Raw genomic sequence first — 54,364 nt, 5'->3', positions numbered from 1 at the left:
TCCCAGCCCAGGAATCCAACCAAGGTCTCCTGCATTGCAGGTGGATTTTTTTTTTTACCAGCTGGGTTACCAGGGAAACCCAGTTATTTCCTGCTCATTACAAATCATGTTTGGCAATTAGGAAACAGACCATAAATAAAAATAGGAATTTTTCTCAGTTCTATGCCCCCTCACCACTCAGGTTTGGTGCTATACATACATCCATTTCTAGAATAAAAGGACCTGCATTTTCCTGTCTCACAGTCAGAAGAAAAGGAGTTGGTTACCCAGGGAGAATGCAAATCTCTGCAAAGGGATCCTTTGAAAATAAAACTTATTCTTGCCTCCTAAGGATAATTTGGATGTGGGCCTGAGTGAAGGCAGGAGAGCCAAGCGGATGACCTTTCTTTTTTCCTGGACAATATTGATTTAATTTTGGAGTATATTTCTGCAATAATTCATCAGGGCAGAGGAATTATATTTCTTTTCATCAGTTTTGTTTAAAATTCAATGATCCAGGCTATCTCCACTTCAGTTTATATTTTTGTTTCTTTTATCTTTTGACCCACACAGAAGCTAGGTCAAAATAAAAGACAAACATGAAATTATCAAAACAAAATGCTGTTTTGAATTCACAGACATAGTGGACATACTTGTGGTTGCCAAGAGGGTGGAGACAGGGTGAAGGATGGAGTCGGAGTTTGGGATTAGCAAAGGCATCCATATAGAGATGGATAAACAACATGGTCCTACTGTGTAGCACAGGGAACTGTAGTCAAGATCCTGTGATAAACCATCATGAAAAAGAATATGTAAAAAAATGCATGAAAGCGAAAGTGTTAGTCGCTCAGTGGTGTCCGACTCTTTGCAACCCCAGGGACTATAGCCTGCCAGGCTCCTCTGTCCATGGAATTCTCCAGGCAAGAGCACTGGAGTGGGTAACCATTCCCTTTTCCAGGGGATTATCCCCACACAGGAATCAAATCCAGGTCTCCCACATCGGAGACAGATTCTTTACCATCTGAGTCATCAGGGAAGCCCAAAAGAAGGTGTATATATGTATAGCTGAATAACTGCTGTGCAGTAGAAACTAACACAACTTTGTAAATCAGCTATACTTCCATAGAAATAAATGCATAAACAAACAGATGAGTAAATGGCTGTTTTTAAGATAAGCACTTCAGTAGAAGGGTTTATAACCAATGCTGATCCTTACTATAACTAAAATGTATTTGGTGTTTACTTGAAGCTAGGCTCTGCGCTATGCCCTTCACATAGTTAATGTCATATACCCCTCATCACAACCCTTGGGGGCAGTTATTTTATTACCTCCATATTAGAGACGAGGCACAAAGGGTGTTAGTAACTTGTTCCGAGCTAGTCTGGAAGCAGTGGAATGCCAGAGCTCTCACATCTAACCTCTCTGCTGTTAAGTCCTACAGGATGGACAGCTGCCCTCTTCAACTGTAGTAATTTCATATAGATTTTGTACACTGAGGACCAGTGATGCAAAAACTTGGGTACACGGGGTCCATACACAGCTTAATTTCTAGTGGCTTCTTTCTCAAATCCTTTTCCTCAGAATGCCTTTGTTGTTTCATAATCTTGGTCTCATCCTTTACTGATATGTTTTCCTGTCTTGATTCTTGAAATTCTGCAGCATACTCGACTTTGGTTTCAAAGGATACTCTGGCTATGGGGAAGTAGGAGCTGGGAGAAGAATGGAGTTTCCTTACAGGAGAGCTGGGAGAACTTGAGTGTAGTCTTAAGGAGGAGAGGAGGGTCAGTCAGGGAATTCCCATGGACAGAGGAGCCTAGCAGGCTACAGTCCATGGGGCTGCAGAGAGCTGGGCGTGAGTGAGCAACACAGCCGCATAACATCTTCAGTAACGACCTCAGATCGATGACATGCTTGCTGCTGTTAAGTCGCTTCAGTCGTGTCCGACTCTGTGCGACCCCATAGACGGCAGCCCACCAGGCTCCCCCGTCCCTGGGATTCTCCAGGCAAGAACACTGGAGTGGATTGCCATTTCCTTCTCCAATGCATGACAGTGAAAAGTGAAAGTGAAGTCGCTCAGTTGTGTCCGACTTTGCGACCCCAGGGACTGTAGACCACCAGGCTCCTCCATCCATGGGATTTTCCAGGCAAGAGTACTGGAGTGGGTTGCCGTTGCCTTCTCTGGATGACGTGCTTAGGTAACTTGATTTCCTGTGGAAACTGATGAAAGGCTGAGTTGACATTTTGGTTGATTTCAGCCTGAATCAAGATCAACAGGCATGGATGGGGGAATACAAGCCTAACAGACAGAAGATTTTTGCTCAGGCTGTGGGAAACTGACTTTTGGGGTGTCAAACATGGAACAATTCCTGATGTTGGCCTAGTCCAGGGTCCGACTAGGGGAGGGGTGACCGAAAGGGAGTAGCTGTGCAGGTCTTTGGAGGTGAAGACACGGGGGCAGAATTCATTTCATAATAATCATCACACTCTGATGATCATTGCTTGCTCCCTACTGCTATCATGATAACAAGCCAATCACTGTTTAGATGTGTTTTCAGTTTCCCTTTTCTGTGTAACATCAAAAGATCCAGATGGAAAGTGGAAAATTGAAGATCCTCAAGAAGATGGTTGGAGTAACACCAAGTATCCAGCAATGGAAAGATGCGATGTCAAAGTGACTGATGAATAACCTTTGTCTAGACATTTTGAAGTCAAATAGGAACATCCAGAAAGTGGATATTGGCAGACAATTTCCTAGAAATTAAACGTGAGGTTGGAATAGGCCATAGCATCTAGCCTGAGAGCCTAGAGAAAATGGATCTCCGTATCAGCCAAAAATTAAAGCTGGCCCCAAAGATGAAAGGCAGGTAAGAGGCTGGGAAGTCTGTCAAAAGAAAGATTTTGAAAATTTAGGTAGCAGGAGATGAATGGCAAGGTCATGGCTAAGATGAAATAGCCTTGGAAGTAAAACCTACATGGGAAGCAAAGGTCAAGAGATACAGGAGGCAAAAGCTCAGAACACATTGGTGGTGCAGACCTGTGGGGAATTTGCTTCCGAAAATAAAATAAAACGAGACATCAAAGAGGCCTTTACAAGTTTGAAGGCTTATTCTTACCTGCAGTCAAAGAAAAGACTTAAATTTTATTGGAGCAAAGTACAGATGAAGAATAAACCAAATTTAAGTGCACTGTAACATTCTTAATGGAGTAGAAGAAGTCAGAATTTTGGATAATAGGAATGGAGAACAGAGGATCCAGTTTTGCTGACCATGTCCTGCACATGCTTCTTGGACACTAATGTGCACGGAGACCCACCTGGGGATCTTTGTTGCAGAGTTCGATTCATTATGTCTGCAGTAGGGCCACATTGACCTCATTTCTCAGAAGCTTCTAGGTGAGGCCAGTGCTGCTGGTCCTCAGCCCACACTGCGATTGACTGGGCTGTAGAGTAGAGGTTTCCACACCTGGATTCCCAAGCAGCCTCCCCAGTGAACACTGATATGCAGCAGGACTTTGGAACCATTGAAAAACTGGTTGATATTAAATGAATGCAAGAAACAGAGGCATCGGGACCATCATGAAACTTCTTCAAATAAAGTTATTTCCACCCCCAGCAGCATGTGGGAAACAATATCATAGATGTTTGTATAAAATATCTAAAGTCTTAGTCGCTCAGTGTTTTGTGTCCCCATGGACTGTAGCCTACCAGGCTCCTCTATCCATGGGATTCTCCAGGCAAGAATCCTGGAGTGGGTAGCTGTTCCCTTCTCCAGGGGATCTTCCCTACCCAGGAACTGAACCCAGGTCGCTCTCATTGCAGGCAGATTCTTTACCATTTGAGCCACCAGAGAAAGCCAGCCATCAAATATTTGGGATGGGTGTGGTATGTTTTTCATAAGTCGTACAGCATTTGTTTTAAAGATGTTTAAGGTCTGGAGTGGATCACAGAGGATAGATGAAATGAGTAAATCAGTAGGCATGTTATGTTAACATTTTGTATCTTTTTTAATCATTCTTTTAAGTGTTTGGATAATAAATGTGGTCAGTAATGTCTAGGTATTTAAGGTGCTAGAAAGAAACAAAGAGCATCTGAGATCATGTGTATATGAGTACATATGTGTGTGAATGTTGTGTTTAACAGCATGTAAGTGTGTGCGTGCATGTGTGTGTATGTGTGTGTATTTACTGGGAACCCAAGAAATGCTGACATTGGCATGAGTGTCCTATCTTGCCTTATGTTCAGGTGGTGAAAACTCAATGCTCCTCAAGCACTTGTCCTGTGCTGTGTTTGGTTGCTCAGTCGTGTCCAGCTCTTGAGCCCCTGTGGACTGTAGCCCACCAGGCTCCTCTACCATGGGGATTCTCCAGGCAAGAATACTGGAGTGGGTTGCCATGCCCTCCTCCAGGGGATCTCCCCATCCCAGGCATCGAACCCAGGTCTCCCGCCTTGTAGATGGATTCTTTACCGTCTGAGCCACCAGAGAAGCCCCCTCAAGCACCTACTCTCTTCTAACTCCATCAGACTCTTCCTCTAATTTTTGTAGACTCCTGTATCTCTTCAGGATTCAATAGGATTCAGTCTCTGCTACATTCAATTTTGTTCCTTTTAGTAAAATGTAATTAGATGCAAATACAAATCACAACTATTGTCAGAATTCAAATGGGTTCTGATGAGAATTAATATTTTCCATTCATAGAAGTACTGATTCAGAGCACACAATAAGGCAAAAATTCAAAATTAGGCAGAAACCACTCATTTCTCAAGCAGAAATAGCCATATTCATCTTACAGAGATTAGAATTTTGCAATCCAGTTATCAGAGCTTTCTGCTATAAAAGACTTCTTATCCTCCCTCTCAAATCTTACCCTCCATAATGACAACTGAATAAATGAATATGTGACAGAATTAATTGAATGCTATTATCTTCACTTTACAGTTTTAATTTCAGATCTTGCCTCATTAACACAATTATCCAGGAAAGCATTATGATAAATAAACATACAACTGTGCTGCCCTGTGTGTATTAATCAGAATTTTTGTGTTCACAAGTGACAAACTCAACTCACACTGATTTGAAACAAAGGAAAATGAACTTACCGATTCATATCACTATAAAATTGAGGTACACTTTGGGTATAATTGGACCCAAAGAGTCAACTTTTCAATCTCTTTAGTTTCTTCTTCTATTTCTTTTGAGTGTTGGCCTTACTCATTCCTAGAGCAGACAATTTTTTTCTAGTCAAGGAAGGTTTCAAACTCAAGGCAGCTTGAACTTATAGACTTTAGGACTAAAGAGCCCAGAAGGAGAATCTTTCCCCATATCTATGGCAAAAAAAAAAAAAAGAAGACAAGAAAAAAGAAAAACTCATTGGGAAGATTGTAATTCAGCTTGGCTTACATGCCCGTCTCTGAAACCATTATTATGACCACAGGGCTAGAGCCCTCCACTTGCCGCGCTCGGGTCACATGCCCAACTCTGGGACTAAAGTATGGTCAGCATCGTTCCCACCTTGACAACCTTGATTGTAAGAAGGCTGTTTCCCCTGAAGGAAGGGATGGCAGGCAGATTGTTAATGTATTTCCATTTCATTACAGGTTTAGCCTGAATGGTAAATAAGAAGACTCATGGAAGTGCTGTCGAGGACAGGAAGAGAAACATCTGGAAGAAACTCAGGGAATATTAATGGACAAGACATAGGAACAACAGAGGAGTCTCGAGTTAACACAGATATCTATATGTGTATGTGTGTTAAGTTGCTTCAGTCGTGTCCGACTCTGTGTGACCCTGTGGACTGAAGTCCACCAGGCTCCTCTATCCATGCAGTTCTCCAGGCAAGAATACTGGAGTAGGTTGCTATGCCCTCCTCCGGGGGGTCTCGGATCCAACCCAGGAATCGAACCTGCTTCTCTTACGTCTCCTGCATTGGCAGGCAGGTTCTGTACCACTAGGGCCACTTGAGACATCCCTATGTGTGTATAGGGAGGTTTATACCTATTGCTAGCGGACTTCAATAGGTATTTATAGGTAACTATAGTTACCTATATTAGAATATAAAGTTGTCTGGCTGCAGCGGGTGGTCTTGGGAGATTAAACCAGCATGAAAGCATTTATCACTAAGTGCAGAAATAGTTCATAATGATATGGGATCTTGGATCTAAAATTAATGCCAAATATCTTTAAAGTGTGATTACCATGGTTGTGTGTTTTGTCAGGAGATCAGCTGAGCTGTAGAGAGCTGAGCTGTCGGGTGTTAGAGTGGAGACTGAAGCAACAAGTAACAAGAAAGTAACAGCAAGGCCTTTCATCACTTACTGTGATATTATAAGCAAGAGGACAAACCCGGAGACAGCATCGACCCCCCTCCCCATTCCACGGTGCCCCGTGGAACGAGCACGCCTGGCAAGTGGGTCAGTGCAGACCTGGGAGTGTCTCGCTGTTGAGGGAGCCCCACACGCAAGGTTCCTGCTGTTTTACGGCTCCTACAGTTTTATGGATCATGTATAAACGTGATCAGATGTGTATTTAACCTGGATGCTGGAGGGAGGGAGGAAAGGAAGAGGAAGAATGAGAAAAGACTGGAAACTGGCCCAAGCCAACATGCTCCTGTCTTTTGTGTGTCCTGCAACTTAATAGTTGGGCCCAAGTTTTGATCAGTCTGTGGCCATGTTATGTCGTTTTAGTCATGTCGTCTGACTCTTTGTGACCCTGTGGACTGTAGCCCGCCAGGCTCCTCTGTCCATGGATTCTCCAGGCAAGAATACTGGAGTGGGTTGCCATTCCCTTCTCCAGGGCATCTTCCCAACCCAGGGATCAAACCTGAGTCTTGCGCAGCTCCTGCATCCCAGGGGGATTCTTTACCGCTGAGTTACTGGTTAGCATACACACATGCAAAGCGGTAGTTGAACCAAAAGTCTTGATCAGACACATGTTTAATCTTTTTGGCAAGACTATGGAGAGATACTGTGTTCTTGCCCCCTCTCCACCCCAGGTTATTGAAATATACTTGCCATATAACATTGTGTAAGTTTAAGGTGTACATGTTCATTTGATATACTTACATATTACAAAATGATTACCACCCCCATTTAATACAAACTGTCATCCAGAAATACTGTACTAATTTAATTCTCAATACTTGCACATGCCAGCCCTTCAGCATCTTTTCTAGGTAAAGACAATACCTGGTTTTTAAACATTGGAAATTTTGGGGGAAAAAGATATTATACTGTTGTTTTAATTTGCAAATTTTTGCTTACTAGAGAGGTTAACAATTACTCATGTGTTTATTAGTCTTTGTATTTCTTTTACAACAAATTACATGTTCATGCTTTATGCTCATTTTCCCATAGGTTTTAGTATCATCCGTATTGATTTGTTCCATGGTATTTATATATTAAAATTATTAATCCTTTACTAATAACCTTTTTATTATCAATCCTTTAGTAAAATTAATCCTGCTATATTAATTGTCAATATTTTTCTTGTTATTTATTGCTTAATTTGTCACTCTTTTATTTCAGGTTTTGAAATTTTATATGGATATTTTTCATGTTTTTCTTTGTTATTCTAGAGTTTTAATCTTAGAAAACCAACATTCTCTTATAAATATGATACATCATTACATACTATCTTCTCATTATGTTTACATTTTAACATTCGTCTCAATTCATCTACAACTGATCTGAGTATGTCTTGCAGAGTGATGACCACTATTCTTTTCAGTCACCAATTTTGCAGATCTTTTGGCAAGGATATCCACACCGTGTGACTGAGGAATGGAATGGGATGGGGTGGAATGGCAGTGGAGATACAAATCCACACGAGCAGACAATAACTACCATAAAAGCCAGGTGGAAAAGTGTTTGCATGAACCCCCAAGTACAAGTGGGCTGGCATGAGTTACACACAGTGACCGTACTGCTAGATAGCAGAAGGTACACAGGGGGAAATGCAAGGAAATCAAGGGACTTCTGACAGGTTTGGAAGCTAAAAGCCTCAAAATTGCTCCCATATTTTCATAGGAAAGTGCAACTGTCTGGTCTGAGAACAGAAAAACTTGAAGAGCCTTTGGTAACCTTCAGTTTATCAGTGAGCGTTAGCATGGATTGTATGGCAGAGACCTCATTTCCTGAGTGACAATAATAATCTTTACTGGCTCCCTTAAAAGTGGTTAGCATTGAGGATGTCCCTGGTGGCCCAGTGGCTAAGACTCCATGCTCCCAATGCAGGGGGCCTGGGTTCAATCCCTGGCTGGGGAACTAGACCCCATATGCAGTAACTAAGAGTTCACACGTGGCAAATAAAAATCCTGGATACCACAATTAAGACCCAGCACACACACACACAAAAGGGCAAATAAGCACAGAATTTTTTTTCTGGGCTTTCAGCCCTATAAGCCTCCATAACCTCAGGCTCAAAGTTTCCACAGTCACTCCCCCACCTGTGAAGAAGAAATCATCATGGCTGAAAGCTTGCTTAGTCACCCTGAAGACTGGGTGTGGCAACCAAGACATTTTCCAGAGGCCACAAAAATCAAGAAATGGAAACCCTTTCTCATCCTCATGTCCAGGACTCAGCAATAGGGTGGGCAACAAGGAAACATGGGCCCCAAGGCATGGAGTTCTCTCTAACTGACTTGGTGGTTAATTCTGCTAAGAGAAAGAGCATTCTGAACCTGTACTTGGGAAGGTGCCCAGTAATAATAATAATAGTAACATCAAGGAAAATAACAGTTATTGTTTATTAAGCACATTCCAAGTGCTGAGTACTTTACAAAAATCAACCCTAATCCTCTCAACAAGAAGTACATGCATTTTTACTAATACTTTCTAGTTACAGAAACAAATTTAGGAAGTTAAACATGTTTTCCCAAATCACAGCACTGATGTGAATACTAATTCATGTCTGATACAAAAGCTCAAGTTTTTAACCACTTCTGTATTCTGTCGGGATAAATAATACTAACCTCTATTTGATGAATTTATATCAAGTATGAGATACTGTGGAGCTTCTCTGATAGCTCAGCTGGTAAAGAATCCACCTGCAGGAGACCCCGGGTCGATTCCTGGGTTGGGAAGATCCCCTGGAGAAGGGATAGGCTACCCACTCCAGTATTCTTGGGCTTCCTTGGTGCCTCAGATGGTAAAGAATCCGCCTGCAATGCAGGAGACCTGGGTTTGATCGCTGGGTTGGGAAGTCGGACCTGGAAATGGAATGCCCGGAGCTTAATGTATCTCTTGTGAAGGTAGCATTTCCCAGCCGAGGCAGATGGTTGGCCTTGTGGAGGCAGAGTGTGCAAGGAGTTTAGAAAGTCCAGCATCATTCAACGAGTGTGTGCTTGCAAAGTCACTTCCATCATGTCTGACTCTTCGCAACACTGTGGACTGAAGCCTGCCAGGCTCCTCTGTCCAAGGGATTCTCCAGGCAAGAATACTGGAGTGGGTTGCCATGCCCTCCTCCAGGGGATCTTCCTAACCTAGGGGTCAAACCCGCATTTCCTGCGTTACAGGCAGATTCTTTGCTGTTGAACCGCCAGGGAAGCCCATTATTCAAGGCATGGGAATTCGGTTCTAGGGACTGAAGTTCACAGCTTGTGAAGGGACCACTGGAAAAGTGATGGAGAAGGCAACTCGCCTTCAGACACAGCACACAGCTGTGTGATTTCAGGATATTGATGTGTGCCTTAGTTATTCCTGGTGTGGGTCCATTGTGTTTTAATCAACCTGTGGGCTCCATAGCCTGTGTGCTGCTCGGCCAGGCCAAGGAACTCGGTAAATTAAAGGCTGCCTCAGCCAAAGGTACACGTATCTATCTAGAGATAACTTGGGGGATTCCGATGATATCACAAAGAAGCCATCAGGACAAAGCGAGAGTAATTCGATCAGAAGCAACGTTTTCCTAATGTTTTGTTGCTTTTTCAACCGTGCTGAAAAAGCTTCGATCCCTATGACTACACTCTCATTGTGTGCTTTCAGCAAGGGAGCAAGCAGTGGACCGGAGGAAACCACTATGACTCAGCTGATCACCTGGAAGCTAATTAAGAAATCAAAACCGGTGAGCATCATTTTGTGGGAGATGTAGAATTCTGAGGGTGCTAACATGTAGCGCCTGATCAAAATTCAGGAGAGGACCATGAACAATATGGATTAGTGACGGGAATGATTTTAAACTGGATTGTTTGATTTTGCTTTACTGTTGAGCTGTACAGATTCTTTATGTATTTTGGGTATTAACTCCTATCTGATTTATAATTTGCAAATATTTTCTCCCATTCTGTGGGTTGCCTTGTCGCTGTGTTGACTGTTTCCTTTGCTGTGCAAAAGCTTTTTAGGTTAATGTAATCTCTCTTGTTGTGGCTCAGCTGGTAAAGAATCTGCCTGCAATGTGGGAGACCTGGGTTCGATCCCTGGGTTGGGAAGATCCCCTGGAGAAGGGAAAGGCTACCCACTCCAGTATTCTAGCCTGGAGAATTCCACAGTCCATGGAGTCGCAAAGAGTCAGACATGACTGAGCGACTTTCACTTTCATACCCTTGTTTATATTCTTTTTTTCTCCCCTGTACTTTTGGTATCGTATCTATGAAATCATTGCCAAATCAATGTTATGAAACTTCCCTTCCATATTTTCTTATAGGAATTTTACAGTTTCAGGTCTCACATTTAAGTCTTTAAATTATTTCAAGTTGATTTTATGGTATATGATATGGGTTATGGTATGTATATATGGGTCCAATTTCATTGTGTTACATGTGGATATCCGTTTTTCCAACATTTATTGAGGAGAGTATCCTTTCCCTATTGTGCATTCTTGACTATCTTGTTGAAAATTAACTGACCATATACATGTGGATCTATTTCTGGGCTCTATGTTTTGTTCTTTAGGAATAAACTAAGGAGGTAAAAATTTATATACTAAATACTACAAAACATTGATGAAAAAAATTAAGAGCAACAAATGGGAAGCCATCTGTGTTCATGGATTGGAAGACTTAGCATTGTTTAAATATTCATACTACCCAAAGCAATCTACAAATTCAATGCAATCCCTACAAAAATTCCAAAGGTTTTTTTTTTTTTTTTACAGAAATAGAAAACAAATTCCAGAACTCATGTGGAACCACAAAAGGCCATAAACAGCCAAATCAATCCTAAGAAAGAAGAACAAAGTTGGAGGCATAACACTTCCTGATTTTAAAATGTATTATAAAGTTCAGTTCAGTCACTCAGTCGTGTCTGACTCTTTGCAACCCCATGAATTGCAGCACGCCAGGCCTCCCTGTCCATCACCAACTCCCAGAGTTCACTCAAACTCACATCCATCAAGTCGGTGATGCCATCCAGCCATCTCATCCTCTGTTATCCGCTTCTCCTCCTGCCCCCAATCCCTCCCAGCATCAGAGTCTTTTCCAATGAGTCAATTCTTCACATGAGGTGGCCAAAGTACTGGAGTTTCAGCTTTAGCATCATTCCTTCCAAAGAACACCCAGGACTGATCTCCTTTAGAATGGACTGGTTGGATCTCCTTGCAGTCCAAGGGACTCTCAAGAGTCTTCTCCAACACCACAGTTCAAAAGCATCAATTCTTCAGCACTCAGCTTTCTTCACAGTCCAGCTCTCACATCCATATATGACCACTGGAAAAACCATAGCCTTGACTAGACGGAACTTTGTTGGCAAAGTAATGTCTCTGCTTTTGAATATGCTATCTAGATTGGTCATAACTTTCCTTCCAAGGAGTGTCTTTTAATTTCATGGCTGCAATCACCATCTGCAGTGATTTTAGAGCCCCCCAAAATAAAGTCTGCCACTGTTTCCCCATCTATTTCCCATGAAGTGATGGGACCAGATGCCATGATCTTCGTTTTCTGAATGTTGAGCATTAAGCCAACTTTTTCACTTTCCACTTTCACTTTCATCAAGAGGCTCTTTAGTTCCTCTTCATTTTCTGCCATGAAGGTGGTGTTATCTGCGTATCTGAGGTTATTGATATTTCTCCTGGCAATCTTGATTCCAGCTTGTGTTTCTTCCAGCCCAGCGTTTCTCATGATGTACTCTGCATATAAGTTAAATAAGCTGCAGTAATCCAAACAGGAATAAAAGATCTATAGACCAATGGAAAGCTCTTTTCTTTCAATGGAGCAAACTAGAAGAAGCTCACATCACTTCTACTTCCCATTCATCAGAAATTTGTTACATGACTACACTGTCCTGTAAGGAAGGCTGGGAAATGTAATCTTGATTTGGGGAAACCATTTGTTTCACTAAAGTTGAGAGAGAAGAGAATGATTACTAGGGAATAATTAGCAATCTCTGGCATATAAAACTTTACCAGTCATTGAGAAATGGCTCATCTAAGTCACTAATAATCTAAACACAACTTATCTTTGCCTCCTACTGTCAATAACTGGACCTCCCACAAATGTGTTTTCCTATTTATGAAATAGAGATAACAAATGGGAGTTAATGTTTATAAGGTGTCAGAGCATCTGATACATAGCAGGTGGTCACAATGAAGGGTCCCATTTTCCCATTTCACTCTGGAAATTCTATCGGAAGGCTGAATTATATAGCCAGGTGACGGTTTAGAACTCAGATTTGATTTGTTCTTAGGAATTTCATCGTCTAGTTGGACACACATACTCAGAGGCAGCAGCTGGGGAGCTTAAGATAAATGATTTTGAAAGCTTCTCTGAGCGTACAGTTTTCAGAGACAAAAAAAATAAAAGCCATAAGACATCAGGATGTACAGTACACCCAAAGCCTAGTGATCAAGTTAGAAAAAGTATGATTTCATCCAACATACCCAGGTGAAATCAGAACACCCTAGGCAGTACTCTTGCCTGGAAAATCCCATGGATGGAGGAGCCTGGTAGGCTGCAGTCCATGGGGTCGCTAAGAGTTGGACACGACTGAGCGACTTCACTTTCACGCATTGAAGAAGGAAATGGCAACCCACTCCAGTGTTCTTGTCTGGAGAATCCCAGGGATGGGGGAGCCTGGTGGGCTGCCGTCTGTGGGGTCGCACAGAGTCGGACACGACTGAAGTGACTTAGCAGCAGCAGCAGCAGCAGAGTTGATTAGCTGAGGCCCAATCAGGCATTTATGCTTATATAAAATCGATATCCACCCACAAGATGAAAAATAAATAAATGGAACACTGAGACTTTTCTAATCATGAAAATAAAATTTAAAGGCCATTTGTCACCTTCCTGTCATTTTGTGTCACAAAGACTTGCAGTCCCCATAGGTGAACCTGTTTATTCCTCCATCCTGTCATCTAAGACAATAAGACAAACAAATGAATTACTGAGTGTTAACGGGAGCCTAGATTTTTAAAAAGCAGCCATAAAGAACTTTTATTGGGACATTTAGGGAAACTTAAATATGGATTGCTTAATAGTTGAATATTACGGAGACCATATTAAGGTTTAGGGGTGTGATCTTTTTTTTAAAACATTTTGTCTGCTAGACAAAGGTCACACTTGGCTCTGTGCTGGTCTGAGTTCTGTCTACTCCCCTGGGTCTCTGCTAATCCAAGATCAGGTGAGCTGCTGCTGCTGCTGCTAAGTCGCTTCAGTCGTGTCCGACTCTGTGCGACCCCATAGACGGCGGCCCACCAGGCTCCCCCGTCCCTGGGATTCTCCAGGCAAGAACACTGGAGTGGGTTGCCATTTCCTTCTCCAATGCATGAAAGTGAAAAGTGAAAAGGAAGTCGCTCAGTCATGTCTGACTCAGCGACCCCATGGACTGCAGCCCACCAGGCTCCTCCATCCATGGGATTTTCCAGGCAAGAGTACTGGAGTGGGGTGCCATTGCCTTCTCTGATTTTAGTAGCTACTTTAAAAAATTAAGCAATTTTCTATTTCTATTAATAGTTTGCTCAGAGGTTCTTTTTAATTCTTTTTAAGTCACTTACGGATATTCCCATTCATTTTCCACTTGCCATTTTAAGAGATGGTCTTCTAACACCACTGAGAAATAATCTGCTTTCCAGTGTCTCACAGCTGAATTCACAATTACTCGTTAGTGAGAGGGGCTTAGCTCCTGCCTTATCTTTTGTGCACTGTAAAGTATGTCAACATGGAAGAGCAAATCAAATTCTTAAAAATTGGCATTGTGTCGAGCCAGTCTTCTTGTCACGCTGTATTACATGTGAGTTACCAGGAATGAGATATCCAGGCTGTATAAAATCCATAAAAATGCAAAATATACATTACAAATTCCAAGCTGACTTATGGAGCTGTACCGAGAGCGAGACCCTGGGTCCTCAGGGTCTTTTTCTCTTTCATTATATGTGAGAATTTCAGTTGTGCTGCTAATTACAAGAACCCTGAGATCTCAGCATCACAACGGGATTAATGGCAGCAGCAAAGACTCAGAGAGAGAGAGAGAAATCGATTTTTTTAAAGTCAATAAAAATGCAACTATAATCTATTTCCTAAAAGGGGAGGGGGTCACCTAGCTGATTTCTCCCTGAGGCTGGAAGAAGCTTAAGAGCTCAGGGACTCAAAAAAAGGTTTCAGAATTCTCTGGACTCGACTCTCTTTCCATTCTTGTCATTCTACACCCCCTAAGCCCACCCCCATCGCCCTTCCAATCCTCGTCCTGACATCTGTTTTTTTCATCACTGTCAGTAAAAACAAGCATGGTGCTGTCTGAAACCCACAAAGAGCAACCTCCGGGGAAGAAAATATCAATCATAGGTGTGTGAATCATCACCCCCAAGAGCTGGCATGCTGTTGTCTTGCACAAGAGCCTGTATTTTTCATTGAATGCTGAAAATCAGCCTTCATCTGTATGATTTGGGGTAGGGGCAGGGGTGGGATATATAAAACATAAGGGTTTCAGGAACTCAGCACTGGTAAGAGTCTGGGTGTGGGGAGAGAGACGGGTGGATTCATTCTGGCATCTAATCAGTCCCTGGGAATAGTAAGAAAATGGGAAGGGAGTCAGGTTATCAGCATATTGACTTGCAATGAGGGCCCCCTGAAATGCTTCCTAATTCCCTTTGCAGAATGAGCCATGGAGGAAAGCCACAGTCACAGGCAAAATTCATTTGCTTGAACATTCTCTTTAATGAGCAGGTTCATTCATTTTCTGGGGAGCGCTATCGTTTTGTCTCTAGCACACCACGATGAGGACTGGCTGGTGCAATCAATTCCACCCAACACCCATCAATTCAGTTAAACAACCAGTGGGGAGGGAAGAAAAGCCAGAAATCAATAGCAGTTGTTTCATTGGATTGACGGGTTACTGCAGGCTCTTCAGATCCATCTGTTGGCTGGTGTGCTCCGTTGCTGCCGTGCCTGCAAAGTGTCACATGGGACCTTCAGGCCAAGGCAGACCCTCCCAGAAGGTGACAGCCAGGCTCACAGTGGGCAGCGGGTGCTTCTTTGGCTGGGCTGACCTTGCTGTCACACGCAGCAATGAGCACCACCAAGGATAAACTGCCTCTGGTGAATGTTGAATCACCATAACAGCCACCTTTGTGGAATGCCTTCTGTGAGGGCCCTTTACAAACATTATTACTTGACTTTCAACAAACCAGCAAGGTAGGAATTGTCACCCCTCCCTGCTCTTTTCTTGCATGAGATTTTTGGAGAGGTCATTTACTTGGCTAGCCAGCAGTGAGAGGAAAAGGCAGCCTTCAAACCCACCCCTTTCCATCGTCAAAGCTGACATTCTTGGTAGGATCCCACTGGCCTCTTATCTCTGGATAGCTTGGTGGCTGAGAACAGATTCTGGAACCTGACAGAGATGGGTTCAAATCCTGGCCCTTCCTGGGGGACCTTGTGAAACTTACATAACTTTTCTGAATTTCTGCTTTTCCATCTGTGACAGATTTTATTTTGGGGGGCTCCAAAATCACTGCTTATGGTGACTGCGGCCACGAAATTAAAAGACGCCTGCTCCTTGGAAGAAAAGCTATGACAAACATAGACAGTGTATTAAAAAGCAGAGACATCACTTTGTGAACAAACGTCGGTATAGTCTAAGCTATGGATTTTCCAGTAGTGATGTATAATGTGAGAGTTGGACCACAAAGAAGGCTGAGCACCAAAGAACTGATGCTTTCGAACTGTGGTGCTGGAGAAGACTCTTGACAGCCAGGAGATCGAACCAGTCAATCCTAAAGGAAATCAACCCTGAATACTCATTGGAAGGACTTATGCTGTAGCTCCAATACTCTGGCCACCTGATGAGAAGAACCGACTCTTTGGAAAAGACTCTGATGCTAGGAAAGATTGAGGGCAAGAAGAGAATGGGGTGACAGAGGAAAAGATGATTGGGTGGCATCACTGACTCAATGGACATGAATTTGAGCAAACTCCGGAAGATAGTGAAGCACAGGGAAGCCTGGCATGCTGCAGTTTATGAGGCCGCAAAGAGTCAGATACTACTTTGCAAGTGAACAGCAACAGTCTGCAACATGGGTGGGAATAATACCTGTTCATTGAAGCAAAGTATACACCAAGTCCATTGTAGGCCTGGGATATTATAAATGTAGAAAAGGCTGGTTTTTTTCCTTAACCATTATTCTTAGTAATATCATTAATAATAGTGATATGAGAGACTTCCCTGGTGATCCAGTGGTTAAGACTCTGTACTTCCACTGCAGGAGACCCGGGTTTGATCCCAGGTCAAGGAACTAAGATCCCACATGTCAGAAGATGTGGCCCCAAAAAATAAAATTAAAAAAAGCAATGACTTGAGATTTCTTAAGCTCCTATTATGGCTACAAGCCTTCCTCTTTTCTTGTCCTTGCCACTTACAAATCTTTGGCAAGGTCTTTGTTTGGGTGTCAATGTTTAATTGCCTACCTCTGAATTTTAGTGAACATTTATCACTAGATGACCCACAGAGGCTTCTACTAAGCCTACTCTATTCATTCAACATTTTAAAATGCCCTCAGGTTTCTCGTTCACTTGCCTGGAGAAGGCAACGAAGATCCATGAAAATGCTGACAGTGAAAGCTCGGAAACCCCACTTCTATGAAGTTCAAGAATAGGCAAAACTAACTTAAGACAGTAGAAGTCAGACCAGTGGCTACTTCTTGGGGGCCAGGGAGAATTGATGGGGAAGAAGAAGTGGGAGGCTTTGGGGTGCTGGGAATCTTTTCTACTAGGATCTGGACGTTTGAGCTGTATGGCTAAGATGGTGCCTTGTACTGTCCATGGGCTCCACCAGAGTTAAGGAGAATTGAAATTGTAATTGTGCAGAAGGCCCCTCTTGTACTCACAGAAAGCCGTAAACTGCCCTCACCCACCTATGGCACCAGGTAACAGATAAATTATTCCCTCACAGTGGAGTGAACCAGTCTGAATGAGAGTTGGTCCAGGGAGGCAGTAACACTGGAAAATGGGACATACTGTCACCAGATGTACATACAAAGGAGCTGAATGGCTTTCAGATTCACTCTTGTTCCCAAACAAATGTGGTAACTACCTTTGATCAAGTACCTGTTTTGAGCTAACCATAGATACGTATATTTTTTTCTCTAGCTTTTCAAACTACCTTATAAGGTGAGTATCTTTTGTTGCATTGTATAAGTGAATTCTTAGGTTAGAGAAAACCCTTGTGGTAAAGAATCCGCCTGCAATGCGGGAGACCTGGGTTCAATCCCTGGGTTGGGAAGGTCCCCTGGAGAAGGGAAAGGCTATCCACTCCAGGATTCTGGCCTGGAGAATTCCATGGACTGTATAGTCCATGGGGTTGCAAAGTGTCAGACACGACTGAGCGACTTCCACTTCACTTTCAGAGAAATCTTATAACAGTAAGTATTGAAGCAAGATTTTAACTCTGGTCTGTCTGGCTTTTTGGCCAAGAAGCGTAAGCTCTGCCGAGCGACTGGGTTTTCAGTTCCAGCTCTGTATTGCCTACCTGTGTATCCTTAGGTGAGCACCTCGACATCTCTGTGCCTAGGTTCCCCATCTGCAGAAATGGGGTAGTATTGGCAGATATATATTGTGGGGTTGTGAGTTAAGCTGTACAGCACAGAGGGCTTCCCAGCTGGCTCAGTGATAAGAATCTGCCTACTAATGGAGGAGATGCAAGAGACACGGGTTTGAACCCTGGGTCAGAAAGATCCCCTGGAGGAGGAAACGGCAACACACTCCAGTATTCTTGCCTGGAGAATCCCATGAACAGAGGAACCTGGCAGGCTACAGTCCATGGGGTCCCAAAGAGCCAGACACAACTAAAAGCAACTTAGATGCACTCATGCCTGCCTTGTGATCAGGACAGAGAAATGTGTTAAAGAAAGTACACTTTAAGAAATTTAATTGAAACATTTTAGGTGTGGGCAAATACACATAACATTTACCACCTTCATCATTTTTCAGTGCACAGTTGGGCAGCGTTAAGCACATTCATATTTTCCTGCCACCATCACCACCATCCATCCCCAGATCTCTCAGCTAACACTTACTTAAAGGCCCCTTCCCAAACGGCTGAAGTTCTAATTTTACTTCCTAAGAAACTATCCTCAGCTTGTTCCCAGCATGTAGTGAAAACAGAGCCCAATATCTGTTCCCCTTTTCCAGTAGGTGACAGGATGTCTGAGGCTGTAAACTGTGAGTAAAAATGGTGAAATATGATGATCAAGTATCCCAAGAGCTTGTGTTCCCAATGGCCAAGTGCCCAAAGGCCACTTGTTCTTAGTAAAAATGCCCCGCATCCCGGGGAAATGTAAGCGGTCTCTGCAAGCAGGTTTCCAATAAATAGAAAGCTTATCAGTCAAGGTTTAGCCTGTGCTTTTGTCCAGCCATCCTTTTCAAAGCATGCCAATGACGGCTCTTGTGGCACCCTGGGAAAGCGTTTCAAAAAGAGGTTTCTTTGTGACTCAGCTGGTAAAAAATCTGCCCACAATGCGGGAGACCTGGGTTCAATCCCTGGGTTGGGAAGATCCCCTGGAGAAGGGAAAGGCTACCCACTCCAGTATTCTGGCCTGGAGAATTCCATGGACTGTATAGTCCATGGGGTCGCAAAGAGTCGGACACGACTGACTGACTTTCACTTTCATGTATATTACCATATGTAAAATAGATGACCAGTGCAAGTTCCATGCAGGAAGCAGGGCACCCAAGCTGGTGCTCTGGGGCAACCCAGAAGGATGGGGTGGGGGTTTCAAGATGGGGGGGACACACGTGCACCCGTGGCTGATTCATGTCGATGTATGGCAAAACCACCACAATACTGTAAAGTAACTAGCCTCCTTAAAAAAAAAAAAAAAGTTTCTTTAAAACTTGTTGTGTATCTAGGAAATCTTTACACTTCAAAATGTTGAGTTTGCTTGTCAAGGGCTCTGCTTATACAGGCAAAGTTCTAAAATGATGTTAAAATATCAATATGGTACTGTATTCTGGAGAGTTGTTTCTTGTGCAAAAATGTAGACTTTTAAAAGTTTTTTTTGTTTTAGATATTTTAAAGTCTTTATTGAATTTGTTACTATATCGTTTCTTTTTATGTTTTGGCATGTTGCCACGAGGCGTGTAGGATCTTAGCTCCCCAACCAGGATTGAACCTGTATCTCCTGTGTTGGATGGCAAAATCTTAAACACTGAACCAATAGAGAAATCCCACATGCAGACTCTCTTTTGTTCTTGTTATGCCTAAGTGAAAGTGAAGTTGCTCAGTCATGTCTGACTCTTTCTGACCCCATGGACTGTAGCCTACCAGGCTTCTCTGTCCATGGGATTCTCCAGGCAAGAATACTGGAGTGGGTTACCATTTCCTTCTCCAGGGGATCTTCCCGATCCAGGGATCGAACCCGGGTCTCCCGCATTGGAGGCAGACGCTTTTACATCTGAGCCACTAGGGAAGCCCTAACACCACCTCATTTCTGCTCAAAAATGTCTGAGAAGATTCACCACCTCGTTCTTCCCTGGTCTCATTGATTTCCATGTCTGTGGCCTGGGGTTGGTCAGTCATAAGCAGGCTGCCACTGACCAAGCAAAATGGGGAAAGTGACCAACCCAGAGGATTTTTTCAGCCTGATTGTCCAGAGTTAATGCTTCTGGGCTGTCTTGAGGGGCAGAGACGGCAGGGGCATTTTCCCAATGGCTCTCTATTTAGAGAAGTTGGTTTCTAGCTGAAGCCACGTGTATCTCTATTTCAGATTTGCTAGGTTTTTTTTTTTTTTTTGCAAACACCTGGCTTTCCTGGTGGTTCAGACAGTAAAGCGTCCTGCAACGCAGGAGACACAGATTCAACTCCTGGGTTGGGAAGATCTCCTGGAGAAGGAAATGGCAACCTACTCCAGTACTCTTGCCTGGAAAACCCCATGGACGGAGGAGCCTGGTAGGCTACAGTCCATGGGGTCACAAAGAGTCGGACACGGCTGAGCGACTTCACTTTCTTTTTTCACCCTTATTTAGCTTGCCAGGTGGCGCTAGTGGTAGAGAATCCACCTGCCAATGCAGGAGACACAGAGATGCGGATTTGATCCCTGGGTCTGGAAGACCCCTGGAGGCGGGCATGGCAACCCACTGCAGTATTCTTGCCTGGAGGATCCTGTGGACAGAGGAGCCTGGTGGGCTATGGTCCATGAGGTCACAAAAGAGCTGCACAGGACTGAGCGCATTTCACCTTTATCATATTTGATAATTAAGGAAGATACAGATGAAACCAGTGTTCCAAAGGCTTCTCTGATTTTCGCCCATGGCCACTTCCTATAAAAGAAGCTCTCTGCTAGGTAAAAAAAGATTTCTGAGCAGGTTTCAAAGCCAAATGAAATGATGGGAACGGAGCTGTGGAGACCAAGGGCGCCATCTAGTGGGAAAGCAGGAAGCTGCCACTGCAGCTATTGAATGAAATTTGCAGCGTAGTTGAAATTCCTGCCCAGTTATTCCTGTGGGGCCCAAGGAGGCCACAATTCAAAAGCTCCGAGATATTGGCCTTTCTCTGTAAATCTGTGTCTGTGGGGGTGGGGGGAAGAGGGGACAGGAGAAGTCAGTTAGAAACTGCTTTGTCAAAGGGAAGGAAAGAAGCTTCCTTTGTGGGGTGTGGAAGATGGTCGCTGTGCCTTCTCCCAGATAAAAGGAGTCAGGAGCAGTCAGCCTGCAGAGGAGCCTGGGAGATTCTGGAAACCCAGGAACCTCAGCCTTGGACAGCTATAGCATGGCTGTGCCAGCCAGGGACACTCAGGGCTGGTCTGGCCAGAGCGCCAGGGAAGGAGCCCATTTAAATGGAGCCCTGGCACCTGAGGTCTTCGGGGAATTTGTACTCTCAGCTGGAGAAGGGTTTTTACTCTCCTGTTTCCTAAGGCAGGTCCTCCCCTATGGGAGTGGATTCCTGTCAGTAAGCCAGAAGCCCCACCATGTGGCAGGAAAGAAATCTTCCTTTCCTTTTCATATGCCACAGTGGGCTTCCTGGGTGGCTCAGTGGTAAAGAATCTGCCTGCCAAGGCAGGAGACATGGATTCGATCCCTGGATCAGGAAGATCCCCAGAGGAGGAAATGGCGACCCACTCCAGCATTCTTGCCTGGAAAAATCCCATGGACAAGGAGTCTGGTGGGCTACAGTCCACGGGGTTGCGGAACTGGACACGACTGAGCTCACACACACATACGCCGCAGACCAAGTCCATGTCTGGCCATCTTATACCCTAAGGGGGCCCATGGAGAGAGTCCACTGGACAGCAAGGAGATCAAACCAGTCAGTCCTATAGGAGATCAACCCTTAATATTCATCGGAAAGACTGATGCTGAAGCTGAAGCTCCGATACCTTGGCCACCTGATACCAAGAGCCGATTCACTGGAAAAGATCCTGATGCTGGGAAAGATTGAAGGCAGGAGGAGAAGGGGACAACAGAGGATGAGATGGTTCTATAGCATCACTGACCCAATGGTCATGAGATTGAGCAAACTCTGGGAGACAGTGAAGGACAGGTAAGTCTGATGTGCTGCAGTCCATGGGGTTGCAAAGAGTCAGACATGACTTAACAACTGAACAACATCTTTCAACATGTGAAATACAATGTTTGATTTTTGAATGTTTAACTTTACGTTCCTGGGATAAACTCTACCTGATCTTTTCATATATAGTATTGTGTTTTACTGCCTAATATTTTTTGTATCTCTCTTCACGAGGGATACCGAGCAAACTCCGGGAGATGGTGAAGGACAGGGAAGTCTGATGCGCTGCAGTCCATGGGGTTCGCAAAGAGTCGGATACGACTGAGCGCCTGAACAACAGCAGAGCAGGACCCGTGGTGAATCCACGCAGCCCGTTGTCCATTTGTGAGCCTCCCGGCGCTTCACGGGCCTGCCCGCTCTCAGCTTCTAGCTCTCAGCTTAAACGTCTCCTGCCCTGACTTATACTGAGATTTTTAGAAGCCTTTACCTCCAGCCGACAGCATTGTTCCCTATCTTCCTGGCAGCCTGCAGGCTGGCTTCCCAGTGCTCAGCCCATGTGCTCTGATGCAGTAGGTCTCCATGTCTGTCGTCTCCCCGCTGGGCAGGGTCGGCGTCTGGTGTGGCGTCCCCCTGGAAGAGGATCTCTAACCTTTGCATTGAGGAGGGAGAGGCCTGAGCCCAAGCGCTGGGAGGGGGCAATGGAAAAGGCCACTGAAGACTCCTGTCTGCGGGCCCCTGGCGTGGCCACCCCACTAGCAGTCATAAGAGCTGCGAAGTCTACCACTTGGGGGTTATGGAGATGGTAGGGGGCCAAGGCACTCTGCCAGTGCACAGCGTTCTCAAGCGCTGTTTATTTCCATGTGCTTGGTTCCATTTACTGCAAGCCCATCTGCTTTCCGGGATCCCTTTATTAGGAGAGAAGAGGCAGGAGGTGGAGGAGGGCCCAGCATCTCCCAGAGTTCAGGGCCACACTGGGATCACCGTCATCAGTGATGGCGGCGGGGGTGGGGTATCCTCGAGCCTGTGTGCGTGCTTAGTTCGGAGCCTTGGCCCAGACCTCACCCCAGAGGTTCTGATTTAATCGGTCCAAGAGGAGGCACAGCGGGACTGAGATTGCCCCACAGCAGCGCTGAGTCTGAGGCCCCCTCTCACATTTCAGATAAGAAAGGGTGTCCACGTCTGTGACAAAGTTTCTCGGGGTCCCCCCACCACCTGTGGCAGCTGCCGCTGTGTTTCACTGCTTTCAGCGAGACGTTCTGAGATGGATGTGAGGTGAAGTTGCTTCAGTCGTGTCCGACTCTTTGCGACCCCTGTGGACTATAGCCTGCCAGGCTCCTCTGTCCATGGGATTTTCGAGGCAAGAATCCTAAGTGGGTTGCCATTTCCTTCTCCTCTGAGATGGATACAAGCCAAGCAAACCCGTGACCTTTCATTCAGGCAGAGGGGCAGAGTGGACTACTACAAGTGGAGAGATCTGTTCAGGTGATGGTTACGGCAAGGCGCACACTGAGGTTAAGGAGAAACCCAGAAACCTTGGCAAGGGGCACTTCAGTTTATATCTAGGGGGACACACGTGGCTTGTTTTGTTCAGATGGAACATAGCTCACAAATGTAAAAAAGGTGGGAAATCCTTCAATGCACACCAGGGTCCCGTGTTGTCTCAGGTGGTGGTGGTGGGGTCTCAGAGGTCTTGCTTCTGCAGACACTCACTTGTTAGATGCCCTGTGTGTCAAAGGAGGAATACCTCTTATACAATTTAGACATTCTAAAACGAATGAAGAAATCAGGGTGCGTTTTACATGTTTGGATTTAACAAATGAATGCTTTCAAACACACACCCAGGGGTGTGATGCAAGATGATCATGCTGTTTACAAGATAATAATAGGGTTTCTAAGAGTGTGGAATCATAACACACTGTTTAGGGGTATTGGCGTTTAGGCGGCGTCTGACAACGGGCCACAAGCATCACGTTGTGTAGTGAGCATCTTTCTGTTGCATGGGCATCTTAGCTCGGGCTGCTAAGACAGAACAACACTGATGGAGTGACTTAAACAACAGACATTCGATTCTCAGAGTTCTGGAAATTCCGGAACAAAGTGCTGGCGAACTTGTTTCTGGATGACAGTGTTCTTCCAGGCATGCAGACTTGAGTCCTCGCATAAAGGAGACAGACAGATCTCTTGTGTCTCTTAGTGGACACTAATCCCATCCGGAGGGCTCCAACCTCTGAACCAATTAGCTCCCAAAGGCCCCACCTCCTAATACCTTCACACTGGGGGTTCAGGTTTTAGCATATGAATTTGGGGAGGGGAGACACAATTCAGTCTGTAGCACTGGGTGCCTTACAGCTTTTGAGAGTCCTATCAGGGGCCTCTTTTCTGAGACCCTTTGTGAACATGAAGTTTGAGTCAAGGGTCCCTGCCTTTGCTCCCCTCCAGGGCCTGCCCTTGGCCTACTTACATTTTCCGAGAATGCGGGGCAGAAAGCAGGGAGGAGGGGAACCTGGGGGTACAGGGGGATGAAGGACACTGCTGATTACATAAGTCCTGATACGTCTGTGCCTCAGAGTACTATGTAACTGTTAAAAGGGAAGTTTAATTTGGGGCATAATTTTGGCTAATCAATCTATATAAGCACATATACCATTTATGATTGATCATTAAGTAACTTGTACAAAGAGTTCATTTGATTTCCACACACATGCCATTTAGTTTTCAGGGCCATGCTTGAACAAGGCTGTACTGCGCAACGCACAGACACCCAGATGCAGACACGCAGACACACACACTCACATCTTCCCTCTTACGGGCCCTGGGGCCTGGCTCTTGCTGCTCTCCTCCGTCCCCCTCCATCAAGTCCCTCAGGGGTCCTCTTTGGCGCAGGGCCACCCTCATAGGAGGAGCGGGGGGCAGCAAGGACCCGGGCAGTGGGAGTTTGCTACATGTTTTCTGGGTGAAGGAAGATGGCAAGAAGGCACTCTCAGCACAGCTGCCTTGCTCTTGAGCCCTGGGGATCCAGCCCCTGGATGAGTCACCCTTGGCCTCACACCCCTCCTGGCCTCACCATCACCCCTACCCCCAGGCCAGTGAGGAATCTGTCTCTGTGTGCCCTATACTCTCGAGGGGGTCCATTCCCCTGGTGAGTACCAACTCTGATCTGCCTGACGTTCATTTGGGGATTTGGGGAGCCTGTCAAAGGCCCCTGGGTGAGGCCCTGGACCCACTTTATCACCAGCACCTTCTGCAGCAGACAGCGTTCTGGGAAGCAGCATCTCACTGTTACGCTTTAGTTGACAGCTTTTGGGGCTTCCCAGGTGGCTCAGTGGTCAGGAATCTGCCTGCAAGTGCAGGAGACGCAGGAGACTCGGGTTCGACCCCTGGGTGGGGAAGATCCCCTGGAGGAGGAAATGGCAACCCACTCCAGTATTCTTGCCTGGAGAATCCCCCGGACAGAGGCATCGCTGTTTCACACTGACAGCTCTTAGGAAGAACACTGACCCAATCCTTCACTCCCAGTGCTTATGCCTCAGAATCGGAGGAGTTCAGTAACCGTGTGTCGAGCCCTGGGTTCTGGTCTGCAAATCCGAAGATGACAGAAGCACTGGGGTCTCTGGAGGGCACATTCTGCCTGGGGTCTGGGTTCAAAATGATCTGGATTCCCCTCACCGCTTACTGGGGAGTGTGGTGAAGTGTCATCTACGTCTTCCTATCAGCCAAAGGAACATAATACACCCAGGGTAGTTGTGTGGCCACATGAGATGGAAGAAAAGGGCCTATGGATGGGGCTGACCCCAAGGGGGCGGGGGCGGGGTGAGCCAGCCAGAGCCTTGGGGCACCAGTGGGCTGGGGGAGGGGAAGTGGGACCTTTGCCCTGGCCGGGGGCACTGGTGGGCCAGGGGCCCATCTCCTCCAGCTCCTCCCGCGACCCTGGCCCAGGTTCCCAGAACACAGGTCTCCCCACCTCGGGCCACCTTGGGAGTGGAGGCATCTGCGTTAAAGCTCATCTCTGGTTTGCCCCAGAGTCAGGGGCTAGACTTCTGGACTCTTCCATCACCTGGGGACCTAGCCAAGCAGAGAGGGAAGGATTCTAGGAAGGAGGGCTTGCTGCTGCTGCTGCTAAGTCGCTTCAGTTGCGTCCAACTCTTAGCGACCCCATGGACTGCAGCCCACCAGGCTCCTCCATCCATGGGATTCTCCAGGCAAGAGTACTGGAGTGGGGTGCCATTGGAGGGCTTAGAGGTTTGCAAATGAGGAGTTGGCTGAGGCTGCTGCGGGGGGTATGGATGTGGGACACTCCCCCACAGGCTCTCCGCGGCTCTCTGCCTCAGTCCCTGGGGCGGCTCCACCATCAGCCTCCAGGGGCCACGGTCCCGGTGCCTCAGGCGGAGCAGCCGCACGCAGGCACCGCGGTCCCCGCCTCCTGCAGCCCGGGTCGCGGTCCCCGCGCGGGCCAGGGATCCAGCCTCCGAGGGACTGTCGGGGGCGGGGCGGACTTGGACCCGCGGAGGCGAGAGGTGGGCCAGGCAGTAGCGCGTTTCCCATCCCCTCCCCTGCGCCCTCGACGGTGGGGCCGGCTGGTCTGCTGGTCGTGTGGGGCGGGGACCACTGTGGCCCCGGCGCTGACCTGGGCTTCCTGCCCACCCCCTCCGCGTCGTTGCCTCCCTTCCCGCTGCCCCGGGGGCCGAGCCCCAAGACGGAAGGTGGGTGGTTTCCTGCCTGGGTTACCGAGCTGAAAACCTGGAGGCCAAACCGTGGAGGCCTCTAGTGGCATTTTCAGGAGTTCATATCTACCTCATCGCTGCTCTCAGGAGCAAGACCGATGCCTGGCACAGGGTTCGAACTCTAGCGGTTGCCTGTTATTCCTTCAGGAGGTGTCTACAATTTCCCTCCTGCCTCCTTTTCCCTCCCCCTCTCATCTTGAAACCACCCCACCCTTCCAGGCACCTAGCACTCTGTCCCCACCAGATTCCTCCTTAGTCACAACAATACGGCCTTGGTCTTTGTCTATCAAACAATCCCAGCAACGGCCCACCCCAGTCTTGGGCCAGAACCCCCTTGGCAGTCTCCTCTTGTCCTCCCTGGCCCTCTGCACCCTAGAGACCACTTCCCAGGCCAGGACAATGAAGCCTACCCTCTTACAAGACTCAGTTTTAAACCTTGCAAAGGGCTTCCAGCACGACCCCCAGGCCCCATTTGCAAATACATTGCTCTTTACAAATAAAGCAGCAGAGAATCTTGGGTGTGTGTGGACAATTAAACAAATGGATCAAAAGCTAGTGCTTTAAAAAATTGTAGCTCAATTCAGAAATGTCTTAACTTCAGTAATTTGAACATCCTCTTCCTCATTCTTCTCCCATCACCAGATTATTCGAATTTTTCCCTGAATACAATTACTGTATTTTTTAAATGTTATTTTTAACAGAAAGGATGCTTTAGCCAATTCAGTGGGGTTAACAAAATTAGAGAGAAATGCTTATGTGTTCTAAGTCGCTTCAGTTGTGTCTTTTTGTGATCCTATGGACTTTAGCCCATCAAGTTCCTCTGTCAAGGGGATTCTCCAGGCAAGAACACTGGAGTGGGCTGCCATTTCCTTCTCCAATACATGAAAGTGAAAAGTGAAAGTGAAGTCGCTCAGTCGTGCCCGACTCTCAGTGACCCCATGGACTGCAGGCTCCTCTGTCCATGGGATTTTCCAGGCAAGAGTACTGGAGTGGGGTGCCATTGCCTTCTCCTGGTTTTTATATAAAATACAAATTATTCCTTATTAAAAGAAAAAAATTAAAAATTTTTTAAAAAAGCAAGAGGCACAATTTCTGGCATAAGGTAGGTGACTATGCCTTTGTTGAAATTTACAAGATGTAAATAAACACATGTAGCTCCATCCACTCATACATATATGCACACAGGCACAGACACAAAATTTGGACTCACTCACTCATTCAGACAGGTTTCCTTTCCGTCTAACTTACGCTCACCTTTATTACGTCCGTGTACATCAGTGTGAGTCATTTTCTCTTTGCTGTCTGCACTGCCCAGATCTGGGCGCGTGTGTGTAGGTGCTGCCCTCTGGTGGAACTTTTAAGACTTGCATGCTCAGCCGAATGAAAGAAATCCCAGTTTCCACCTTTCAAGAGCTCAGTAAGCATTAGTTAATCGCACTGTGTGGTTGTATTTATTTGATGACTGACAGAGAAAGAGGAAATTATGAAGGACACAGAGAAGGAGCAGCCGCAGGAAAACCCCCATAGAGTCTACGACAGTGATGAGTACCAAGTCGCCTCCAGTAAATATTTGTTGATTGATTAAAAAGATAAGCCTAAATGAAGGCTGTATGTAGATAGACTGGGATTCTGTGACAAAAACTGAAGTGACCCAGTTCCACACAAACACTGAGAATCCTGCTGCATCTGGACATTTTTCAATATTCACTTCTTGTCATCACTTAATCCACCCAGCCCTGTGGCAGAGATGCGAGGCTCCTCTCTATCAGCTGTTTGGGTTACAGCCATTTTCTCCTCAAAGGGAGTTAAAGGGTTTAGAGATGAAACACGCATTCTTGAACAGTGCAGTCTCTGTCCTGGGACCTTGATTCAACCTGGCATCCATATCTGATGCACAGTAGCAGTTTCGCTCTGATTCCACACAGAGGGAAATAACATGCTTTGCTGGAAGGGGTAGGTCTGGGAGCTGAGAATTTAGCAAATACAGGTCGGGATGGACAGGCACTCTGGCACGTTTGCCCATCATCTTGGCAAACCTTGAAAGACAGACTGCCTCTAACTACACCTGTTCCTCCTTTAGCTGTCACAAAGAAAGACCAGTACCTCTGCCCAGGAGAGAGGCTGTCACTGAGTAGAGACCAGGCTCTCTTCAGAGCCTGAAGCGATACTCCACCCCCCTTTCCAGCCAAGACTTGAGGAGGATAAAAATAGCAAATCTCACAGAGAAGGTTTTCCTGTGAGCCGAGGTAACAGGTTTCTTTGGAGTAAGAATAAAAGCAAGAATTTCCATTTAACTCTTAGGAAAAAAGAAAGGAAGCCTCTGTTCAGAAGAACAGAGGTTTAATACAGGGTTTGGGGGTTTACACACCGTGAGAAGAAACTGGGGGAGGAAAAGCAGGTGGGAGGTTACAGAAAGATCTGGAAGGACAGCCTTAAACCCCTAAGGGGTGGTTTCTCTATAAAGGTTGGTAGGAAGTTGCTACAATTCTCAAGAATCTCTGGGAAATCTCTCACCCAATCTGATATTTGCCAAAAAGCCTAGAAAACACTGTGGACCTTGGGTCTGGTTGGGCCCCTGGGGATATATAATACACCCTGAGACAAATATAAATGACTCGGGGATTATTCTTATAGAGAACCCTCTCACTGGCTGCCCTCCGATGAGAGCCTCAGACTTCTACAAGGATAGTCACCACAGCTCCCCAGCAGACCGTGCTGGTGGCCCCAGTGAGCCATGCCTACTGATTCTCATACTACCTGCTGAGCTGGTCCTGTGATCGACTTAATTAACAGTATTAAGAAGCAGGAGAACATGGTGCTCTTTTTTGTCTTAAACCGTGAGGCTTGGCAGTTTCTGCCTTTGCTTATTGGAAGCCCTGAGCAGCTGAGGCAGAATTCTGGCCACTCCGCTGGAGGGACCATGTGGAGGAGAGGCCTGTGTGTCCCAGCTCCCCAGCTGAACCCAGTCGCAGCCTGCCCACGGCTGAATGCAGGCATGGGAGTACCACCACCATGCCCATCACCAGTCCAGATGAATTGTAGAATTGTGAGCAAATAAAATGATTGCAGAGTTTAAACCACTAAGTCTCAGGGTGGATTATACATGGTAAAAGACAAGTGAAGCCCTCACTTTTCCTAAATCTGACAGAGCTCCTACTTAAGGTTTCTAAATGGAATTTTCTGAAAATCCCATTTGCCACACCATCTTCCACTCCAGTGGAAGTTCTTATCCAGTCAGGGGTGTCATATACAGTTGTAGGGGTTGTGCACTGCACCAGGGGATCCGGCCAAGGGAGCCAATGAGGACTGCTTGCCGAGCCTAGAGAGGGCGGCCTTTCTAAGTCATGTAAGGGAGACTCTGACAAAGAATATTCAGTTGAATTAAACCCCAAATTATTGACCTGGCCTCCAAGTTTCCTTTAACTGCCTGATGCCACCTTCAGTCCCCACTGCAGCCTTCTCCAACCCAGTTTCTCATTACTTGCCCGTGGTCTTAATCCAGCTGAGTGCCCCTTCTGGCCTCCCTCAGACGTGCCCACTCTGCTTTCCGCTAATGGCAGTCTCCAAGTTGAGGCTGTGCCTTCCAGGGTGGGAGACAAGTGCAGCCACAACCCTCGTGGCCTTAGGCACCATGTCGCTCTCTTTTAGTCTTGTAAACTTCAGAGGAGCTGATGTTTACTTGCGTGCTTAGTCGCTAAGTCGTGTCCGACTCTTTGCGACCCTGTGGACTGTTGCCTGCCAGGCTCCTCTGTCTATGTACTTCTCCAGGCAAGAATACTGCAGTGGGTTGCCATTTCTTTTTACTTACAGGCACACTTTTAAAGACTTTCCGAACATGTTAGAGTAAGGAGGAGCAGTGAAGCCACCTGCTGGCATTCTGTGTCTGTCCCTATAGGTAGAGGACCGAGCCCAACGGGACAGGAGTGGCTCTGACCCCCGGAGGGTTGTGTTCCACTGGACGCAGGTTCAGAGGCACTGTGTGGTCCAGAGGAGCTGGTCTCCTGCGGAAATTCTTTTCCTCACAATTTACAGCACAACCAGAATGCAGAATGTTCCAGCAGGCTGTGCAAATGGACCGGAGTGACATGGGATACACGTTGTCGAACTTTGTAATCTTACCCTCTATTAAATATTCAGCACAGATGATTTGATCTCTTCCTTTTCTCAGTTTCTCCCTTCTTCCTCTCCACCCCTTCCCTTCCTGCCTCTTTTCCACTTTTTTTTTTTTTTTTAGCCTGCCTTTTGGGAAATGCCCATTCAGAATGGCTTTCCTTTCGAGGAGGATATAGCCAAGGGGATCTCTAGGCGCTGGGGCAAGCATACAGAGTGTTTTCTTTCACTCTGGATTCTTTTTTTTTTAATATAAATTTATTTATTTTAATTGGAGGTTAATTACTTTACAATATTGTAATGGTTTGCCATACATCAACATGAATCCGCCACAGGAATACATGTGTTCCCCATCCTGAACCCCCCTCCCTTCTCCTCCCCGTACCATCCCTCTGGGTCGTCCCAGTGCACCAGCCCCAAGTATCCAGTATCATGCATCAAACCTGGATTCTTTAGAGAAATCACAGTTGCAGCCTGGTGGGGCTGAAGAAGCAACCACTTTGAGATGCAGGTCCCACTGGGATCATCCCTGATCCTACCCTGACAATAGCCAAGGAGCCCCCTGTTGGGGAGGGAAGAGATTAAGTGCTCACTCAGAGGGGATGGGATGCCTGGCCCTGGGCAGGCAGGTTGCTCAGGACAACTAGCCTCTCAGGAAGTGAAGCTCAGCATCATTCAGGGAAGCAGGCTAACCTGCCGATTTCTAAGCTCATCATTATTAAGGGTGGTCCATCTGGGCCTTTGATCTCTACAAATATTGAAGGATGAGAGGCCCGAATGCAAAATATTTGCCCTGGAACAATAGTTTGGCACCTGGGTGCTACAAAATAGAAGTAGTAGTAATCATCGTTTTTTTATAAAAGTTTTAATTGCTGCTTTTGCTTGAGCAGATATGCCCTATTAAGTGCTCTTCTGTATTACCTCATTTAATCATGACCAAAACCTCCGTGACATCGGTAATGTCTACCTAGCCTGTGTTGTGAAGATGAGAACACTGAAGCTCAGAGTTGAAGTAATGTTTCCAAGCTGGTCGGTGGTAGATCTGGGAGTCAGACCGCATCCGAGCAAGGCCCACGCTCGCATCCTTCCCTACCTCCCTGCCCTGCCCACCAGGCCGTGAGCATCGCCCGGGGCTCCAGCAGTACAAATGAGGCTCCCCTGCGAGCAGAGAGAAGCTCGATCATCCTCCTACACCCTTCCTGCCCACAGCTGCCACCTCTCAGCAACACTACAGAGCAGGCACTTCTGGACTGCTCTGCTCTGTGCTGGGATGCTGCCCTTTGGGTTTGAGGAATTCTGGAATAAAAGCAATGTTTCTTATAACAAGTTGCCTTATGCTGAGTCTCTGGGGTCCTGGTCAAGCCTCAAGGCTAGCTACACAGAGAGCAGGTTTGGTTTCCAAGAACAGTGGGCTGTTTCTCAGTCCACAATAGGGCTGGTGTGGAGGGGCTGGGCTGGGGGTGTGGATGCAGGCCCTTCCCCATTCTCCACCTAGGTGTGTGCCCAGTGTTCTCCATTGCAAGGGAAGAATCAAGTCTGTGATGCCTAGTTTCAGATCTGATGGACATCTGTAGTTTCCTCAAAACTCTCTTTACAAGGCCATCCATTCCTTCTATGGAGGCCATGAGAAAATCTAATATGGTGTAAAAGCAGTTGCCTCTTGGGATGAATTTTCTTGAGCAGAGATGACAAGTGCTTTTGCAAGGAGAGAGCATTCCCCCCCACCCCTTGACCCCCTCAGTGGGAGCTCTATTGAGAAGGTGGCTGGTGTGGGACAGTCGGTGGGACAGTCAGCTGGCTGGGTCATGCTGCTTCTTCCATCTGCCCCTGGTATTCATGAAGTGCTTGGCAAGTGATGTAGCTTTAATAGTCTCTGCATTTTCCTCCCAAGTCTGGACTTCAGGAAGAATCCAGCCAGGAGGCAGGGGTAGAGTTGGGGAGAATATACATGAAGATAGAGGTTAGGGTCTTATGACATTCTGAATATGATAGAGATTAGGTTTCTTTTTTGGGGGGGGGGCATTGATCCCTGACCAGAGATCGAACCTGTACCCCTGGAGTTGAAGCACAGAGTCTTAACCAATGGACCACCAGGGAAGCCCCTAGACTTCATTGTTTATCTATTTAAATTTTATCTCAATCCATGTAGAGTAAGTATCATCATAAAGCCTGCTGGAACAAGCTACTGAGAAAGGCAGTGGGGTCATAGACCCTGGATTTCTCAGAGAAGGAATTCTGTCAGCTCCTGTCCATCCTGGATACTTGGATACTGTGTCTGTGTAATGCCAGAGACGTGGATGGGCAGAGACCCCTGACACGCACACCCAGGCGACCTTGGAGTGCATGCCCCTAGGGCTCCAAGAACCAAAGAGCAGGGGACCAGCACTCTGCGTTCGAAGCTGGGGAGCTGGGTTTAAGGACTATTCTCACTCGCCTGATCAGACCTTCACCAAGTCTCCTGACCCCTCCAGGCCCACCTTCTCATTTGTGAATTGAGGACCCATAATGATGATGGTGGAAAGGATGCTTCTTTCTTGAGAAAGCCACAAGGATGCCATCAATTAACATCTGGGGAACTGTTTCATCAGCCCCAGCACGCTCCACACATGTAAAGCATAGATGTGCCTACATATTTGAGACCATCTCATTACCATGCCTCGCAGAATGTCACAGGCGGAGGATGTGCTCAAGAAGAGTACATTTATAATGTCCTTTTCTGGTTACATTTTAAAAGTCATGGTTATTTTTCTAGAGCAGGATATCAATATTAAAATTTTTTTTGTATCACAGATCTCTTTCAACATCTGATAAAGCCATGAACATTTTCTTCCTCAAAAAGAAAGAAAAAAACTCCCCTCCCCCCACAGCAAACTAAACCATGCTAAAGCATATATCCCATAACATTTACTACAATTTCAAGGGGCTCATAGTTTCCTCTGACGCCCATCTCAGCTTAAGAAAATGCCTGTGCTGGAGATTTTCAGGCTTCAGTTCTCTGAAGTTTGGGACAGAAATAGACTGTGTAGAAAAATGAATGCAATACTGATATGTAGCATTTGGCTGGGAAAAATTCTAGAGGGTATCTCCCTGAGATTGTTGCTGCCAGGGCAGGAGACCCAAGAGACGTGGTTTGATCCCTGGGTTGGGAAGATCTCCTGGAGTAGGAAATGACAACCCATATTCTTGCCTGGAAAATTCTATGGACAAAATATCCTGTTGGGCTACAGTCCATGGGGTCGCAAAGAGTCAGACATGTCTGAGCATACATACATAGCGAGTCTTATTTAAATGAAAATATGTTGAAGCTAAAGAAAAGGATTTGCCCCATACATGTGGCCACCCTCAGCTCTCTGACGCTTTTGTGCAGAAAGTTGTGGTAAGATATCTGAATCCTCCTGTCTCCACAATAGACTGCTATCGGGTAACAGCAGCGAGGTCTCCTTACCGCAGGGTGAGGCTCCTCCAGGTCGCTGGGATGCTACTCAGAGTCCAGCTTATCAGGGATCTGAGAGCCTCCTGCCAAAGGTCCTGGCTGTGTCCACCCAGGCGCACCTCAGGGGGACTGGATTTTACCTCCAGCAACATGCTATTTTTGGCTTAGCGCTGTCTTTGCAAAGTAGGATTTCAGGCGTTTTGGCGTCGGGGAATTCAGGACCAGGGCCAGCTCAACAGAAGTGGAAACATAAAAACCCACAGCAAGATCCAGTCAAACCGAGTGAGAACACATCCAGAAATGCAAAAGGAAAAGGAGAGAAAATAGCTGAGCAGGGAAACGCAGCGTCACAGGTTCCCCATCCAGCTGGGACCTTTGATGGAACAGCGAGGAAGGTATTTGTCCCCTCGGGGTGCTTCAAGCCAGCCAGGGAGCTTGCTTTTAAAGCTCTGGGCACTCTCCCTCATGTCCTCAGGTGGTTTATGGCATCTCGGTTATTGGATGTGAAAGTTCCCCCCATGAGAGATGCCCGGGTTGCCCGCCTGACCGAGCCCACACTCGCTGGGATTCCGGGACTCAGGGGCCCCCGGGAAAGCAGATGGAGGCAGTCCCGCAGGTTGGCTCCCGCGCCCCCAGCTAGATCAAGTGGCTCCGCGCAGGCAGCTGGAAGGCACCCACAGAGAGAAACCCAGCACCATGCTCAGAAAGCTCCACTCCATCCTTCACTCCGGCCCGCACAAGAAGGCAGAGGCGGCCGAGAGCCCTTGCTACCACGGCCCCAGCCCCGGCGTCAGGCTGATCCGCAGCAGCTCCGTGTACGTGGTCGGGGACCACGGCGAGAAGTTCAGCGAGTCCTTAAAGAAATACCGCAGCGCCGGCAGCATGGACCCCAGCCTGTACTACCTGCAGCAGGAGGGGGACCGCGCGTGGATGCTCTCGCGCACCCAGGACTGCCTGCAGTACTTGCAGGAACTGCTGGCCTTGCGCAAGAAGTACCTTAGCAGCCTGAACGACCTGAAGCCCAGCCGCGCCCCAGGCGTCTCCTCCACCTCCTCAAAATCCTCCAGGGGCGTAAAGAACTCCACCGCCAAAGAAATGAAGGTAAGTGCCACCCTGGACTTCCCTGGTGGCTCAGATGGTAAAGAAATTACCTGCAATGCAGGAGACCTGGGTTCGATCCCTGGGTCAGGATGATGCCCTGGAGGAGGAAATGGCAGCCCACTCCAGTATTCTTGCCTGGAGAATCCCATGGACAGAGGCGCCTGGCGGGCTATAGTCCATGGGATCAGTTAGACATGGCTGGACAACTAACACTTTTCACTTTCTTTCAAGTGCCCCCAAGAAATGCTATGGACAAGAGCATTTTTCTGAGAGGCGAGTGGGAATCCTGGTTCCTCCAAGCATAGCTTAATTAATCTGCGTGTTAATTAATCTGGGCACCAGCTCCAAGACCTCCGGAGAGTCTCCATGGCCATCTCCCTGGCCTGGGAAGGGTGGCTGGTCCCATGTTGAGTTTTCACATGGAAGCCACGGGGGAGGGACAGTTCTGGCATCCCCAGAGCAGCCCAGGAGGAGGGCTTGGGCTCCGTCTTCAGGCCAACAGCATGCCTGTCCCTTATTGCCCACTTCCTGGGTGAGAGGAGGCTTTTATGATATTTGCATAACAGCACATCACTTGAACAAATCACTTCTCAACAAGTTATTGTTGTTACTTTTATTAATACAGTCACATCTGAAAGTCCCGGTGAAAAGCGAACATTGGGAGGATTTGCTCTGTGTGAGGTGCTCAGGTACTTAGGGGACCCAGTCACAGCCTGGGAGAGAGTCTGTGAGTCCAGGAGACTGAATGACAACTTTGCTGGGCACTGGAGTCTTCCTGCCCAGGCAGACCAAGCAGGAAATCAGTGAAGGGAAGGATCCGCATCTTATGGTTTCCCTGGTGGCTCAGACGGTAAACAATCTGCCTGCAATGAAGAAGACCTGGGTGGGGAAGACCCCCTGGAGAAGGGAATAGCTACCCATTCCAGTGTTCTTGCTGGAGAACTCCATGGACAGAGGAGCTTGATGGACAACAGTCCATGGGGTCGCGAGAGTCAGACGTGACTGAGTGACTAACACTTTCACTTGTACTTATCACAGTGTTTGTACACATTATGTTTTTTGGAGGTAATTCCATTAATGCCAGAAGAGAAGTGGGGAGAAAGTCCTTTGGGATCACAGAAGAACAAGCTGAGACTCGGTGACCAGATTTTGCTAAGACCCAAATCTCATTGTTACTTGTTCCTTTGTTCCCTAAATTATTTTTTTTTAATGTCTGAAATTTGAGGCTGTTTCCAATCCCCATCAATCGTTCTCCTGAGCTCTAAGGTGTTCAGAGCAGGCCTTTCTGCCCTCTCACCCCCTACCCCATCCTGGGTGCCTCCCCAGAGTGTCCTGCAGGTCTGCAAGTCCCATTAACACTGACCAGCTGGTCTGTTACCAGATCTCTAGGGCTTGGCCTCACCCAACTGGTTTCAACTGTCTGCACTTTATCCCATGTGGGAGCAGTGTAAATAACCATTTGAACTCTCAAAGTAGGTCAGTGTTGGGGCCCATATGAAGAATCCTACTCTCAGGTATGGGTACTGATCCTGCAGCCAGCCAGTTGGAGATTTGGGGGCCTGACACCCCTCCTTCGGGGCCACCTCCTCCTTCGGAGTCATCTCCAGAGACAGAGGGGGTCACCGTGGCTTCTGGACTCCTCTCCAGCTTGACTATCCTGGGGTTCTCAGCTCCGGTTAGATTCCCTCCAGGCACTTTGTGCTTGTGGGTGTGCTAAGCTGCTTCAGTCCTGTCCGATTCTTTGCAAGCCCCTGGACTGTAGTCTGCCAGGCTCCTCTGTCCATGGGATTCTCCAGGCAAGAATACTAGAGTGGGTTGCCATGCCTTCCTCCAGGGGATCTTTCTGACCCGGGGACCGAAGCCACGTCTTTTGGGTCTCTTGCATTGGCAGGTGGATTCACTGGCACCGCCTGAGAAGCCCTGTGGTCTCTGTAGCCTTGAAATATTGAGTTTGTTCTGTCAACTTGTGTGCTAGGGAGAAAGCTGGGGACAGAGTGTGAGCACAGCTATAAACTCACAATCTTCATAACGAATAGGTACCGTGTCTTCAAATCAGTTCAGCAGAAATACTTTCTTACTTCCTAATCATTCTACAGAGGGTCTGAGAGGATTCATATACCAGCAGCATAAGGTGGCAACAGACATTGGAAAGCTGGGAGAGAACAAGCATCCACAGAAAATCAAGACGGCTCAAGAAAACACGCAAATCCTACAGCTGGGTTTGGCTTTGCACTTCCTGGGCGCTACAACGTAAAAAGAGCAGGACTTATTTCAAAATTCTGACTATCTAAGAGGAAGAACCATACCTATTGCTTACGGGAATCCAGATTTTTCCCAGGTTTAAATTCTAAGCTTTCTCATAGAGGATCTGATACCGGGAACCATGGGTGATGTCATTTGTAATGCTTTCAGTGATATTTTAGTAACAGTTCATCAATAAGTGTATCATTCCTTCTTTCCTTCCTTCACTTAACAACACATATTTGTTGAGCACATACTATGTGTCAGGAACTCTCCAAGATGCTGCTAAACGAGCCAAGGTTCTTACTCTCATGGGTGATCATTCTTGTGGGAAAGGCAGGCAGTGACCCAGGAGGCAGATTTCTGGAGGCGATTTCTCAGAGCCCTTGCGGGGGGCACCTGTCCTAGTGAGGAACCAGGGAGGGGACCTGGCTGTGTAACTCCTGCCGGGCCTTTTGGACCCAGTGGAGGATTCAGATGCTAGAGGCACGGGGGTTAGGGGGGGAACTGCACGCCCTTCCAAAATCTCTGTCAAAGTCCCCTAAAGATGTGGTGCACCCTCTGAGAGAAAAAAGCCCGCGAGGAATTAAAAGCTGTCCTGCTGTGTTTCTTGCTATTTCCCCCCTCATCCCAGGACTTTGGAAAGCAAATTGTTCTCCTTCAAGCCTGCTTTGGGGTCTGGTCTGGGACGAGACTGGCCTCAGCCCTGGCGTGTTTCTCCCCTCACCTCGTTCCCATGGTAATGTCTTCAAGCTGCCGGAGGTCTCCGGGTTACTTCCCTGCTCTCTTTTCACTCCTCCTCACCTCAACACATCACTTTCTCTCAAGCTTGGCTCTTTTTTTTTTTTTTTTTTTGAGGGGTGGTAAAATAGGCATAACACAGTATTTACCATTTTCTCTGGCATTTCATAGCACCTTAAATGAGCATTTTTCAGGGTCCTCAGATTGTGGGTAATGAAGCCTATCACAGTCAATGAATTACGAAATTAAGTGCTTTTCTTTGATATAATATACATTTCTTTTGAAGAAAAATGTGCAACCCTGTGTAATATCAAATGGTTAACTGCCAGACAGAAATCAGAGCTCTTTACCCCAGAGCTTTCTGTAAGCTTTTCCAAACGATCATTTATATAGACCCATGATAATTCAGCCCAAAGACAATAAGCCCTAATTAACATCTTTTTAGAATGCTTTTCGAAAGTAAATTAGTAGAAACTAGAAAATGCATTCCTTTAAGAGGTCATGGAGGCTCTAAAAATACTTCATTTAGAAATTAGGAGAATGCTTTTAGAAAATGTTTGACAACTATCTTTTATTTCTTAAAATATAACTCTCTTTAAAATTATTTAAAAAATTAAAATTTACCCCCCAAAATTGAAAGCTACCATTTGAACCATTTTTAAGTGTGCAGTTAATTCCCTGGCATTAAGCATAATGCTGTGCAGCCCACTACTATCCATTCCCAGAAAATTTTCATCAGCCCAGACAGAAAGTCTGGGCCCTGAAGTAGTGACTCCGCATTTTCCCTTTCCCCTCGACTTCTGGATTCTCTTTTCTGTCTCTATGAATTTGCCTCTAGGAACCTCATATAAATGGAATCGCACAGTACTTGTCAGTCTGTGACTGGCGGTTCATCCATGTTCTCAGAACCTCCTTCCTTTTTAACAGTACATGAGCTTGGGCTTTTTCAAATATTTGTTTTTATTTTATTTATTTGGCTGCACCAGGTCTTCGTTGCAGCATGCAGGATCTTTAGTTGTGGTCTGTGGACTCTTAGTTGCAGTACATGGGATCTAGTTCCCTGACCAGGGAGCGAACCTGGGACCCGTGCATTGGGAGTGCATAGTCTTAGCCCCTGAACCACCAGGGAGCTTGGGTTTTGATGGGAGGTGAGGAGGCAAAGTTTGAGATTACACCCAGGTTTTGTCCGGAGTGCTCATCAGCACTTGGGGATTGCTCCCCTGAGGATTGCTTCCCACATTTCTAGGGCCAGATGAACAGGTGAACAGCCGGCATCCCTCTGTGAGAACTCAGCCACCCAAGGGGACCTGAGTGGACCACAGTGTCTGGACCACCAGGGAGGCAGTTTGGGGTTGGCTGCAATGCACCCAAGAAACTCTGTCCAGAAGGTTTGGGAGGAAGTATTTTCCAAAGCTAAGGTTCCTGGTCACCTACCCCAGTCCGAAGAAATGTCTTTATTTCTGTGTGTCTTCTAGCTCTGAGCAGCTTGGATTCCCGATATGTCTGCCTGGATGAATGAACCAGCTCTTCAATGTGCACCTCTCCCAGCACCAATCCCCTTTCCAGCCCCCACCCCCCAACTAAAGAAATTCACCCACTACAAGCATAATTTAAACAGAGCCAGTGGAATTCTGAAGAATGCCTGCCAAATGTGATTGATTCTTATTTAAAGTAGTTTTGCTCTGATAATAGATAGCTTTCAGAATAGATTTTCTGTCATTGGCGGTTCAATCCTGGTTCATGAAATAAGACCTTGTCAACAGCAAATAGATTATTTTTTCTCCTCTACGGTAGAAAGATCTAAATCCAATTCACTTAAGAAGATTCCAAATCATCCACCTGTAAATGGCATATGGGAAGGGGAAGCAGGTCCTGGATTCCCATACACCCCTGGGAATTAGTTTTCAGTTCTGTTGGGGGGAATTTCTGCAAACATGGTGATATGAAAGTGCAGGCTTTCTGTGAGCGTCAGTTACTGGAGGCCTCTAGTCCTGGGCCTGTATCTGGTTGGCAGAGTTAAAGGGCAGTAGACATTCAGTATGAACTGCAAAGAATTTCTGTGATGCTTGGCAGAGTTTCCCAGAAGATGACAGACAGTAAAATAATCACTGATAACAGAGTATCCAATTTCTGCAGCCCCCTCAGTCAGATCACAGGATGGGAATCTACATCCCCAATCTATCTTTCAGACACCAGCTGCTTGCTCGGCTTAGCAACAACACTTCCTCCTCCCATTTCCCTTTCCATTACACCCCACTCACCCGGCTAACTTCTTGTCTTTTTAAGACAGCAGAGAAAGCACTGCCCCAGGAAGCTATTTCTCATGTCCACAGTCTAACACGGTGGATTTCTCCCTTCCCTGGGTCTGGCTCTTAACTCAGCACTTAGCTCCCAGCACCTAGCACTCAGCACACAGCACTGTAATCGTCATTCATTTGCTGTGTCTGCTACTGGCCATGAGCTCCTTGAATGGAGTCATCATGTCTTATTTATTTTTTTATCTCCAGCTTCCAGTGAAGCTCCAGGCATACAGTAACTCAATAAACAAATAACCTGAGAAACCCCAGTTGCAATTTAAGAAGAAAACTGAAAGGTTTATGGGAGACTTGGTTTTCAGTGAGTGGAAAATTATCTTTTGTTTTTAATAGAGTAGAATATATTTGGGTGTATTCAGATGAAATGATATCCTAATAATTAAAGCATCTCATGTGTAATGAATCCGAGTTTACTATCAAAAGGAAACATTTTTTTGGTAAACAGTTTTTTCTAAGTTATATTTACTCATTAAACGAAATTTATAAAACACAAAAAAGTTGAAAAAAATTGAAATAACTTAGAATCATATCATCCAGAATAATCACTCTAAAATGCTTAAATATATTTTCTTTCAATCATTTATTTCTTGTATAGTTGTAAATATGTATGATAGTGTTGCCAGATAAAATAGAGGATGTCTATTTAAATTTGGATTCAGATAAATGATGGATTTAAAAAATATAATTATGTCCATACAATATTTGGTATATATTAATACCAAAAATTTATAGCTTATGTAAAATTGAAATTTAACTGCCATTAAGTTTTTTTAGTTCCTGAATTTGGCAAACTTTAGTATGTATAAATTCACAAAATTTGGCATATACCATATACTTTTAAATAACTTATATTTTGTGTTCTTTTCTATCATTAACTTGTTTTTGAAAACTGAAGTTTTAATGGCAAAAATTTAACTCACAATCCTTTAAACAATTGTTAAACATTATGAATGAATTCATCTTACTCTGTTTATAAAGGTATCTTTTGGACAGCTCTCCTTAGTGTGTTAACAGGTCAAAGGTTAAAAGTCATTCATTTTTAAAGGTTCTTCTACATATTGTTTTCCAGAAATATTTTATAATTTATGCTTTCATCAACAGTGAATTAGAAGGCTCTTCTTATTGCATTTTATCAACACCAAGTAGTGTCATTAATTTTTAAAGTCTATTGATTTAATAGATAAACTGAATTATCTTATGTACTTTTTCTGAATTATTGCTTGAGAAAAGAATGACCTTCTTGTTTTATCAAACCAATGTGTACTCTTGATTAATGGATTACCCATTCATGTCTTTATACATTTTGGCTCTAGCAAATTTTTTTATTTATATGTATTCACATCAAGAATGTGAGCGTGTTGTCTGCCACATGGTTAAAAATATTTTAATTTTAGTTAAATTTTACTTGACATACAATTTTATCATTAAAAATATTACCAGTTTTTATGTAGTTAAATGTGTCAGCTTTTGTCTTTGATACTTCTTTGTTTCATGCTTAGAAATCCCTTGTGTGTCTCAAGGTCAGTTACATGTTTGCCATTTTCCTCCTTTTTTTTTCAGTAGTTCCATAAAAACCCCAACGCTTTTATCTATCAGCAATTTATTTTTACACATAGTGGGAATTGAGAATCCTATTTGAAATTTTTTCCCAGATAGCAAAGATTCAACACCATTTATTGACAAATCTATCCCTTCTCTCATTGGATTGTGATGTTTCACTTATCATGTGTGAAGAGTTTTATACTATGCTTCAAGGCTATTAATTCAGTTCTATTAGTTAGGCTTTGAAGAGTTTCATAAGTGTAAGCAAAAAACATTCACTTACTGTTTTGCTAAAGTGAAAGGGTCATTTAGGTGACCTTTAAGGGGAGGAGTGGAGAAGGTACCAGGTACTAGCAAAGGAAACAATGGCTTTAAGATAATGCTGGAGAAAAAAGACAGCTTGTCAGATTGTGAGTCTGCAACCTCTAATACCAAACACAGAAGAGGTACAGCTATGCTTCCAAAATGATTGTAACACTTAGCTGTAAGAGGTAATTCCCAGGCTTAGTTACACTATAGTTTGTGACAAACCCTGCCCCTCTTTTTTTATCTTTTTGGTCTGATTTTCTCAGCTCTATTGTCTACATCACTATCTGGTTGTTGTTCAGCTCTGACAAGTCTACCAATAGCTTATCTATTGAAAATGTGGATGTGGACGTGTGTACATATGTATTTAAATTTCAATGATTAAACCTTTCCCCAGGTTGTCAGATCTATAGTTATTTATTTATTTTTTTACTGAAGTATAGTTGACATACAGTGTTGTGCCAATCTCTGCTGTACAGCAAAGTGACTCAGTTATACACATGTATACATTCTTTTCAACATTCTTTTCCATTATGGTTTATCACAGGATATTGAATATAGTTCCCTGTGCTATGCCATAGGACCTTGTTATTTATCCAACCTATATCTAATAGCTTCCATCTGCTAATCCCAAACTCCCAGTCCTTCCCACCTCCCTCCACCTTGGCAACCATGAGTCTGCTCTTTATGTCTGTGAGTCTGTTTGTGGTTTGCAGATAGGTTCATTTGTGCCATATACAGTTCTTGTTTCTTAAGCTCCCATTCTTTTTATCATAAACCTCTCTTCAATGATGGGTACATATTTCCCTAGGTGTTGTGATATAAAAGGGAAAAGTATAACTCTGGACTTGATTGTAAATAGCCATTCCAAGGATGGCAGAAGCAAAGAGGATGTATTTGAGCTTCTAAAGCTTATCCTGAAGGGCTTCTTTTGAGAACATTACATTGCTTATGGAAAAATTTAAACTGTTTTGCATTTCATTTCACCCAGCTGAATGAGCCAAGGGAAAATGATCTCCGCAAGCCAGCCAGACCAGTTCCACACTTGATCCTGTAAATTTCATTGCAATGCATTGACATTTTGATTTCCAGATGTTTTTAGCTCAACGTTGTATTATCAATACTCCATGAAAATAAGGGGTACAGAGTTCTCAAATTTTGTCAAGTTAAATCCAAATGTATAAGTTAGCATAAAACCTATAGCATAAAACATAAAAACTGTTGGAGAATATAAACATTAGATGATAGCATGTATACAGCATACATTTATCCATTCAACAAATTACTCTGTGTCAGGCATTGAAATAGGTGCCCGACGTTCATAGATGGAAAGACAGCCCATCTGCCCTGATACAGCCCATCACCTGAAGCGCCATAATCTCAGCATCTGGCCTGAACCACACTGTGTTGAAAGAGAAATGGGTAGAATAACAACAAGACTGTTGGAGGCTGGGTGTATCCTACAGCCTGTGTCATGTAGGTAGTGGCTGGCAATGAGCGAGAGAGTCAGTTGCACAGTCGTGTCCGACTCTTTGCGATTCCATGGACTGTAGCCGGCCCTACTCCTCTGTCCATGGAATTCTCCAGGCAAGAGTACTGGAGTGGGTTGCCATTTCCTTCTCCAGGGGATCTTCCCGACTGAGGGTTCAAACCCAGGTCTCCTGCATTGCAGGCAGATTCTTTACCAACTGAGCCACTAGGGAAGGAATTGAATATCTATCCAAAGACAATCTGTAAGTGTGATTTGCCAAAGCTATTTCATAGACAAGGCTGAGAATCATGAGTCTGTCATATGACATCCCTTATATGCGGTATCTAAAAGGAAATGATGCAAATGAACTTACTTACAAAACAGAAAGAGACTCATAGACTTGGAGAACAAACTTGTGGTTGCTGCAGGGAAGGATGGGGGAAGTGATAGGGAGTTTAGGAGGGTCAGGGGCACACTATATATATGCTCTGTTGAAAATGGATAACCAACAAGGACCTATACCTGTTGTATAGCCCATGGAACTCTGCTCAGTGTTATGTGGCAGCCTGGATGGGAGGGGAGTTTGGGGGAGAAGGGATCCATGTATGTATATGACTGAGTCCCTTCCCTGTTCACCTGAAACGATCATAGCATTATTAATCGGCCATACCCCAAAACAAAACGAAAGGTTCAAAAACAACAAGAATCGTGGGCCTGGTGTGTGGCTATGAGGGTTTCATACAATGTTGCTGTCCACATAAACACAGAAAAGCAGTGCCCATGTCTCTGCTACAGGGTGAAAGTGTCAGAGAGGAGGTACCACGTGAGGTGATCCCTGGGGAGGTGAGGGGGTTGGGCCCCAAGCATGAGAAGGGAGGAGGCGGCGCGATGTTTCGTGGTGGTCCTCTTGGCTTTGGGTGGGCTTAGAACCTATCCAACCTACCCTAACCTCTGACAAAATGTTGCTGCTTACACCTGCATGTTGGTTTTGGAGCATCCAAACCTCTTGGAGACAAATACTGACAGATCCCAGAAGAAAGTAAGCAGACTGGAGAAGCTGAAGGACCCAAAGGGCAGGTGAGAACAGGCAGGATGGGAGCGGATGTGAAATGCAGAAAGATACACTGCCTTGGGGGACTCAAACATTACAGTGAGAAATACAGTGGAGTTTGGTTTGGAAAAGTGCAAGGGTTTCATCTGGGGAAAGTAATCTGAGACCCAGGCTTGTTGTGAAGGAGTCGGACATGGAGGCTTGGAAAATGATGACCTTAAGGCCACTGAAGGTTAAATGTGAAAGGCAAACTTGAGTGGAGTTGGCAACGTAATACAGATGCTCTCAGAGAAAGCTCGTTGCCCTGGGGCTGCGCAGGCTGAAAGAACACGAGCCCTGTGACACTCAGGCTTGAGCAGGTGCCCCAGAAAGCAGGTGTGTAGCAGTCTTTCCAAAGAAGTAGCTGAAAAACTCTGGGCCAGGAAAAGTCAGAATGGGAAGGAAGGTAATCCACTTTTATTTCAGAGTATTGAGTTCAGAGAGGGAGAACTATTTTGGCTCTCACCCAATGGTGCGGGTGACTGAAGTCCCATCTTGTCCAACCGTCGTTTTGTAAAGTAGATTTTCTGTGATCTTAGCCTGAGCCCTAAACCCTGAGCTTCAGCTGACATAGCTCTTGTGTTGGTGGTCTCACTTGGAGACCAAGAGAATGTCTTAATAGAGGCGAGAAAGGCCCAGGGAAGCTGCAGGAAAGGCGGGAAAAGTCAGAATCAGCCTGAGTTTGAAAAAGAACTTGAAAAGGCCCAAGGAGCCTGGACTTGCAGGTTAGCCTTGGAGTCACCAAGCCAGGCTCGTCTACCTAATTCACATGAAACCCAAACACTGAGATGCCAGGGTTTGCAGCCAAGAGAAGGTTTATCCACAAGGCAGCCAAACGAGGAGATGGGGGACAAAATCAGATCGGCCTCCAGGAAAGAAAGGGGCTCAGGTATTTATAATGTTTTCTTCATTCCTGGGTTGTGGCCAATTACCTGTGCCTATTACTTTTGGGTTGCTGCTGCTAAGTCGCTTCAGTCGTGTCCAACTCTGTGCAACCCCATAGACAGCAGCCCATCAGGCTCCCCGTCCCTGGGATTCTTCAGGCCAAGAATACTGGAGTGGGTTGCCATTACCTTCTCCAATGCATGAAAGTGAAAAGTGAAAGTGAAGTCGCTCAGTCGTGTCCGACTCTTAGTGACCCCATGGACTGCAGCCCACCAGGCTCCTCTGTCCATGAGATTTTCCAGGCAAGAGTACTAGAGTGGGGTGCCATTGCCTTCTCCTACTTCTGGGTTACCTTGGTGGATTTCTGTTCTTTAGGGCTCTGATTGGATACCCCCTAGGAAATTTGTTTTAGATGAGTGTTCAGTCCTGTTCTATCTATTCAAAATAATTCTAGATGGGATCCTCTCACCTGGCCAATTAAAAATACCTGCTCTGAGGCTGGCCATAGATTTAAGTTTTCTCTTAGGGTCATTTAAACTCAATCGGAGTGATGAGCTAAGTCTTAATAAAAAAATTAACTTCTCATTTATTAAAAGGAAAACTCCTACAATTATGGGGAGGATCTACATGGTTAACACCAGGCTATGGTCATTTAAGTTTAAAGGCTCCTCTATGTTGGGAATGGTTAAATCATACTAAAAATGATCAACCTGGTAATTATGAGACAAGGCTGGGTGCTTTATGAACTATGCCGGTTATTACCCTTAGAGTGATTGGTATGGAACTCAGTGGATTTGTGGTACTGATTTATGGCCTTGACATCTACAGGGATGATACGAAGGTGTAGCCTGGGATTCCCATGAATTTAAGGTCATACATGTTAACAAATTACAGGTAACCCCAACCAATCTACCATTAGTATGATCCCAGTGAGTCAAAGATCTGTATTCTACTGGTATGACCATTTAGCAGCTTGTGTGTGTGTGTGCCTTCGGTGGGGTTGGAGGATGTAATTGACCTTGACAACTTTCATAAGCTTTAAATGATAGTAACCGGGCTATTAGCCTAATGAATTCTGATATCTCTATGATGAGAAAGGCAGTGCTACACAACTGCAAGACCCTTGACACCTTACAGCATCTCAGGGAGATATCTGTGCTATAATTCAAACTGAATGCTGTATTTTTGTACCTGATAAATCCTTTAATGTAACACATTTGAACCACATGAAAAATCTGCTCTAAATGACCCATTCCCTAGTCTTGACAATCATTAAAAAAAAAACTTGACAATCATTAAAAAAAAAAATGGTGTGGGAGGCTCATGGCTAAAATATTTACTTTTAATTCCACTAATGTTATTAACTATACCATCTGTATTTTGCTTGTTCACAAGATTATTATTTCTTGTATTACCAAGTATATGACTGAGCCTTCAACGGGAATGATGCCTAGACTTGAAGCAGTTGATCAAATGTATAGTTCAATATATGATCAATGATTGTAATAGTGTAACTCTAGAAGGCAATGGCACCCCACTCCAGTACTCTTGCCTGGAAAATCCCATGGACGGAGGAGCCTGGTAGGCTGCAGTCCACGGGGTCACTAAGAGTCGGACACGACTGAGTGTCTTCACTTTCACGCATTGGAGAAGGAGGTGGCAACCCACTCCAGGGTTCTTGCCTGGAGAATCCCAAGGAAGGCGGAGCCTGGTGGGCTGCCATCTATGGGGTCTCACAGAGTCGGACACGACTGAAGTGACTTAGCAGCAGCAGCAGCAGCAGGTATTTATGGGATAAAGAAGCAGGGTGGCCTGGGGCTTTGGGAGCTTGGGGAATAGTGACTGGAAATAAGGAAAAAAAGGAGCAAGTGTATTCTGTGCAGGCACAGCTAGGGTACAAGCCTCTGCCTGCTCAAAAATGCAGGCGCTTAGCATCATCTGAGGGAGAAAGAGCTGTCTCAGCCACGTCCTGATGGTCAGATAGCAGCTGGTCAGATAAGGCATTCAAGGCAGAGGGTCTAGCAAGAGAAAACACAGGAGCTGCCTCCAGAGATAAGCCTTCCGGTCATCTGACTGTGGGAGGGTGGCCTGGCCGGCTGAGTCCATGCAGACTGTCAACCAGCCCCTTAGTTTTCCATCCCCGTCCTTGGTGTCCCTGGTAATGCCAAGTCTGGAACATTTCTGGTTTTAAGGGTCAGATTGTCCCCCTTTCCAAGTGCTTCCGATTCTGCCCCGCGGCCCGCCCCATGCCCGCCCCCTGTGGCTCTCTGGAAGGCAAGTTCCTCTTCTCTGTTACAGCAATTCCTCCTCTTCAACTGCTTTCCATTTGCCAGGAACTCTTGGGTATCTCTCTCACTGACCACCTCTCTCTTGTTCTCTTTGTCTTTGAGTTTTAACTGCTTCCCTACTTTCACTTTCATTTGCTCTTTGAACGGGGCAGGATAACTACATATGAACAGTTTTCCACTTTTAACAGAAAAGGTTCAGTATATTTTGAGGTACTTCAAAAATTTTCTCCAAGAATGCTGCTCACAAATATAAAAGGAAAAAAAAATTCTGCTATTTAAAGATGCTCTTGGGAATCAGCTGGTGGCCCAGTGGTTGGGACTCTGTGATTCCACTGCAGGGGACATGGGTTAGATCCTTGGCCAGGGAGCTAAGATCCTGCAAGCTGTGGCATGGCCAAAAAAAAAAAAAAAAAGTCCCCTAGTGGTATAAAATGCGTTTTTGTTGTTGTTCAGTCACTCAGTCATATCTGACTCTTTGTGACCCCATGGACTGTAGCATGCCAGGCTCCCCTGGCCTCCACTATCTTCCAGAGTTTGCTCAAAAAATGTATATATTTCACCAAAATCTTATGCGTGTATAAAGATGTCATCCTTTAGTTTCCTAACATGCAAATCTGTGATTAAATCACTTTCATTTTTAGTACCATCCCACTTTCAAAAGGGTTTCCCTGATAGCTCAGTTGGTAAAGAATCTGCCTGTAATGCGGGAGACCCTAGTTCAATTCCTGAGTCGGGAAGATCCCCTGGAGAAAGGATAGGCTACCCACTCCAATATTCTTGGGCTTCCCTTGTGGCTCAGCTAGTAAAGAATCCGCCTGAAATGCAAGAGACCTGGGTTGGATCCCTGGGTTAGGAAGATCCCCTGGAGAAGGGAAAGGCTACCCACTCCAGTATTCTGGCCTGGAGAATTCCATGGAGGAGTCCATGGGGTCACAAAGAGTCAGACACGACTGATCAACTTTCACTACTTTCACAATGCACACAAAAAATAAAAGAACACTATACTTGGTCCAAAGAGCCCAGGTTAACACCTATTGTCTCTCTTTTTCCTCCGAGTTCTCTCACTTCCTACATTCTTTGGGGAGGTTTTGTTTGTAATTAGTTCACATGTTGATTCTGTGCCTTTTGTTCCGAGTTCTCCCCCAAAGTCCACCACAGTGCTTGGACTTCCATGATGCCAGTCACTGGTGACTGACTGGGGGCTGTTGTGAAGATGGTGATGGTGATGAAGAGGAAGGGGAGGAGGAAGGTGGCGGGGGCGGGGGGGGAGGAGGAGGAGGAGGAGGCTATCCTGAAGGAGAATGGATCAGGGCAGAACCCGGAACCTGGTCTGACTTTCAGTAGATTTCTTAAACTCTTTATATTGTATTAATATCATTGCTTTCACTTTTCAAACAATCATACCAATTTGTCTTCAGCGTTGGCCACTTTTTCTACTGACACCTCTTTTGGGGTGTTTTATTTTCAACATATCTCATCCTCTCTTTTCTGCTGTGAGCATCTCATCACCTGCCCCGGGGAACTGGACAATCTCCCAATTGGGCTTATTTGCAGGGGACAGGCCAAAGAAAGACAATTATTTTGCTTAATGGTGGATAACAGTCCCTGACCAAGACAGAGGCCGATCGACTCACCCTTTCATACCCCCGCCCCCACGCGCCTCGCCTCCCCTTGAGACAACGGAAAATCCACCGACTATAGCATCTGTGGATCTGGAGTATCTACCTTCCTTTCAGGGGCACTTCAAATTTACGTGCAAACCCGCACCATCTCTTAAACGTTTAGTTTTAGCAACTTTGGTCCTTTTCAGCATCCCTTGTGGAGGGCGCTCCGAGCTGGGCTGGCTCGTGCAGCTCTGCCCCTTCCCTCTGCCTTCACCTCTAGCCGAAACCCACCCCCAAGAAGTACTCCCAGTTCAGCGCGGACGTGGCGGAGGCCATCGCCTTCTTTGACTCCATCATCGCAGAGCTGGATACGGAGAAGCGGCCCCGGGCTGCGGAGGTGGACCTGCAGAATGAAGACGTGGACTTCGATGGTGAGTGCCATCCCCGCCGGCGGGAGGTAGGGGTGTCGTGGGGTCTGTGGACTGGACTTCCCCTGATAAAGGGTCAACTCTCATCTGCAAGCCAGAGCCTGGCCCTGAGCTCGCTCTATGCCCTGGAGTCCTGGCTTTGGCCTCCCCCCACACTGGGATACCCCCTTTAACCCTCGGTGCCCTGTTTAGACAAAAACTCCTCTGTGGGGCTTCCCTGGTAGCTATCTGGTAAAGAATCTGCCTGCAGTGCAGGAGACCCTGGTTCAGTTCCTGGGTTGGGAAGATCCACTGGAGAAGGGATAGGCTACCCACTCCAGTATTTTTATTAGTTCACATGTTGATTCTGTGCCTTTTGTCCTGAGTTCTCCCCCAAAGTCCACCACAGTGCTTGGACTTCCATGATGCCAGTCACTGGTGACTGACTGGGGGCTGTTGTGAAGATGGTGATGGTGATGAAGAGGAAGGGGAGGAGGAAGGGGGGAGGAGGAGGAGGAGGAAGGGGCTTCCCTGGTGGATCAGCTGGTAAAGAATCAGCCAGCAATGCAAGAGACCTGCGTTCCATCACTTGGTAGAGAAGATCGCCTGGAGAAGGGAACAGCTACCCACTCCAGTATTCTGGCCTGGAGAGCTCTTTCATGGGTAGAGGAGCCTGGTGGGCTATAGTCCTTGGGGTTGCAAAGAGTTGGACATGATTGAGGATGCACACAGGTATAGTCCATGGGGTCACAAAGAGTCAAACACCACTGAGTCTTTCTCTGTGGTCCATTTTTCATAGCTGAGGTGGGGTGGAATTTTTACGGCTCTATGAGGGAAAGCAATAGGGCAACAGTTCAAGCAAGGGATGAGGTGGGGAGTTGTTAAATGGGTACAGAGTATCAGTTTTGCAAGATGAAAAAGTTGTGGAGACCTGTCCCTCAATGATGTGAGTATACTCAACGTGACTGAATGTAAACTACAAGATGCCTCAGAGGGTACACTTTATGTTCTGTATCTGTTACCAGAATTGAAAAAAGAAGAAAAGGGAATGAAAGTGAAAGTGAAGTCGCTCAGTTGCATCTGACTTTGCAACCCCATGGCATATACAGTCCATGGAATTCTCCAGGCCAGAATCCTGGAGTGGGTAGCCTTTCCCTTCTCCAGGGGATCTTCCCAACCCAGGGATTGAACCCAGGTCTCTCTGCATTGCAGGCTGATTCTTCACCAGCTGAGCCACAAGGGAAAAGGGAATAGACACATTATATTATTTAACCTATATATTTGATTATGCAGGTTGGGCCTGGACAGCACTGTTTGCTAGACCTGACTCTGATCCGTCACCATTTGTTACCCCTCTGCACCCTAAGCCCCCCTGCCACAGTGCTCCCTCTGTGGCCCCCACCGGCCACCACTCTGCAAGGGTGTGGAGGGCGGGAGAGGGCCAGAGTGCTTGCTCAAGCCCAGCTTGGATTGTTGGAGAGCGTGGGGTGGGGTTGAAGGTGATGCTCGTCTCCTGGCCAAGGTGTGTCACTGGCTGCCTCCTGATGGAGAGCAGATGACTCCACCACTTTCAAGGCTTGAGCCCACATCCAGGATTCAGCTGTCAGCTTCTTCAGTCTTTGACTGGCCCTCAGGGCATCTCTGGTGGGTCAGTGGTAAAGAATCTGCCTATGATGCAGGAGACTTGCCGGAGATGCAGGTTCAATTCCTGGGTCAGGAAGATATCCTAGAGAAGAGGGCATGGCAACCCCCCCCGGTATTCTTGCCTGGGAAATCCCATGGACAGAGGGGCCTAGTGGGCTGCAGTCCACGGGGTCACAAAGAATTGGACGTGACTGAAGTGATTGAGCATGCACATCCGTTGAGTCCATAAGTGTTATCTTCAGAGTTAAATTTTTTTTAACGGAAATGACTTTATGTTTTTTTTCTCTGATAACAAGAATAACATATGTTCATTGTGAATCAAGTGAGTCAAACAACATACCAAAGTATAAGGAAGAAAGTAAAACATTTGGCCTGTAATTCTACCACTTGGAGATAATCACTGTTAACGTTTTCGTGTATGTTCTTTCAAAAAGGTTTAAACATAGACTCACTTTATTATTCTTTTTAAACAAAAACAAATTCTCTTGCCTATTTTTTTCATCCACTCTTTTCACTTAATTTACAATACATCGAGGGCATCTTTCCAAGTCCGAAAACATAGGTCTATGCACTTATCTTTAATGGACACATGCTTGAGCATTTTCTCTCTGCCTGGTAATTGCAGAGTTGAATCCTTCCCTTTGGTTGGCTCTCTGGGTCTTCCTGGAGGCTCAGATGGTAGAGAATCCGCCTGCAATGCAGGAGACCCAGGCTCGATCCCTGGGTCGGGAAGATCCCCTGGAGAAGGAAATGGCGATCCATTCCAGGATTCTTGCCTGAAGAATTCCACGGACAGAGGAGCCTGGAGGGGTTCAGTCCATGGGGTCGCAGAGGACTGGACACGACTCAGTGGCTAAGCATGAGCACGCTGGCACAAGCTGGGCCTTCCTAAGCATTTGCTATTTTACGTGTGTATTTACTGTGAGTTCTCAGCCCGAGCTGCCCTCTCCGGGACCTTCTGCTCCCCTCTCCTCCCCATGGTGAGTCCTCCTTTCCCGGGGCCCGGCTTCTCTCTTCCAGTGGCCACCAGCTCCCGGGAGCATAGTCTGCACTCCAACTGGATTCTCAGGGCACCCCGACGGTGCTCCGAGGACATCGCGGGGCACAGGACAGCCGGCCAGGTCCGGAGGAGCACCGAGCGCCGGACCATCGGCACGCAGAGGAGACTCGAGAGGCACCCCATCTACTTGCCCAAGGCTGTGGAAGGGGCCTTCAGCACTTTGAAATTTAAGCCCAAAGCCTGCAAAAAAGAGTAAGTGCTTGGGCCACAGACTGTAACCAAGATGCTCTCATGTCCACCAGACTCTTGCAGGGTGTGCTCCTTAGGTGCCCTGAACCCCATCCTGCATGGAAAAATTCTTCCTATATGGGGGGAGGGAGGTCTTAGTTAAAAATTTTTGTAATAGCTTACACATATATTTTAGCTTGGTTCATCTCTGTCCCCAGCCTTAACTATCCCTTTAGCTCTGGGTCTGCCTCCCTTTCTGGCCACTTAGCCCTCATGCTTTGTCCATCCTGTTTCATTGTTTCCCCCAAATTTCACTGATACTCTGTGTGCTACAGATTTTTAATGACAGTTTGGGGTTGAAGCAGGCATAGCACCACGAGGTAACCAACCCTGAACCAATTAGATGGTCCTGCCGTAGACAGGCATCACCAGGCTGGGATGAAGGGCTTCCTCCTGGCAGGGTCTGTGCTGGCCGTCTTGTCATCATCTCTTGGCCTCTTTCCCTGCAGATCCTCCTCTCCCAAGACGAGTTTCCATCTCTAACTCCCAAATCCCTGGGACTCACTCCTTCAAAGAAATACGCGCACACTTGCTCTGGCCACCCCGGGCCACTCTGCAGGGAGTTTACCTCTCACAATAGAAGCACCTGTCTCGGCTTACCCTCCTGTCTTTTGTTTTTCTGCAAGAGCCCTCCAACTCTGATGGGTTCAGGGGTTTTCTAAATGGCCCTTTCCCTCCTCCATAATAAAGGACCATGTGCTGGACATATTAAGCCAGGACTCAGCCCTCATCTCCCATCCTTCCCCTCCAAGGCCAGGTCCCCCCACAACCCTACAGTGACACAGCTCTGTCCTCCGCCCAGCACAAGGGGAGCATCCAACAGGCTCCATCAGAAGGGTAAATCAGGGCATCCTTTCCCCGTGCGACCAGCCAAGCCAATCCAAAGCCCTCTGCCTCATTCCTCCCTTCCAGCCTCGGGAGCTCCAGACAGATCCTCTTCAACTTCTCGGGAGAAGATACGGACTGGGACTCGGAGCTCTTTGCACCAGAGCCCCCGGCATCCCTGGGAGAGGACCACTATGAGACGGAGAACCCCCGAGGGCAGTGGCTGCTTCGGGAGCAACTCTGGGAGCGGATGGTGCCCTGAGGCCTCAGCTTGGCAGCCTGGCCGGGCTGGGTCCCCCAGAAGGAGTCTGCTTTCAGCGAAGCAGCAGGTGTGTGATAGTTAAAGATGGGTCAAGTCAGGTCCTTGAATACGTGGCCTGCTGGTGCCTGGTCAGTGCCAAAGACACCTGCGCGGCCTCCCAGAGGGCCTGCCGTAGGGCACTTGTGGGGCTCTGCTTTCTCTGCATGGGCAGGTGGGCCGGTTGTTACCGCCCTACTGAGAGCAGAGGGAACGGAAGG

The 54,364-nt window shown here is 46.2% G+C and overlaps 1 protein-coding gene across 1 annotated transcript; it reads left to right on the top strand.

Annotated features, from left to right (window-relative positions):
• Positions 1–34,793: 34,793 nt before the first annotated feature.
• On the top strand, positions 34,794–54,107 carry CUNH13orf42 (chromosome unknown C13orf42 homolog). Its single transcript, XM_040266984.1, has 4 exons — positions 34,794–35,198; positions 49,962–50,112; positions 52,753–52,984; positions 53,933–54,107. Exons 1-4 carry the CDS (start codon positions 34,794–34,796, stop codon positions 54,105–54,107), a joined length of 963 nt encoding a protein of 320 aa, XP_040122918.1.
• Positions 54,108–54,364: the final 257 nt, after the last annotated feature.

The sequence above is a fragment of the Oryx dammah genome, unplaced genomic scaffold, assembly GCF_014754425.2.
Source record: "Oryx dammah isolate SB20612 unplaced genomic scaffold, SCBI_Odam_1.1 HiC_scaffold_24, whole genome shotgun sequence".
Taxonomy (NCBI): Eukaryota; Metazoa; Chordata; class Mammalia; order Artiodactyla; family Bovidae; genus Oryx; species Oryx dammah.
Note: the sequence above shows the minus strand (reverse complement) of the source record. Positions and strands in the feature narration are given on the sequence as shown.

What these genes read in the sequence shown, in the direction of transcription:
- CUNH13orf42 (XM_040266984.1), top strand. Translation starts at nt 34,794, where the DNA reads ATGCTCAGAAAGCTCCACTCCATCCTTCACTCCGGCCCGCACAAGAAG. An exon ending in CCACCGCCAAAGAAATGAAG is followed by an intron (nt 35,199 to 49,961) that starts GTAAGTGCCACC and finishes CTTCACCTCTAG; the next exon opens with CCGAAACCCACCCCCAAGAA. An exon ending in TGAAGACGTGGACTTCGATG is followed by an intron (nt 50,113 to 52,752) that starts GTGAGTGCCATC and finishes TCTCTCTTCCAG; the next exon opens with TGGCCACCAGCTCCCGGGAG.